Here is a 72,089-nt window from a genome sequence, read left to right as displayed (position 1 = left end):
GCAAACTAGAGCCAGTGCACTCTGGGCTGTGAGCTGAGCTGTGGACTGGAGTACCATGACTGCTTCAGGCAAGTGAACCCTTGAGGTGCTCCAACAGCATCACCCAAGCTGCTGCTCAACTTTATGCCTGTGTTGAGTGATCAATTTTTTCCCATCTTCAATCCACTTCATTGTGATGCTTGGGTAGGAAAGGTTTCTCAGGGTCCCGCTTCTCTATGGGACAGGACATCTGCCCATAATGGGATCCTTTTCAAAAAATCTTATTAAAAAAAATACACATGCAATGTTTCTTATTTTGTCCATTACATCATCAGCCCCATCTGTTTCAGTGTTTCATGGGGTTGCACTGGAATTGATATTGTGATATTGTGGAAACTGATGTTCCCCCCTTTTTGCTAGTGAATCAGCAGAAGGAAACAGTGAGATGAAAGAGCCTTTTCTTTGTGTAGGACTGCTACAAATTTTAGCCATGAATTTGTACTGAAACGATTCAGGTCCTGTTGAACATTGGTGTGGTGAAGGATGAATACAACTGAAACCTTATGACTCTTAATATCAAAATGTTTTAGATACTGCTTTTAGGACCACACCGGAAACAGGGTCTTGCTATGGCCCACATGTCATTACACTGCATTTCTTTCATAATGAGACACAAAAATTTCTTTGCCAAGTTATAAGTAGTAGTTTACATAATCCCAGAATGCAACATGGGAAGGCTTTCAAAATAAAAATGAATAATAAGATCAGCATTTATTGGTTTTTCCCTTCTACATCGCCACTGAAAATTCTCATTGGTGTGGCTTTATATGAATAGTTCTCCAGAAGTAAATTATGAGCAAAATTCAAAGCCATCATAAATTAAATGCGCTTTTTTCCTGCTTTGGTGTACAAGACTTTCCATTAAGCTAGCCCCATATAATATACCTTGGATGTGTTCAAGAAAGCCCTGTAAATTATAGTAAGTATTTAAAATGGTAAGTAGACATTGAAAAAGGCCACATTAGGATTAATGAATGAAAGGGTTGATACTGAAAATGCACTTGTAAATAAATAACATGAAAAGTAAAGATGACACACTGTTAGGTTAGAGTTACAAGTGGGAGTATGATGATAAATCACACGACTGTTTGTCAGAGCTTCACATGTGGGTGCATGTACTCCTTAGTCCCTTTCTTCCCTTCCCCCCAAGCAAAACTTCTCCCTTTCCCTGCCCTACTCCCTGTGTCTCTGGGAGAGTGATGGAACTTGTCTGCTTTCAGTGCTGACTTTTGGTGCTGCAGATATGCTGGGCTGTCAAGTTCTCCACCTGTTAGGGGCAAGGTATGCTGGTTGTGGCTTTGGCTGGGCAAGGGCAGTGCTTCAGGCCTGCTCCATTTATTCTGGTAATAAAGAGAATGCTTCTGACAGTGGGTATATGCCAGTCTTCAGCTGAGCCTGGATTCACTGCTGCAGTCCACAGGTGTGTCAGGAGCTTGGTTGTTTCATTCTCCTTGGCAACAAGACATCTTGGGACAGGATCTGGTAGTGAGAGGCAAGAAGGGGAGAGCTAAGGACAATCTGGAATGTGGTGCAGGAGATGCAAGGCTTGCAGCAGGTGGAGGAGAAAGCATCTTCCTCTCTCCCACCCCTCCACTAGTACTGGTCTTAATTTGTTGCTGGATGTGACACAGGACAGCTCAGATTGTAGAAGCAGTGTCATGATCATGGTCTGAGGTTTGGTCACAGTGGAAAGTTTAATTGAAGCTCTCTGTCTCGGAAAAGCTTTCCTCTCAGGCAAGATTTTTCCATGTTTTCATTGCACCAGTCATAAAGGCCATATATACCCATACAGATATTGGTGTCATCACATCTTGTATCTCATATGATGTCATCATCTCTGGGAGCAGTTTTGTGCAGTCTGTTCTGGCTTAGAGCAGAAATAGTTCACAGACTGAGATCCAAAAGCACAGAGCAGAAATGAAAGGGGTGGGGGATAGGGGCTGAGCGACCAGGAAACGTGTGTCAGTACTTGCAGATTGACTGGGGAAAGGGAAGCATCTGCCTGATGACATTTGGGTTTCCATGTCTGAGAGAGCATGTGTAAGGTAAGTAGGTCTTTTGTAGCTGGGATTGGAAAGTCCGTGGTAAGCTTACCTCGCTTAGAGATGACATGAAGTAGCTGCATGCAATCAAACTCTTCCTCCTAATGACATGGGGTAAGTCCAAAATTTGATGGCCTTAATGGAGCTGTTCTGGATGCAGAGTGGTGCAAGACAGGATTTGGCTGTGGCATGTACAGTACATGAAGTGATGGGTGGGTAAGTTTTTATAACCTGATTTTACTTCCCTCCATAGTATTCAATTTTATCCACATAGGCCCATTAAGAAAACAAGGTTCTGCTCTCAGTGAAGTGTTTATGGGCCCATACAGCCAAAGGAATACCTTTTATGTGCCTGTGGCACTTTGAATATCTTTGAATGGGAAGGAATCTTTGTGGGCAAGAATAAATCCACATACTTTTTGGTCTGCCATGCAAGGAAGGGCAGAGCAGCAGTCAGTGCCACCTAAATCTTCACCAGACCCCAGGGAAGGATTTAAGTTCAGGTTCCCTATTTGAGTAAGCACTAGGAACAAATGGTAACATAAAGGTTAGTAGAAGATTATAAATAGGATAATAAATGGAGAAGGAAGGATTATACTACCACATTAGAAATCATTTGAAGGGAAGGTAGAAACCCTCATGCTTTGCAATAATTTTTGAGTGCCCAGATTGATGGCAATCTATCTGTGTTATTTATTATAGAGATATATGTTTTGAAATAATTTTTTAAAGAGCTTTTTTAAATTATTAGAGCTACAAATACAGTAGAGCACCAAAATTCTAATAGGCTGAAGTAGAATGTTAATAGCATAGATATAAATATTTTCTGTGGATATGTGTCTGAGTATCTCCAATCAGTTGAGAGAGGAAAAGAACATGTTTCTCATGTGGCCAGTATTATCTAAGTAATTTGGCATATACTTTTGAATAGTCCTGATTAACTGTTTTATGAAAAACACTCTGTCAGATAAACTCATATAATTGGTAAAGGGGAAGAAACCACAGTCCTTCCATAGAGTGACTGTGAGCAGAAAAGAGGTAAATTAGCCCATCTGCTTTGAACTCTTCATTCAGCTCAATGCAGTTCATAAAACTGAAAAGTCAAATAGTATGTTGTAAAAGGAGGGCTTAGGAGTTGAGATGGTGGAGAGTAGTAACAATCTCTGCTCTTTATTGATCTCTATAACCAGAGTTTGCAAATGTCTCTCAACTTTCAGTTCTGCACACCTGTGGCATAGATACAGTGGCATTTAACCAGCAGATGCAAGAGGAAAATTATCAACATCTGCCCAATCTAAGCAGCATTACTCAGAGCTGGCCTGATTGAGCCACTTCCCATGTGAAAAAAAGAAAAAAATCCAGTTTTCAAGTGGAGTAGTATTTTTTGCAACCATGCCACTGTAGTTGAATTATGCAGATGTGATCTGTCATGTCCCCAGCCCCACATCATTTTATAAACATGAATCTGAGGAGCTACATGACTTCCCTGTGTTCGTAAGTCAAACCTGTGGTGGAGCAAAGAACATTTCCCCTGCCCCTGGATCTGCATCCTTCCTCTTTAGATATAGTTAGAAACTTGAGGGTGCAGGCTCTCTGTGAGTTAGTACATGTTTTCTATCAAGGAAAATGCAACAGCAAAGGGTTCAATGTGTTTTTCATAGACAAAATAATGAGAGGTTTGAATTGCAGCTTCACTGCCAATGTTGCTCCATTTCAGCCACGCAATGCTAATGTGGATGGTCACAACTGTGCTGTGATTGCAGCCCATCCTTCTGTTGTACAGTTATGCGTGTGATGCACTTTCAAATGAGGTATCAGTGAGTGTTGCAGCATTGGCAAAGTTGGCATAGGGTGGGCAATCAACAGCAGCAAATGAGAACAGGAAGAATTGAGATAATGAGCAAAATGGTCATGGGATATCCTAGGAGGAGGGTGCAAGCCATGACCATGATTCTGCCACTGTTCATGATCATGAATAGAACAGGAAAGGGCAAAAGAAGTGCCTATGCTGATGCCACTGGAAGTACTGGAAGATGTGGACAACAGAAGCCCATGTTTACATTGATAAACATATCACAATGTCCCTGCCTGGGAAGGGACTGGAGCAGCAGAAGCCAAATGAGAAGGCAAGCAAGGGCAGCAACAGGAAGGACTACCACTGCAGTAGAGAGAACATTGAAGATTTCCAAAGGACAATTTCCATTATGTGGACTTCCACACTCCTTTTGCCCTTAGTCTGGTTGAGAAATCCTGCAAGGAAGGTTTCATTACAACTTGTCAGATGTTTGGGCTGGGCATCCAGACTACTCACTGCTTTCAAAACACCTGAAATGCAAGCAAGCCCTAGGGAACTGCCAGGTTGCACTCATAAGAAAGGAGTCTGATGAGCAGCCTTGGGTCTTGGGTCTCAAGGCATGGGTACCTCACGATGGGGAGGACAGCCACCTTCTTCTGCCTCTTTGCCTGAAATATTTTGTCAGGCGACATTTGGAACCTTGGTTATGCTGGTAACACTTCAGTCATGTTGTAAGTCACTAAGCAATCTTCATGAAATTGAGCTCAGATCTCTATCTGTGCTTTAGGAAAGTTTCATTATATTTTAAGGGCTTGGTTTTTCCTTTTTTTGAACCTGAGAGCTTTTACCTGTTTCTGCCGCTCTCAGGTTTCAGCCTATAAGATTTGTTTAGCAATCAGGAAATTACTAGCATCAGGCTAATTTTAGTATTGTTTCATGCACTGCAAAGCGACTTGCTGCACAAGAAAAAACAACACACCACATTTGAGCAATATTTGTGCAATATGTCAGACATGTAGCAATATTCTCTGTGATTATCACCCCATACAATTTTCAAAGCAGTGATGAATTGTGACAGATCCTCCTCTGAAATAACCCATCATAGTTTATGAAATTGGCGGAAGTATATCAGCTTACATCAGCTGAAGATCTGGGCTGCATTTCCAGCTTTCTGCTAATACATTTTTATGATGGAAGCGAGTACCTGAGATGAACTGCGAGTTAACCTCTGTAGGTGCACTTTATATTCTTCTTGTGAGAAACACTAGATATGTTTCAAACTCACTTAAACAAAGATTCAGCCACTGAGTATTGAAAATGAATAACATCTCTGGCAAAGTCTGGCATAAATATGGTCGAAATTTCCCCCATGTGTAGCAAGGATTAGGGAATCCAGGGGAAGCTACTGATCCTGAGCTGTCAAGCAAAGAAAATTTTAGAAATTATGAAAATGGAAAGCAGACTGTACTTGCTACTTCTTTCTCAATACAAGGAACTTGGTTTCACCTAAACCACATCTCCTGTATGCACACAAGCATTTTTAATAGATATTTATAATATCAGTGAAATTGTAGTATCTATTAGTAACATGGTATATGTAGTAACATGGTTACATCGATTACAATACTATCAGTGTATTTTAAACTTTACCATGAAAGAACACCCTTTTCTGTCTGTGAATAGTGGAGCTTGGGGAGTAGCAAAGTGTGACTTAGCATAGTTCTGCTGACTGGCTAAAAAGATACATATTCCTTCTTCTTGTCATTTAGATGTGAAGATGAGTTAATTCAGAAAAGGCCAAGTTACTGACACTTTTAATAATAAAGCAACTCTTCAGAATGGTGGTGTGAGGTGAACAATTTGTCTAACAATATGAAACCAGTCTAACAATATGAAAGAGACATGTAATGAGTTTCTTCCTCTATTAACATGTTCAGTAGTTACCATAATTTAGGAGCTTTCCTAGTAATTCCTTTTTATTTATATTTGTGTCTTTTTTTTTTCACTAATCCATCAAAAATGCTTTATTTATTTATTTTAAAAGACCACACAAAGAACTGATCTACCTTACACAAGTGTCTGGTGGGAAATAGTCATGTAAATTTTGATTCACTGAATGCAGGAAGAAGGAGGCCACCACCTAAGAAATGGATGACAGCATCTGAAAGTGGTTCCAGCATTTTAAAAGCAATTATGGGGGGTAGATTTATGCACGAAACCTGCTCTGTACATTAACTAAATTTGTGGGTTTAATCACTGGAAGGAGAAAACCAGCTATGAAATACTGAAAGTAACAGGTCATTGTAGATATTCCCTTGAGGACATAATTTGTGTCGGTGTGTGTAGACAGGACTCCGCATATGTGTTGCAGAAGTGACAAAGGGAAAGTCAGTGAACATCCTCCAAAAGCAAATACAGGATAATGCTGGAATATATGGTTTCCTGAATAAAGAAAATAAAGCTGTGACTATGTGAAGATTTCTTAGTATGGGAATGGCAAAGGAGTAATGCATTCTTCACTCCAATGGAAATTAATGGAGCATGCATTCCTCATTCTCAGTCTATTTGAGGCTGCAACAGGGGATATCACATCTGGCAAAACTACTTTGAGTCATGTTATACCACTTATAACATCATCTGGACCTTAGGAAACAGCTTTCTGAAAATAAGGAATGCTGTACAGTACCTGACATTAGCCCTGTTGAAAGGTACTGATAAGTTGCAGAGGCCTAAGAAATTAAGGGCCACATTTGCATGGAATTTCCCTGCACTTTATTACAGTCAGTTCCCTGGTTTTGTAATTTTAACTGCCCTTTTCCCTTAAGTGCCTTCCCCAGGGTTAGTAGGGGGGCTCATTTGTGAAAGGGAACCAAATCAGTCAGAAAGGAGAGCATCTGGGACAACAACAACAGAGGAACACTGTGTACCCAGAAACATTACAAAATCTGGTATAAATTGAGAACATTCATTATTAATAGAAATACTATTTTCAAACTATGTCACACTTTTATCTCTGAGGGTTTCACACGCTATAGTCCTGATCCTGTGTTTGTATTCCTAACTCCTACAGTTAGCTTGATCAGATTTGATAGAATTGGTGGTGTGAAGAGGATGCACACTTTATACTTTGCTTTGCAAAGTATATTATACATTTTGCTTTGCAAAAATTTGGCTTTAGACATAAACAGCTTCATAAAAGCTTCACTACTGCTGTGATGGAGGCCACTGTCCTCTGGAATTTTCCATTTATTCTGTAACTACCTTGCAGAAGAGGGATGGCGGTGGATAATGTTTTGGGTTTTTTCCCAAAAGCACCTTAGGACTTGGGCAGCAAGCACAGAGCAGAACAGAGCCCCAGTCTGTTGGTACCTGTGAGTGAGAGAGGCTCACACTCACACAGAGCACTCATTGCATACGAACGGTTCACATTTGCTCCCTTAGGTTCACATTCCCCCCCTTATTCCAGCACTAGAAGAAATGTGAAATGGCCACACTGTGATGTCCAGGAATGCCTGAAATAAAATGAAGAGAGACCCATATTCCAGGAAGGGTCAGAGCCGTCTGGTGTTCATAATCTGAGCTGATGGGAGACTTGGAAATGCAGAAGGGAGCAGGAAAGTCTTCATGTCTTAAAATCTCCTATTGGAACACATTAGCTATGGATAGGTTTAGTGTTTGTCTTTGAACCAGAATGTGATTCCATTCCAAAATACCAGATCTGTGCACCCTATGGATGGTGACCCTTAAAACCAACGCCTCCACCCAAACATGAGTGCCACTTGGCATCATCTGTCAGCTGGTATCAGCTAGTTTAATCATCCCAGAGAGGTGATCATAGACCACTGCAGAAATTCTTGTATTTTTTGGGGGGGAAGGAGGGTGGGGCATAGGTGAGTGTGTAGAAAATGGTAAAAGAGTTATCAAGTGCTTTGTTTGGGGGTCAATAAATAAGTGGCTGAGATAGACAGTTACACACAGTAGCATGGGGTTCACCATGTAAAATAAGCTTGGACCCTTATTAAAAATGTACAGGAATGCTCACTTTTGCTATAAGATTTTAACATTTAGACGTTTATAATAATTTCTTTTTTTCAACATTTACTTGTTTCCAACATTGGTTATAGAAAGTCCCCAGTGTTCTGTCCTGCACCCAGGATTATAAAAATATTTAAAGTCACAGAACAGATATATGGCTAGGCAGACACATATTTTGATTTATGTTATACTATGGTTGAGGCACACATTTGAAGGCAAGGTTTTTGGCTGACAACAGCATCACAATAGCAGTCTTCCAGCCATATATTTTAGTGATGACCCCTGAAAATTATCAGGGTTTAATACAAGGCTATAATATAGGGTTTCTGGAAACTCTACATAAGCAATAGACAACATAAAAAGTCGTATGACTATTGACTATTTATGTGCCATCAAATCACGTTAGGGGGGATTTGACCACATAAATTGTAAAATGACTTTTTGGGAATATGGAAATTAAAGAAAAATGTTTCAAATAGAAACCATAATTTACAGAAAAATCACAAATATGCAACCATGTTACCAAAGAAGGAAAGCAAGAGGCAAAAAGAGAAAGGAAGACTTCTTGGAATCTTTCCCATATACTGCAAGATTTTTTTTTAACACACACAATCAAAGATGCATTCTGTCATATCATATCATTATTACCTATATTTTTTTGTATTATATTGTGAGTTATGTGGGAGTTGACTGATATCTATGTTGTCAGCTGTTTGCCAGCTGTTTGCTCCTGGGATGAGCGGGGTGAATGTTAGCTTCTCAGAACCATCAAAATAAACAGCATCATTTCTCTTTGTTCTTTCTCTGCTGCAAAAAATGCTCTGTGGATAGAAAAACTCCCCAGCCCCAAAAGCTCACCCTCTTTTCTTGCATCACTTCTGGTACATATTAGTATTTATCTGGTTCTCATTGTTTGGTGATGCTAATAAAAACTGCAGAGTATTGAAGAATAATAATTGTGGCATCTATGGAATATCAAGAGTGTAATAAGTGCTTTAAAGACAAGCGTGAAATTGAGGGGCTACTCCAAATAAAACTCTTTTACCCAAAGAATGTAGCTAGTCTATGGAATTTTTGACATTGATGACATTGTGAAGTGGGTTGGGCTTGTAAATCTGGTGGAAGATGAGCTGTGGCATTGCCTCAGGTTGCCTCTGTGGAACAGGAGGGCACTGTGCAGCTACAGGCCCAGCCCATGGTGGGATCATCCCTGTAACCATTCACTCCTCCTCCATGGGAAGGGCACAGAGCCGACTCCAGTTTGCCTCTGTTCTCTGGAATGCACAAACCCAACACATTCAGAAGCAGAATAAAACATTACAAATGCTGGCCATTATTACTCTAGGTTTTTGGGATGTGAGGGTGAAGAAGGAGTTGCTATCCTCCCTGTGATCTGGTTTCTTTGGTGAAGGAATTTCTCTCCTATGGTCCCAATTTGTCAGTGGTTAACACATGCCCAGCCTCAAACATTTAAGCAGTGCTACTGACTTAAAAGTCCACTTATAGTACGTGAATATAACTATTCTCTTGCCTAAACTTTACCATGTGCCTAAGTGCTTTCCTGGGGAGATGGTCAATATCCTTAGATTACTCATAAGAAAAAGAAAAGACTTTTATTTTGAGGTAGTAATAAATACTAAATTCTTGGAAGATTAAAGGATTGAGACTTTACATGTCACTGTTGTGCATGCACAGCTCCCTTTGAAGTCAATAGAACTTGTGTGTGCCAAAGGGCAGAGATATAGGGTGGCTTAAGAGCTAAAAAACACCAGGAGATATCTAGAATGAACACGTGAACTTTTTAAATGCTTGAATGCTTTGAAATGCTCCTTCTTTCTTCTTTTTTTTTTTGTGTTGTTGTGTGCGTGGGTTTTTTTGTTTTGTTTTTGGTTGTTTTGGGTTTTGGTTTTTTGGGGAGCTTTTTATCAGGGAGCTTCCCTGATAGTAAAATAGAAGAGCAGAGGTTATTTAGAAAAGCTGAGAAGAACCTTCAGCATATACAAAAGACACAAGAGGCAGTCTAGAGGCAGGAGGGGATGTTGCTGGAAACAGGCAGGTGAGCTCTTGAGCCTAAAAGAGAGATACCCAGAAAGCAGAATGCTCATAAGCCAAGGGAAGGTGTACAAACCATCCAGGAGCCCTGTACGTCAGAATCTACCTCTGGGAAATCTGTTGAATCAGGGAGGCTGTGATTATTTTGCACCTTGGATTAGTTGTGTGTGCTCAAGCAAGAAAACTATATAGCTATTTTCTTTGCTTGCCAAAGCAAAACAATTAGATAGCGTTCTTACTGATGCTCTTAAACGAGATTATTTTTGTTCTACAAAACATTGCTCTTATTTATTGACTTTATTTTGGAAGCCTTCAAATGCTAGATTTCTCCCAACATTAGGGGAAGGCTTAGAGCTCTTTATGATTCTCTCTTTCCACATGAGCTACATCTAGGAAAGTGCTGAGCAAAGAACGAGGAGTGCTTAGCATTCTGCTACACTGCCTAACATCATTAGAAAATTGCACCTTTCAAGAACTGGTATAGAGACTGTGAGGCTGAACTGTTCCATTTCTGGTAACAATAGCATAATATTAATCACTTATTAACAGTCTTGGTCATTTGGCTTATTTCCTCATTTTCTACCAACCTTTTGAAAATCCTGTTTTGCCCTTGCTGATCTCTTACTTATGAATGGCATCAGCAGCTGTATCTTGGTTTGAAAGGCCATGTGTGGAAAGGGAAAGGAAGAGGGATGACAGGCTCTAGCCAACATACTTTTGCAAATGACTACTAGCTTACCACATTGCACTCTTTTTTTTTATTTTTCTGCTAATTACAGGAAGAGTGATTTATTAATATTTGTGCAATGGTAACTTCTCAGCTCACCCACAGCCTTTTCTAATCCAGCCAATTATTTTTAGTATTACTTTTAAGCTCTGTCTTTAATTAACAGGGTGCAGAAGTTTAAAGCATATGGGGTTGCTTTTCAAAAGTCTGGGAAGAAGCAGAGTTTTAAAACCCTGCAGGTACACTTCTCAATATTGCACTTAAACTCCGTGTCTGAAAATACTACATATAAGTTGTCACATTTTCTTCAGCTTGACATAAAATTCTGTGACGTGTCACATCAAATAGCAACAATCATGAAATTTTTAGGGATGTGTCAGTTTTGAGATACATACTTTCTTGCTTTGATCCACCATGGTTCAATTGGAAGATAAAATAATCACTTCCATTTCTCACTACTTCTTCATAAAAACATATAATAAAATATATATATTTAAAAATTTTCAAAGTATTTGTTCTGAAGCCCCTTTAAACAGAAAATTCTTGTTGCTGCTAAAATCTGCTGCAAAACCATCGCTTGAGTTGCAGTCATGTTTTTTGCCTGCTCCACAAGAAAGCTTGAAAGCTGCCATCATTTTTGGGATGCCCATGGTCCTAGATGGGTACTCCAGTCTTCCTACATCTGGAGGATGATCCCAGCCCGGTGCAGCCAGGACATGGATCACTGATAGCCAGCGCTTTGTGATCCATGTCCGTGCGAATAGAGCTTCAGCTGCCTTTTTAAGTGACCTAAGAGAAAACTTCCCTCGGCCACTCACCGCGCTCCCTTCAGCAACAGGTGGAGCGAGGAGCGTGCCAGCTTTGCGGGGCTTTCCCGAGGAAGCCCCACAGCTCCAGCACCGCCTCTGTCCCCCGGAGAGCTGGGCTGGGTGAAGGAGCGGGCGGGCGCTGTCGCCCCGGGTTCCCCCATGCCGGCCCCGGTCCCTCTGAGGGGCTCATTCCTCTCGGGCCCGTCACGGCCATGGCGGGTGGCGGCCGCGGCTGCCGGAGGGCGCGCAGGCCGTCAGCCCCGTGCGGGGGCGATCCATCAGCAGGACGGCTACTGCTGGGAAGAATTCCTCCCCGGCGGGATGAACCTCCAGTGACTCTTCTCGGAGGCCGGGGACGTCCCCCTCCCGTGCGGGCAGGGCCATCGCTCAGCGCGGGGATGAACTCTCCCTCACCCCCTGACCCCCTCTTCAACTCCCACACATGCACCAAGGCGCGAACCGGGGCTCCGCGGGGCCCAGGGGCCTCCTAACCCACCTCTGCCTCATTCCCCAGGACACCGGCAATGGGGGATGGCTGAGCTCAGCCCCACAGCATCATCGCCGGCTTCTCTCGCATTCTGCACCAAGCCAAAGTGGGCTTGGCTGCTGAACCTTGGCAGCAGTTTTGTCCCATGCTGGAGGGTGCAGCCACCTCTTCACAATTTATTCTTAATCTCCTCCTGGTCTAGACCCTCCAGACCCAGCCAGGGTCCCACCCCTGCAAGACCCCACTGCCGCTCTCAGATTGTCCCTGGATACACAAACGAAAGGAAAACTCTGGAGTCACTCTGGGACTTTGACTGGTGTCAGATGGGGATGTCCCCTCTTGTTTTGGAGGAGTGAGCAGTCACTTTTGCTTGATGGCTCTGGAAGCCCTCACCAGGCTGGGGGCTTGTGCTGACATCTCGGAGTTGTGTGACAAAGGGTGCAGAAGGTGTCAGTTCTTGTTTCTGAATCATCTGGTCCGACTATTTTGTGCTGGGGGAAACAGTAAGGAAATAGAAGCACAAGGACAGCAGCTGAACCTTGTGCTTTTCTGTACTTTTTTTTTTAAACTTCTTTTTTTTTTTTCCAAGGAAGCTTTCAGTGTGCTTGCTTGCTGGGTCCTCTGGGAATAACGTGCTCCGGAAATTTATTACACTGTCTCTAGGCAGAGCCTACCACTGCTATATCAGGGAATTACTTAAGGAGTTGCTCAGGTCCAGGTGGCTGTTTGAGAACTTATATCAAGAACTTACATCACCTGCTTTCCCTTGTAGTTAAATTTAGGTCCCTTCTTTCGGCTCATTTCTCCTTTTATCAGAGCATAATTTAACCACTGGTCACTGGAGACAAAGAGAAGCCTAAATAAGCTTCAGAATACACCTGAAAAACTCTGCTGGGAAGAGTAAGAAGCAATTTTTTCTTCTGAAAATCAGTGTCCTTTCACAGTGACTCTAGTAGCTTCTGCCTTCCATGTTTGATGAAGGAAATAGCAGACAGAACAGAAGGAAAAGATAGTATGACAAGAGATATCAGGAAGGCCAAGGGAAAGGTGAAGCAAAGGTATTTGCTTACATCAGAGAAGAAGAGACAAAACTTACATTGCTTTACACTTAAACTCCTTGGTTGAGTACACTGCTGCATTCACAAGCAGGGACAGGAGGTATAGAGAGAGTGGCATGAGTGACAGTATCCTGTGTCCCAGACTAGCAAGATGGTCAGGTGCTCCAGCACTGTCATTGCAGGCTGGCAGAGGTGGTTAGGGTCAGAAAAGGAGGATGTGAGAGACACAATTCTTAATACCACAATTTCCAATTCTGGTTGCTGATAGCAGAAAGTCTACAGAAAAGCAGCTTGTGAATGCTTTAAGTTTGTATTGCAATTAAATGCATGTTTTAGTGCTTTGGTTATTTTTGTAAAAGCACTATGGCAGATATAGACTGCATTTAAGTACATTTGGACTCTGACTACTTGGGACTGCCTTTATGGGGACTGATGGTAGAGGTATCTCTTTCTATCCTGTGTCATTATCCATTGAATTCAGCTAGAGATTACAATCAAGCATTTTAAGGCAAACCAATGCCAGTGACGGCTGCAGTGCAAAGCCTGCCCTGTAAACTGCAGTGGTTTGGGAGCTGATTGACAAGCAGCTTAGACATCTGGACACCAGGAGCAGAGCAGACAGCTGGAGCTGCCAACCTTTTCAGCTTATCCCGAGGTAAGGCTGTCCCAGCTCATCAGTCAGCACCCTTACATTTCTTAGGCCTTCAGATTTTAAAGAGGCTATACTGACCCATAAAATCTAGTAAGATGAATGGGAATATTTTATGATATTTTTTCAGAATAATAATAACTCAGAGGTTTGAAATGTTTGAAAACTTTTCTTTAATCACACCTTCCAGTGTGTCGAACAGAATGTTTCATAGTAGTTTTGCCTTTTCCTTTCATTCTGGTGGAATCAAAAGTAACGAGTGCAGCAAGTACCTCTAAGTCATTTAAATAATGCCACCAATTTTTTTTTTTTCCAAGGAACCTGTAAGACAGCTAAGACTGTGTGGTGCTGTGGACCAAGAGCCTTTCAGCTCAGAAAAACCTATGTTCACATTTGGAGATGAGATATTCATAGCAGTGCACTGGATTCTCTTCTCTCCTTAAGAACTTTTGTGTCCATTGCTAAACTCATGGCACAGTTCAGTGCAAACCGTAGTGTCTTATCAAAAGAAGGAAGGAAGACTGTAATGGGTGTATCTGGACAGCTTGTGATATAATGAAAGTCTTGACAAAACCTCAATGTGTCAAAGAGTTTTGAAGACCTTCATAACCTATTTCTGAAATTTATCTCAGCCAGCAGCATAGGCAGTGTGAGACACCCAAAAACACAAAGACCCTGTCATGACAGTCCCTGCATAGTGCACAGAGCAGACCACACCCATTTGTGCCTGGGCAAAGTTTCATCACTCAGCAAAATTCTTCCTCTTGAGCAGAAGTAAGTCCTTTAGGTGATCACTTGCTTCATTACAGAGGATTAAAAAAGAGGGAACAGAGAATAAATGTACAGATCCAACTGCAGGCTTGACTTTAGAACTGATGGATATGCTACACCTTTCTTTCTTAGTCATAAGGTAAAATTGGTGGCTGTATGCCATATCCTAGCACTACTCTTTCTCTGATCAGCAATTTCTCCTTAGTTGTCTGTGTACAACAGTCTTTCCTTCTTTGACTCTTGAGCCAACCTGAGACAAGCATAACCTGCAACATCTCCAGACCTCCGTACAGGTATAGATACACATGTAATGATCTGACTCAGAGCCCATCATCAGCAATCTGCTTTGAAAGCTGTCTTCCACTTAGTCTGTTTAGTAATAAGAATCAATAAATGGTTATTGGTGGTCCTGGCCCATGTCAGTGGTATCAATCTCATTTTCATTTGCAAAGACACCTTCACGTGTCATGACCACAGCACTCCATCAGTGATGCTGAGATGTGAGATGTCTGCAGAAGAGTGGGCATCAATTCTAAGAATGTCTTGAGTGACATGGGACTGATCATCATCCTGGCATGAATAGCTTCTGTCTCAGAAATGTATGAATAATATACTATAAGCATTGGTCATTTGTCAATCTGGTGTCCTGGAAGAGACAGTACCTAAACCAGCTTACATTATTCTTTTGGAGACAGATCTGGAAAAAAAATCTATAATTGTGTTGACCAACACAGCTTGAGTCCCTTTCCATTTCTGGACCCTCTTGGGAAGTTAGACTAAAACATGGGAAATACTTTGTATTAGAATTATTTTCATGGAGTAACAAATTGAACAATAATGCACGAGTTACAGTGCATCCATCACATCAGTGAAATAATATTTGATGTATTAAATAAAACCTACCTGATCCCTTCCTTTTTTCCTGTAAATATCTGTCTTTTTCCATATGCAACTCTGCAGCTTCGTTATGATCTCCTGCAACCAGTGCCTCCTTATTATCAAGTAAAGAACAAGCCGAGTGATACTGCCTTTTTCCTTCCTCAGCTACTATCAAAACAGTGCAACAACCCCAGTCACAAATTCAAGAGTCTTTTGACAGCAGCAATTAAGCAACTTAATTAATGAGTGAATAAAAATGATAATATTTACTGAATGGGAGCATCCTGTTTTGCATTTTTATTCAAACTGTGCACCTGAAGAATACCACTGAGTATACTACCTCCTCCCCTTCTGCTTGCAAGCTCTCTTCATTTTTTTTCCACCATGCTATTTTGACTTTGAAAGCACCCAAAAACTATTGCATGCCTAGACACAGGCATGATACTGAGGCACTAAAATACTCTTCCAGGCAGCTGAGGGGAATATACTGCTATCTTTGCTGTGATTCTGCTGACCCTTAAAACTTGGCTTCCATTTAAGGGACAATTTTTGTGGTGCATTTGTAAGCTTGAAATTTACATTATAATAGGTGATTAATTACTGATATATGGCTAATAAAGCAATAATGCATTTAATAATTAACAAATTTTGGATTGACGGTGCTTTCCACCCTCTTTCTCAACATGTTTCACATGCATGTATAAAGACTTCTGTTCCCCCATATTCTTTATTTGACTGTTAATCTCTTCAACCTTCATATATTACAAGCATACACATAAATATATGTTTTAGTCTACATGGGTTTTCTCAATGAAATATATAACCCATCTCAACTGCAAGTAAAACCCCATACATAATTATTTTGGAATGACAGACAGTGAATTCCTTAGCTATTATTTTTGACGACCCTGTCATGGATGCCAGGCATATATTGTGGTAAGAGCTGGAGAAACTTGGGAAAACCCACCTGGGGAGCAAACTCCTTTTTTCTTTATGGAAAGGTTCCCCAAGTGACAGGCCTGCAATCCTGGGTGAGCTTAATTAAAGTCAATAGAGAAAACTAAAGCATTCAAAATTGCTGCCTTTGGGGCTTCCCCACTCTTCTTTTTCTTCATTTGCTGACACTTTTAAGGGTAAGGTGCATTTTAAATTCCTTATTTGGGGCTTGGGGCTCAGTTCATCACATTCCCCTTCTGTTCTGTATCCCACATTAAATCTCGCTGACACTTCAAAGTGTTGTTTCCCATGATTTATGGCTAACTAATGCAGGTGCACTGGGCCTCCTGTGAGGTGCTGAATGTCCTCTTTGACATCAGTATTAATGAATGAAGTTTTGGCATACAAAGCCAGGTAAGGCATGTTACCTAAAAGTGCATATAGGTAAACTGAGTCACCCAACAAGACAGCAGTGAAGCCAAAAGAAGAATTTAACCTTGTTGGCTCCCAGAGTTCTGCAGTATTTACTATGCATTTTGTAGTATGAGTTGTGCTGAGAGGAAAATCTCCTTGGGATTTTCTAAAATGTGCCTAACCAGACTTTGTGACCCTAGTCCTACCTCATTTCTTCTCCTCTCCTGCCACAGTTGCACGTCACAGGCCAGAGACACACCGAAGCAGCAGAGCTGGGAGCACACATGGAAAAAAAAAGGCCTTTGTGTAATAGGATCTTGATCATCTGCTGCACCTGCCGTTTCAATCCCTTGTCTGTTTTGAATCATACGTTGTCAAATGTCACAATTGCTACCAGGCCTGAAGCTTGGATTAGTTCTTGAGCTTGTAATGCTTACTTTTAAAATGAATGGCAAAATGCCTACTGACTTCAGCACAAGCAGAGCTCAAAAACTGACAGCTACAATCACCTTCATTTGCACCCCACCCATAGTCACAGAATATATTGGAAGTGGTGTCAGCAACAGCAGTGGCACTGGGGCATTTGTGACAAACTACCTTTGGGGTTTGCTTTTGGAATAAAATCCTCATTTACCAGCCTCTGGTAATGAGGTGGCCATATGACTTTAGAGTGAAGGCATTTTTATTAGGGCCTAATGGTAGATATCGTAAATGAGGTTTGTGAATTAAGAAAACACTTTGAACATTGAAGTGATCAAAATCCCTGATGATAAAGATGGGTGTCAGAAATTCCCCAGTTCCAATTGTTGGTCCCATAGCACTTACATGATTCACTACATGTTAATTTAGGCTGTCTGTACATCTATTGTAGAGGTAACTGTATGGTGGGATGATGGTAATTACATATTCTGTCCTCCACAGCACTCAGAAATGTAAGAGGTGTGCTATGTCAAGAGCAGGGGGAATTCAAAGTCCAGTAAGTATGCCTCATTGGGGTTAAAAAGAGAGCTGCTTCTCTTGCTCATGGAGCTGGAAGAGGCTGAGGTGAGGAGACCCATTCAGATTCATAGCAATAAAGGTTCTGTGCAAAATGCTGTCTGAGATCTCAGTTCTGAAAAAAACCTCTTCCCATTCTGTTGTGGGATATCTGAATCTGTTTGAATATCTGAATCTAATTTCTCATCTGTTTGTATTTTAAACTGTTCCAGACCACGTATCTCCTCCTTTCCCTGTTCCTCCTTTCCATGCTCCCTCGGCAAACAGCTCAATTCCTTACTTCCCTCCAGGAGGAAGGACATCAACGCTGAAAAGGTTAAGTGGGCTGCCTTATGAGTTGGGATGTTGTGAAATTTACACTCATTAGCTTCTCTGGGTGGCCATCAGGAATTTAATTAATATCCTTGACATGGGTTTTTATAACTGGTATCGTGGCTTCCAGATGCCCATTGCTGAGTGAGACAGAGATTGTACTCCTGAAGAGTGACAGCTTTCAGGAGTGTGCAGAGGCTTTGTACTCTGCCTTGCAAGAAGAAAGACAGCTCTGGTTGCCACCTTCTTCCTGTGGGAAAAAAAGGGAGAAAAAAACCGGCAGCCTTTTTGCAGGTAGCCTTGCTCATGACAGTAACATCACGTCTGTTTCTGCCCTTGTCAACACATCTCACTGTCCACAATCACTCATCATCTCCAGACAGACAGCACTGGAGGAGATCATCAATTGCCAATGCAATTCAGCAGATACACTTCATAAATTTTAATTACATTCCCACTGAAAATGAATGGTCAGAAAATATAAAACATCTGCCATCCAGATCATTTACATTTTTCATACAATAAATCATTGGCAACATCCAAAACAATGGATTAAATCATGTGGAGTGTGATAGGTCAAGGAAGAAGAAACGGCACCCATCGTGTGATTACTGTTTGGAGCAAAGCCATTACATGGTGTACAGTATCAAGGAAAATAAAAACATTAAAAAATAGTAACCATTTGGACTTGTCCTCATAAATAAAATATCCCTGGTATCAGATAGACCCTTCTAATGGATCTATTACTGTGTCTCTGGAAAAAATGAGGGATTGTTTAAATAAAAGAATATTTAGTTAATTAAGATGGAGGGAAATGAGCATTTATCAATTGAGTGTCTGGCCTATTTAGCTTGTAAATAGAATAAAGAAGTGATGTCAGTGGAAAATAATCTGTTAATCAGGTTTAACTAATATCATGACTGTTAAAATAACTCAATCAACATTTTCTTCGATAGTGTGGTGTGAAATCCTAGTGTGAGATCATCAAATAGTATTACCAAATATTGTATTTTACCTGACAAAGCATCACAACACAGGTTTAACAAGCCAGGTATGGGACTCAGAGGAGACCTGCTACAGCCTTTTGTTCTCTGTTTGGCAGGGGAGCCAGCCCTGGTGGTGATGCAGTGATGCTCAATGAACTCTGCCCCAGGAGGTAAGAAACCTGTGCTCAGCTCGTGTTCTTCCTCAAACTGCTGGAGAGACAGGCCAAGGCACCAGGGTCATATTTCCTTCCACAGAGGGTTTAAGGCAATGCAGCCAGAGGCACAAATGCAAAAAATTACTTTCTCTTCTAGGTACCACAGATTTCCTCAGATTTAGTGAGATTTGGCTGCCTCAGACTCTTGGAAGTTTTTACTCTGAATTGTAGGTGTTTTGTGCTGTTCAATATTATATTTGTTGTTGTTGTTGTTGTTGTTGTTCTGTTTTGTTTTGTTTCGTTATCTTTTTTTAATGTGCAATTATATTGTTATATCACCTTGTGTTGTATTTTCATCCAAATGGTGCTTTCTTTGGCCATTCTCCTCACTACCTGTAGAGTTTCCAAACCTGAGACATTGTTGTCTCCCCCTTGAACCATTCTTATTTTCTAAAAACTGAAAGTAGTTTTGGTTGGATCCACGTCAAGGCTTGTTCTTTTGTTTGTCTTTTAAATAGTACCAATCCAAAGGCATGGACATCCATGGGAGCAGCAAACTGCGAACACACTTAATCACAAGTTGTTGGATACAGCACATCCTCATCCCTAGAGCAGATGAGAGATTAGTGTGTTTGTTAACCTCAGTATCTTTCCTGTTGAATGAAATGGGTGGAAATCAGGTATACACTGAGCAAATGTTTATTTTGACTGGAAGCCCTGTCACTTTGTGTATTTATGTGAAATAGAGAGATGTATGCTTAGCCTGAGGAGGTATCTGCACTCTTCAAAAAAAGGCCATTGATGAATGGCTGTAAAAGCTATACTTTTATCTGTTTTATGTTCTTCTAATGCTGCTAAATTGTTGTATATTAGGTTAAAAAATAGTTCATTCTGACGTTACATGATGAGCATGTCTCGCAATGGTATGTGCAATATAAGCCTCTTTCATTTGACGATTTACTGCTGTTAAAAGGAAATAAAAATCCTCATAACATATGAGAGAACAATGTAGCTGAGAGATTTTTCAAGGTGTTCAGCTTGAGTTCCTTGAAGTAGGAATAATGTTTTTTTAACTCGATGTATCTGTGTATTTTTAATTCAGTTACACAAATATCAGGGGGAAAGAGGTAGCAATTTTTTCCCTCATAGAGATGTTTTACTTCATACTAAACTCCTTTACAACAACAGTAATTATTAAAAAATACCACAGAAGTGCTGCAGCACATGTTATTAGTTACTATTTATACAGTGACACATATTGCTCTACAGACAAATAAAAACAATGTGGCCTTTCCTCTCTCACAGTGATGGTTTATGGGCTTTTCATTACAAGTTTGGCCAGCTGGTTTAGGTATGACAAGTAATTCTCCCTGAATCTATTCCTTTTGCCCTAAACCCCACCCTGAAGGGATAAGTTTTTTAAAATCACAAAGCCTTTGTGCCATTTTTGTCTGCTCTTCCCATCTTGTGCCCCATCCCCCAACTCCCACCCGTCCCCACACTTCTCTCATTTTCTAACCTTTTTTTTACCCCTGTTTTTTTCCGTTCCATTGTTGCCATCTTCACATCTGCTCAGTCCGGGTCTGGAAGCAAAACCAGCAAGCTGTAGTGCAAAGTTCCCAGTACCTCTGCCCACCCTGGAAATAAAAGGTATTGGCAGACCAGTTTTCCCATTCTTTTCAGTCTTTGGCCTCAACAGTGCTCATCTGTATATGGTAGGATATGGGATAGTCCAGTGCACCAACTGCTTCCTCCTGGCTTTTCCCTCCACCAAATTATCCACTGCGCATTGCTTCCTCCTAGACTTTCACAGGAGTGCCTAGGGAAGCCAAATTATGTTGCTAAGGTGCTGGCTGGCCCAGCATGTAGAAGAGGATATACTCTACATATCCTTAAAGGAAATAACAATTCTGCTTCTGCTGTTCAGGGAGTGCTAGGGCCTGCTCAATAACTGTGTTAAGCCCTTCTTATACTTCAGATTTACAGATTTCAGGGAGCTGGTTGAAGGCATATATTCCTAAGAACTCATTCAATCAAACAAAACCAAGAAGTTTAGGATGTTTGTCCAGTCCTTTAAGTGACTTCATCACTTCTTTCTCAGAGTACCTCCATTGTGAAACATTTCCTGCAAAACTTACACAGATCAAGGAGAAAGTTCAAAAAGGCATGTAGGCTCCTAACATGTCACTCCAGCAGACTGCAATTGCCTAAATTGATGCCATCTATCTGATTCCTTACACACCTGAAGATCAGCCCAGGTAGGTACCTAGAAGCTTCTAACACAGCTCTGGTGCTGGTGACTTTCTCTGGATCAAGTGAATGCTCTTGACAAGGCCTCCAGATCACCCCCACCAGCTGAGCTTCGGTTTGTGTCCAGGATCAAGGTCAGAATGTACCAGCTGGCTTCCTCTTGGGTAAAATCCATCTGGAAAAAGCACTCTGGGAGCTCACTGAACACGCCCAAGGCACACATGGGTGTCTCAGCTTGGTGGGACCAGGCTGCACTAGTCCAGAAAGGCTGCCCTGGAGGACTTATGCCATGACCATGCGGGGCTCAGTCCCAGCTCTTTCGCTGAACACATCTGCTCCTATTGGTGTGTGTGACAAGTGCAGGCACGGCCACTGTAGCTGTGCAGCTCGTCCCAGAGCTGGCTGCGTGTGCACACGCGTGCGCGGGCCGTGTCACCCACACGCGCATGCTCGCACACGTGTGTGCACGTGTAATTTATCATTTTTTTGTGTGTGACACACCAAAAATAATGTATGAGCTCCCTCTGCTGCTTTATACAAAGAAATTAATCAAGAAAATTGCTTGCAAAGCTGAGAGCATTTTATTCATATCTTGCTGATAATGCTGTATGCACAAGTAATGCTAAAAATAAGTGTGTATTATGCTTGCAAAGTACTGTCCAAATATTAAATAATTAAATAAACAGAAGAATCTGTGCTGACTGTTTTGACTCATAAAATATTCCAAATATTTCAAACATTTTTTTCAAATGAAACCTCTCAACATTTTAGATAAGAGAATGTTTTCTGACTTCCAAGAAAGTATCAGTCAAATCAGTGAAAGCTCTAGTGAGAGGTAAGATACATTAAATATAACTAGGGTTTTTTCTCTTCTTAAAGGAAATAAATAATTTTTAAATGCTTAACAGTAATATTTTGTTGGGTAAGAAATTTTTAGATGTCTTTTGCACTGTGTTAAACAAGCTTTATATAGTTAAACAGCGTTGTCATGAGCTACTCTTGAAGTTTATCTGAACTTCTAAGTCCCATAGAAAAAGAAACAGATTACTTTAGTGACAAAAACAGACCCGTGAAGAAGACTATTGTTCTAAAGACTTTAAAAAGCTCTAAAATATATTTTTGTCTTTTCTTTCTTTTCTTTTCTTCCTAATTCTTCTGCTTTTAAAATGATGCAAGAGCACTAACTGAAATACATTATTATTTTATGCACTGGAAGGGTAATTTTGATAAATTGACTTGCAAACAGGTTATTTCCTGAAGGGGTAAAATAAAAAGTGTAGCTCTATGAATATATTCAAAGAAAAAGTTAGATCTGGATGAAAATTTTTAGTCAATTTTTCATCCTGAAAAGTATAGGTCTAGTTAAACAGGAAAAAAAGGATGTATTTCTATCAATTCAAATAATCGGTTTGAATGACTTTTGAAAGATTTTTTTGACATTTTGAATTGCAGAATAATAGACTGAAGATACCCCTGGAGTTATCTGATCCCTGCCCAAATTAAAGTGTCTCAATATTGCTTAAGTGGATGCTTTTCTCTAAAAATGTACTTTAGTTAAAAAAAAAAAGGAAAAGATATGCCAGAAAAGCTGCCAAAGTAGATGAACATTTTGAATCACACTAGGTATTAAATGTGACACAAAGCAATGCTTGACTTTGTCTTAGAACTTAGTAAGAAATTTAAAAATATTTAACCAAAAAATAAAAAATAAAAGCAACTTGATTGTCAGAACTGTTCATGAACAATCATATTGTATGTGCAGGGCTGCTTGATCTCAACTGTCAATGAGAGACGCTGAGAACCAAATAGAAGAAATCTGTTGCTGAAATTGCGCCAACCACATAGGCTGAGCCAAACACAGTGGAGCTTCCTGAATATTACAGGATCACAGAATCATTAAGGTTGGAAAAGACCTCCAAGATCATCAAGTCCAACCTTTAATTGATCAGCACATTGCCAGCATTATGTGACATGTCCAGTCATTTCTTGAACACTTCCAGGGGTGGCGACTCCACCACCTCCCTGAGCAGTCTGTTGAATGCTTAACAAGCATTTTTGTGAGGAACTTCTTGATGTCCAGCTAGAATTTTTGGCGCAGCTAGAGGCTATCTCTCATCCTGTCACTGGTTCCTGGGAGAAGAGACTGATCCCCATCATGCTACAACCTCTAAGTCATCATAGAGAGAGATAAGGTCCCCCTGAGCCTCCTTTTCTGCAAGTTAAACAACTCCAGCTCCCTCAGCTGCACCTTATAGGACTTACTCTCTACTTTCTCCTTACTCTCTACTTATAGGACTTACTCTCTCTGCCTTCACCAGAAAGGCAATGAAGCTAGTGAAGGGTACAAAGCCTTTTAAGGAGCAGCGGAAGGAGCATGAATCTGCAAGAACTGTAACTAATAATAAATTTCAGTAGTTTCAAGTTTTCAAAAATTTTTCATTGCTTTGACTACTTCTGCCTTTTGACTTACAGGACTGATCATTTTCTTGGCTTTTAGGATTCTCGCAACACCTTTGTTCAACAATTTGCTGCATGCTGCCTCTATTGGTTGAGTGGGACTATCATCCTTTCCTTAACTTTCACTTCATATATGTCAACTGATGACCACAGACTGTAACTGAAAGGCAATTTATTGCAGCCACTTTTAGTGTAGGACTGTTTTCTCATTTGTCGTAACTTTTTAAACATCTATAACTTGTTTCTCTATGTGTATACAAATTGATGCCAAACTAGACTAAGCATGTAGCTATCTGTGTTTTTTCCACCATTAACAGCAAGGATAAGAGGCATTTGATATTCTCCTTTTTTGTCAAGGCTTGCTTTTGTGATACTATAAGAAAACAATATTTCTGTCTGATTGAGTGCTGAGCTGCAATTTTGAGCTTTACTAAATAACAGGTATGACAGAGTCCTCCTTAATTGCTCTGTATGTTACTGGACCATGTTGCTCAGGACTGTAACTACTGGATAGCTGCATTGAAAATGAATGCACCTCTCACAAAAACTGAGCTTTAATAAGCCATCTTTATTTGTCCACATTTGCCAGCCCTTTCTACCATTGCAATCTCTCTGTAAACACTTCTGATAACCGAATTTGGGTCTAATAAATACACTACTCACTGATGGAACTATAATTATCCAATCTGCAGGCTTTGCACATATAGGAGTTGTTGAATCAGATATTCTAACACAGGCCCTGATGTCTCTTCTGGCAACTTCACCACCTCAGTAGTTTGTGTTTTTCAGTTTTAAATTGGTAACATTAAATGTCTTTAATAGGTTATTACTGGAATCCTGTAGACAACAGAGACAAAGTGAATACAAATAGAGTACTTGACAAATCAGACTGTAATGGTTGGCAGATCCCATTGGCAATTTAGTAATGTGATCAGGATCGCAGATATTAGAGCTGGAAAAGACACATTAGGTGAAATCCTAGGTTGAGTGAAGAAAATGGCAGAATTTCTGTTGTGTTCAATGGGACCAGTTGCATTAATAGTACTGCATTATATCCTCTTCCAGTATTGGTCATAGCACTCCAGTCTGTCTGCAGTTGTACGGGAGTTCCTTGAATCCAAGCACTGAGGCTTTGTAGGAAAGTATGTAGCTATAAGCTTTATTGTTATCTGTACTCATTTAGCACTGGCCAAACTCCCAAGGCCCTGTCTCTGGGCTCATTCAAAATTTACTAAATTTCTTCTTGTTGTATAATCCTGGTCAGGAATCCAAGGGGATGTACCTGGGACATTACACAGAAAAGGTTGAAGTGACTGAAAACTGTCACAAGATCCAGAATGACTTCTGCTGAGCTCCGCAGGTGTTTCCAGATGTTTATTTAATGTGTGTTGGAGCAACGGGCTCCTTCTTAAACCTTGACTCTTACTATTTTCTACTGTCATCAGAAATATAAATGACCCATTAAAGAGGCAACAGAGTATGCTTTTGATAACAAGATTCTCTGATGGTGGCAAACAGGCAGGAGGCTCCCAAGGAAAGGAGGCAGTTTGTGCTGAGGGTCAGGGTTACAAGAGCAGTGCAGGTCACTCCAGTATTCTATACCAGATGCATAACTTAGAACACACTAAACCTCATTTGTGCTCAGGTTGTCCTAAATATTCCTCAAGTCCATTCTAAAAGTTGAGGTTCAAGATCAATAAAGTGGAAATGTGGCTTCAATGCACTTTTCTACTTGTGGTTGTAAAGAACATAAACTAAGAATTGAGTCCCTGGGCTGGTTGCAGTTTCACTGTCATTTCTCAAGGCTTCAAGCTTCTCTTCTGCTAAATGGAAATTAGAGGCCAGTCTCCAGATATGAGCCCTTGAGAAGAAAAGCTACTAACAGCTGCAAAACTTTACCTGGCATGTAACTAGTGCACTAATATATTCTGCTGATAAAATCCCATGGTCATATATTGTTTCAAATCCTTCCACTGACTTTCAGGCAGTAACTGAAAAGGAAAAATGCAAGGTGATCATTGCCTCAATAAAAACCTTTCAAAGCCAAGTGTAAATGAATGCTGTAAATTTCACATTTTTTTTCCTGTGCGTCTCACAGATCTGAGCTCTGAGGATCAATCAGTTGCACACAGGAGTCGTGACCCTGCTCTCATTGCTCTAAGGAACTGTTGTCTCACTGCATGCTATGACCCTTGGCATGAACCTGGTAATATTACTACTTGTGGGTCTATCAACAACAAGCCCTCTGTGGTCCCAATGTGCTTAGGAAAACTTAATTCCTCTTGTTCCAAATGTAGGGATCTCTTTTGTGCCAATTACCCTTTGACACTGCTATTCAAGCTTACTTTTCCAAACACTGGTTCCATAAACACTACTCCCTTCACAGGGACATAGGCTGGCAATAGCAAGGAAAACTAGTGCAAAAATGTTTTCTTTTGATGTTCTGATTTTGGGATGGTTGCTAAATGTATGTCACTGTCTTTTAGGAAGCTTTGCATAATGGCTGGATAGCTGACTGCCTTGTGACTTAGTCTTCAGTTTTCTTGTAGGTTTAGCAGACAGGTTGCAAATCTTTTGTGGTCCTCATAATAAGTGTTAGATCTTGCTATGAATGTATGGGTGAAATCAGATTCCTACAAATCACTGTTCAAATATGTGTTAGCTTTGACTGCCTGGGTGGCCAGTCACAGTCTCAAAGAAATCTTCTCTGTGGCTACACTAGCTTTGGAAATATATATTTCAGTTATTTCCACATTCTTGAACCAAAATCACTTCCTCTGACAAGGAGGTAAGTCCTGATCAAGCCAGTTCAGGTGCTGCAGCAGCAGCACTGTTAATGCCCAACTCTGCTTGCTGATTCCATAGAAGGAGCATCTGAGTTGAGCATGTATGTCTCTAAGCAACCATTTACATGTGAACTATCCATCAGGGGCTGGGAAGTGAAAATTTGGTACAGAACACACCAGAGCAGTAGGGACTGCTTGGCCTTCACTAACTTCAATACTGGTGACTTTTTTCTACCACTCTGCTACTTTACTGAGCAAATAAATACCTTGGTCACTGGCTTCCAAGGTAAGGTCCTGGTACCTGTTCCAGCTGGGTGGCAGGCTGCCCCACCAGCAGGCAGCTGGGCAGCGTGGCTTAGGCTGTCTCTTTGCCAGGTGAGCAGGCTGGTGGCCCTGGCATACAGCAGCACTGCAAGAGACCTGAAGGAGAGGAAGCACACCTGATGGCAGCTTGTAGTTTGACAGCCTGGAGGTCTTTCACAGACTCATCCAAAGCACAAATGCCACTTCTGGGTCTTGAGAAGGGCAGAGTGAGCTTAAAAAGGATGAGTGCTGACATTGAAAGGAGTGTAGTCGAGGTACACTGGGCTTTCTTCCTGATCACTGATCTGCTCAGGCGCTGTCAGGAATGCACTGCCTTGTGCTTAGCCACGATTTCTTGCACTTTGCTGTAACTCACAGAGCTAGACTATGCTCCTCGGGGCAAGGCTGGTGCTGCCTGCCCGTCTTCTCAGCAGGGCTTCTTGGGTTGTACTCAGCCCAGATCTTGACACACCACCCCAGATGCTTCTCTCCCTGGAGGGGAGCAGGGACGCTCCTGTGCAGCTGTGAGGGTTGTAGCATCAGGTTCACTTTTCAGGGTTACATTGGATGGTCTTTTTTATTGTGATGTTTTCTTCTTCCTTTTCCCCAGGATGTTTCAGTCATGTCCCATGGGGGTGCTCAAAGAAGTAACAGTAAATTTCCTTCCCTTAACAAGTGGCAGTGGTGAAACTGTGCTCCCATTGCTATTGTCCTGGTCTTAGTTTACTGCCAAATCCTGTTGTGGGTACACAGCAAAAAGGGAAGTTTTTTATATATATACTTTATGTATTGTAGGTGGCAATATTTTTTGCTCAGAAAACTTTGCCTATGCTGAAACAAAGAATGGGGATACCCCCAGCCCCAAAGAAGAGAGCTTTGGAAAGTTACACGTGAAGGAAAAAGAGATATACAGCCTATCCACTGAATTTGTATGAACTGGGTTTTTTCTGACATGTTTTTTCTGACATTAACTAATGGCACTGAAGTTTTTATGGCCTTTCATCTTTGATCTTTGATCTTTGATACTGATTATAGCAATTTAGTTTAAAAGGCCTGACTTGGGTCATCTACTATTATTATTCTAGTAGGGTTATAGTACGTTTAGTGTTTTTGTTTGAGCAGCTCAGTTAATTTTAGGTGGAAAAGGCCTCATTCTCCTGTGGTTAGCACTTTGGGTAGTCACTTCCTGAAGAGCTTCCTCTCTGATGGCTCCCTTTGGGCACTCATTTCCAGTGAGTTAAGGTGGGCTTTTGGGTCAGAGCTTAGAGACCTGAGAGTCAGGAGAGAATCAAAGATGATGTATTTTTCTCACTCTCTCTATCTCTGTGCTGCTTTATTTCTGGAAAATCAAATATAACAGTTTAATCAAAAAGGAAGTGGGAAACAATGTAAAAATACTGCCTAGCTTTTGCACAAATAAAGAATAAATGAAATAGAAGCATATTCATCAAATTCCAAGTCAATACTGAAATAAAGCTGGCCCCTGTTGGTATATGCAACATAAAAGGAAAATAAAAAAAACATAGGGAGCAAAGCACTTATGAAAAGGGTTTTTTATTTTGGTGAAATAACTGGTTTTCAGAATATAATAGCAGTAACATAGTCTATGCATAAATGTTATGAGGGGGAAACTTAGGCTTTAAATTAGGTGTTTTTCTTTCTATGCAAAAAGAATAGCAGAGAATTGCTTTGGACACTGTTAAGGACTGGGAATTACAACTTGGGTATTTTGGAGGGACTGAATTATAAAATCCGATGTGATTGATGCTGACAGGGCAGATGGGCCCTTTAAAGTCCTGGCAAGGCAGGAGGTCACACTCCTAATACTATGGCATGCAGGGGCATCCACACAGGGAACTGGGAACCCTCCCAGGGGCTCCCAGCCAGCAGCCTTAAATAAAGTTCTGGTGCAGCAGGAGTTCTGAAAATGCTAATAAATAAATAAATTAAAAAGAGGAAAAACATGACAAAGCCGACTGCAGAGGAACTATCAGTAGGAATATTTGTCTTACAAAGTCTGAGGGAAACTGCTGCCTGTTTCTTGTTTGTTGCTCTTTCTCTTAGACTGATTTTGGGGAAGAGCTGCTCAGGAGCTTTCCCTGGCATGGGAAAACAGTATTCAGCCCTATGATCTAGTGGAAAGTGAGTTGAGGTTGCCCACATTAGCTACACAGTGGCTCCTAGAACTGACCTGACTCCTGCTCAGATCAGCACACCTGCACTACCCTCCTAGAGAGCTCTAATAGCTTAATTCACCACTGTGCCAGAAGGTACCCGCTGGGGCTAGAGAGTGTGGAAAACATTCCACCCAAGAAGATGCGATGACCCACCCAAGAACAGACTCTAACAGGAGATAGGGACTTTTTGCCACACCATAATTCAAAAAGGTGGCTCGGAAAGTGGTTGGGAAAACTTGATGGGTGAGCTCTTCCCTCAGAAGATCAATAGATGCATCAGGTTTTCTGATGGTTCTGAGGTGAGTACTGCGATGATACTGAGTGGTACTGAGTAGTAAGGTGCTGTCAAAGAAAGGCTTTAGCAAATTCTATTCCTTATAATTTGTTCTGGTCTTGCTCTTTGGGATGGAGGAGTATATTTTTTTAATAAAACATTGGGTTTGTATGCCAGTATAATTCTGCTGTGACTTTATCTATGTTATCTGAGTGAAATCTCTTGATGCCAAATGAATGATTCTGGATAATGCAAAACTAAAGCTGTACAGATTAAGCCAAACTTGCCTTGCATATTGTCCAAGAGCCATAACCCCAAGAAAAATACAACTAGAGTAAAAGGCGGGAAAGAGAAGAAGCTCATCAAATTTTTCATTTCCCTTTCCACTGATGCCTTTATGATAAACTGATGTTATAAGAAACAAAGATCTGGAAAAAAAATGGGACCCAGCTTCCTCTTGGCCTTGAGAGGAGACCTGCAGAACTTCATAGCGCATTTCACAGAAACCTTTAATGAAACCACCTTGGGAGTCCTACACAGTCATTGGGGTTACAGAAACTCCAGTTTACTGCAGTTGGGAAGAGGCCAATAAATGGATGCCATTGCCAAGTGGCTGTGGTACCCATAAAGTTTCTCACAAGAGGTTCCATTTTGAGCACACTTCACATCTAGTGAAGGCATTGGTTTTATAGTGGTTTATAATGTGGCCCTCATTGGACTCAACCTAACTTCTGGTGCCAGAGATAGGTGGTCTGTTCAGTACAGGATGCAAAGTGACCTTTCTACATATTGACTTTTTCATCCAGAAAAGGGAAGAGAAAGACAGGACCTTTGTCTGAGGATGTTGGTCAGGTAAAAGTGTGAGAACAGAAAATTAGAATCCCAAGGGAAGCAGAAAAAGACACCAATGCAAAGACACCCTTATGAAGGCATTTGTCTTATCTGAGTACCCTCTACTCTACCCAACAGAGGCTGTGTTGCACCTACTGGCTGTGATGAGTCCCCTTACCCTACTGTCCTTGAATGTGCTCTGGCAGGCCTGCATTTCATGACTGTTGTTATTTACCATGAGTATTCGACAGACAGATGTGTAGTTTGCCTCCTGGGCAGGAGAGGAACTGCTTGCAGAATACTGTTAGCTGGGAAATTTAACTGCATAAACTGAAGTGCTGTGAGTGATGATTTTAGAATTGGCATGTTCTCCTTTCAACTTATAAACCTATTTTGATATTTATATAGACCCATAAAATGTAGCAGAAAAGTTTTAATATATTTACGTTCATAGAACAGCTACATATATCCTGAAACCAAAGCTGTTATTTTTGTTTTCTTTACTTATAATCCAGTAATATTTAAATTATTGATCACATCCACTCAGGCTTAGTAAATCTTGCATTCACATCCACCTTTTTAATGACTGAAATAGTGATTTTTTTTGAGTCTGTGGATAATAATGTTAATAGGCATACAGTACTGAGGAGCTGCTTTAACCCACCTACCAAACAAATATGTCTGCCATGATGCTGTCATGGTTACCTTTGATGTGAAATCATCATCTTATTGTACAAGAAAGGAGGGGCAATGCTGTCTGGGAAGAAGAGTTTAGATGACAATGACATTGATTTCTAAGATGAGGTTCTGCTGTTACCTATGCTGCTTTGACTTTGCTGAAGCTCTTAAGATTCAGCTGAGGGCAGAAATGGAAACAAAAAATGTAGCTTATAGAGGAGTAAAGAGTGTTCCTCATTTATCTGGCAGAGGAATAAGGAATGAGACGGAAGGACCCTCAGAGGCTATGATGTATTTGCTAAGAGACGGATGGAGGTAGAGTGAGTGGAAAGTTTTGATGAAGTTGCAAGGACTGAATAAATGAAGTTCCATTCAGAGTGGGAAGTGTGGTCTTCAACATCACCACTAGTTTGGCTCCAAGTCAAATTAAATAATAGATGTTTTCCTTGACCTTGTGCTACTTTCACAGTGTGTTACATGATATGTTCAAAAATTAAACTGCCTCTTAATAATACTCCTTACTTTGGTGTTATTATTGGAGTACCACATGCAGCCTAATCTTCCAGGCTTCACTTGGACAAAACTTTCAGTGTTTTCAGAACAGGTTTTGCCAAAATGTCCATGAAAAGCTTGTGAATAGAGTTTCATTTCAGAGCAGTACTATACATTCCCAACACTCACTGAAACGGTAGCTGAAATAGGTTGGAAATACCACAGCAGCAGTGTTTGGACATACATCAGCATTGTTTGTTTTCATCAGTCTGGAAATACTACAAGATTGTCTGGGTGCAGCAAGAGGAGAGTGAGTCTGTCCAATGGGAATAGAATAAAATTCTATACAATAGAATAGACTTCAGGTTAAGATGGAGGACACTGATGGATCCCCTTTGGAATCAGCTTGTTCACCTCTGGCCCCTAGAAAACATTCAGTAATGGGCCAACACTATCAAGGACCTGTAACAGTGAGCTCAGAACTCTTTCAGATCAGCATTAATAGGATGTGCCTGTGCTTGTAAGGATGCCTAGTCTGCATTTTTATAGGTGCATAAATAACTTGGCAGACTAAATTAATGCACAAGCCAGGTTAAGACCTTTATAAAAGAAAAAGATTGTTGCATTATTGGCATTAATATGATTGAAAGGGTGAGTGCAGAGATACGATGCCATATGGTGGCAAGCAAGGCCTGTGGTAGGCTTTCTGCTGGGAAACAGGGTGTCACCTTAGGGAAGTGCAGTGGAGGGTGACTAGAGCACCACTCATGGAGATCTTCCTCAGGTTTTCTGTGTCATTATTGGTAAGTAAAGGAATGGAGAATTTAACTATCCTGACCTGCTGTGGAGTCTAGAGAATTTATAGACTTTTTCCCTAGGAGAAGAATTCCTGTTGTGTCCTGCACAGTACTTTTCCTTTAATTGTACTTTGTCTGCCATCTCCAAATGTGCATGCCATCTTAACCCCAAAGAGATCTCTTGTTCAGAAAATGCTACCTAAAGTGAAGACTTTGGAAGACCTCTCAAAAATACACTTGGATCTGGTTAAGCATTCAGGTTTGAAATAGATAATGATCAGAGTGTGCACAAAGCAGGGCAGGGAAGGACAGAGAATGAGGAGGAAGAGGCAGAGCTCAGTGTTGTCAAAAAGCCACAAGACCTTTGAATTATTACACTGAAAATTGAAACTACTTTATCAAAATTGATGGAAGTGGCATGTAAGGCTGTTCTCCCCTGTACCTCACATCCAAAGTTTGCACTTTGAAATATGTTTATCTGTAATTCAAACCTAGGAGTCTGAGTGACCTCAAGTTATATTTTTAAGCAGTCTCTATTTATATGACTCTATGCTGACCCTTTGGACCCAGAAAAACAGGTCGATGTACTTTGAAATCAAAATAATTAAATACATATACACACAGACACAGACACACAGACACAGAAACACACCCCTTTCATTTCACTCTTCCCCGTGTGGCAGCTCCTGTAAATTTGTCTCTTTTTTTTAAGTCTAAGAAAAGGTCACAGAAATAGTGGAATGTTATTGTCAGAAACTAATGCCATAACTTACAGTATTATGCATATTCTTAAAATACATGTGTGTGCAGCCTCACATGCACACAGTGTGCAAACATACCCTGCCATGTGAGAGCACTTCAGAAAAATCATTACAATTCATCACGTATTGTGTCCTCCCCACTACTTGAGGATGAAAGTTTTCAATACTAATGCTGCAAAGTGGGTATTATGTTGATTTATGCTAATCGGTTCTATACATGCTGTCATATTATATTGTTAAGTGATGACATTGGTGAAGTACTGTTGCTTCCAGTGTTAACAGCCCACCAGTGCTGGTTTGTAAACAGCAGGGAAGCCACCCACCTCCACAGTCTCCATGGTCTGTTAGATACAGCTGGCAGCTGGGGACCTCCACTCATTCCTTTTCCTATGCCTTTATTGGCACAGCTAGATATAAGGAGGTTACAAAGCTGTTAAAAATGAGGCTTTTCTCAAATGTCTTCCAATTTATTATTGGAAGCCTATTGTTTGGCTACAATAGCGGGCATTATGTGGATTTGAGACCTTCCTTTGGACCCACCCTGCCCTAGGAGCTGCAAATGTCAGTCCATGTGCCACATGGTAGAGTAACTTCCACGTGAGCCAAAAATTTTGGTGCCTTATAAGCCAGACCTTACGTGAGTCCACAAGGATTGTCCAGCCTCTGCGCAGATGGGGAGGAGAATGGATGTTGCTCAAGACCTCTCTGCTGTCTGCAGTAGCAGGACTACTCAAAGGACTAAAGAGAGGGGGGTGAGGACTGGGAAGGGTGATGATTGACTGCCCTTCCTGACTCTGCCTTCTTCCCCCACCACACCTGATGGCAGAGCAGGCTTGTGTGTTCCTGGGTGCCTTGTTTGTTTCCTTTGTCAGTGCTTAAGGGTACAGAGAAAAATGCTGGTCTTAAAGCAGCTGTGAAGGATCACTGTTTATTTGTCTTGTCGATGTGGGGTAAACTCTCAGTTGCAGATGATAGCACTTTGCTGTGTGCTGCACACGTACAGCCAATGAATGCTTCATCTAAGAGCTAGGGAAGGACTGCTGTTTTCATGTCCACTCTGAAGGAAGTGTTTTAATGAAGGAGAGTAAGTCAAATTTCTTTGAACTCCCTTTATGTGTGATTTTGTGTTAGCCATGTCCTGTGTTTAAAGATCTTTATACAGTAAATTCAGTCTGGGACCATCATAGATGACTTTCACTGTACAAAGTAGGGTAGGGAAATATTTTGTTTGCATTTGGTATTTTATGCTAAATAGCAGAATATGCAGGACATTTTGGCTTCTCATAAGTGTATATCATAGCTGATGTTCAACAGTGCAGTAGTAAAACATTGCACTATTTTGAAACAATCACTTGGGTCATGCTATATTGTGGCTAAAATAACATGACCTTCACCTATCTACCTGTTGTAAAACTTCACCTCAAAGGATGCATTCTAGCAGTGCAATTTATCTTTCAAGCAACTCTAGATTTACTAAGCCCAGCCTGAACTCAGTTCTCTGCCTTTGATCAGTATATTAATTTAACTGAAGAGCCTCTGAAACAAAAGGAACATTGATAGAATGGAAGCAGAGGATAGAGAGAACACAGCAGTACAAGCCTTTCTTGCAAAAGGAAGTTGCCCTGAAGAAGTAGCAATAGATCAAACACTCTTCATCACCAGGAATGTCTATGGTAATTGAAGTTAACACGGGAACATTTGTCTTATTGACACATCGTTTGTTTAAAAAGTAAACTCGGTTTGACTCATAGACTGTAATGATCAGTTTGTAACATGTGGTGGAAGAATTTTTAAAGGCTGTCTTGTGAGGTTTTTTAGCAGTATCTGGTGCAAGGAGGGGTTGCAAGAGGCTGGGATAGGGAAGAGTTGCAGCTATTGAAGTACTGAAGGGGAAGCACTGAGCAGTTCTTGGGAGAGACTGTAAGAGAAAAGTTTATTGGTTTTCCCACTATTTTTTTTTCTGAAACTTGTGTGTAGCAAACAACTCCTCAAAACATCAGGAATACTTGTGTGCTCCTGTCTGCTGGTGACTACCCTGGGGGCTATGCCCTCCAGTGAATGGTTTAATGACATAGGGCAAGCAAGCCCCATGTCACTGAACATTCTTGCACAGCCCTTCAGGACGATAATATATGTCCACACTTCCTGCATGTAGGGTAGAGGTAGACATGCCCTCACACAGGGCCATGGGGCTACTGCTGTCTCTCCCTGCAGACATTTCTCTTCAGTACCCTGATCACTCTGATACGTGAATTTCAGCAGTTCCTCTGAGCTGGATGGCATCCTGCATCCTGTTTTTCCATTAAATACTGGGTTTCTACATAAAAAGTACTAACAGTAAATGGCACTTTAACAATCCTAAGTTATCTTGTGGGGAAATGTCTTCACACCTTTTTTTGCCTGGGGCATTTAACACCTCTGGCTATGTCCGTGTGTGAGTGCATGTGCTTGAATGTGTTGAGTGTGTGTGTGTGTGTGTGTGTGTGTGTGTGTGTGTGTTTGTGTTCAGGACTGAGTGTCCAGAGTTTGCCATGCACATTTACTTGCACAAAAGAGGCAGAAAAATCTGTCTCACCATCACTAAAAAGAGCAGCAGCAGTGCTCATCTAAGAAAAAGAACACCTTCCTCACCAGTAGCACATTTGTGCTGATTGCTGTTATTGAAGCAGTTTATTAAGTACACAAGAAAGTCCAATACAACAATTTCCGAGGGAGAGAAAAGTTGTAAAAGCCAACACAACAGCTCTTCTGTGAATCTTTTCATTATGGTGTCATTTGGGTTGGTCACTACTTTAGAGGGAAAGTGATATTTTTGGGGGAAAAATAAAAGGAGAAAAAATTTACAAAAGCCAAAGTGCTCTATCTTTTTTTCTCCTTTCCCTCAGCTCAATTTTCTGATAATCTCTGGTATTCACTGAATCAAATGGTGACTGCTGATTGTTTTGATGATAAATTGCCTGCAGTGCATGTGGGACTAATTACGAGATGGCACATTTCATTCTGCCACCTGTATAAACTATATTTTAGACAGGCACAATAAGGGAAGTATTCCCAACAACACAATATTTGGAAAAGCTGCAGACCTTCTCCCTGTTCCCTCCCCCACCCTTACTAAGGAAAAAAATTGTAATAAAGAGTTGAGTCTTGTGTCTATAATATGGGAAAAACCTGAGGGAATAGAAGGATAAGGAAGAAATCAACCTGGAGGATCTACAGGAAAGGAGAAGTGGGGTTCTGGGAGAAAAGAAAGAGAAGGGCAATATGTCCATAGAGAAAGAGAGATCAAAGGGAGTAAAAGACCTGAAAGCAATAAGATTGTTTTGGCACATGAGAGGGAGACGATGAGGCTTAGGAAGTTGGCCTGGGGAAGTAGATGCTCAAAAGGTACAGGCAAAGAGCTAAGAAGAAAGAGACAAAATCTGGGTCAGACCCTCCTTGGTGACTGAAGACTGCTTGATATGGTTTGGAAAAGTGAAACAGGGTGAATTCTGACCTTTTCTGAATCACTGGCTTGGCTAGGACACAAGCATTGCAATCACATGATGCCAAAGGGAAACTACAGATGCTTTTTGCCTAACCTTTCTCTTGCTTCTTCTTGGAGGTGAGGTGGTGTACAATTTTGATTAGTATTCTTTTGAAAAAAGAACATTTTTAATGTTTTTTTGTGAAAGAGAAAAACTCTAAGACATTACAAACCATTTTATAAGTTGCACTTGGTATTTGTCTCAGTGTGTATAAAACAATGGGACAGAATATTCAACTTTTTTGGGCTTTTTGAACAAGGAGTCCTTATTTTCTATAGCTGTCTACACATTGTTTTTCTGCCTTTGCCTTTGCTCTCTGCAGATGTCAAGAGAGTGCAAGTGTGCATGAAGGTCCTTCAGTATGAGAGAGAATAAGAGCTAGAATTGTTATTTCATCCTGTGTTCTACACAGTGATGTTGTCATGGCCCTTACAATAGCAAATAAATAATCTTCCTCCTGTCTTCTCTGCTCCAATAATGGTGCTTGTATCTTCCATCTTGTCCAAAGGTCCCAGTGCAATAGCTGACATCCAATAGCACATCACTGCTGCTCATCCATGCATGTATGCATGTGTATGTATTTACACATTATCATCACATTGACTGGCTGGAGCCAGCTTTTGCTTATATAGTCTTCAAACACTCTAAGTCCCTTACTGCCACTGTGTTTTGTACATTGCATTACACCCCAGGGATATCACCAGGATACCAGTAATACCGCTTTGTGATATGCTTGTAATCTCCCAGAACAAGTATTTGTGACCTAATCTGTGTGTATCACTCTTTTCCTGCCCAATTGCCATTCAAGCACAAAGAAATTATTTCAAAGAGAATTATCTTCATGTGTGTTTTGCTGTTCCTCTTGCAAGAGACTGGTAAAAGTAATGGTTGCTTTCTTAAGCCTTTCCTTATTGCCACAAGAGACAGCATTTCCAGTGATGCAGACTTGTCTTTTTCCTGGTGCTCCTGAGAAGAAGAGACCAGACTCATTCTAAGTGAGTTGAGTGTCAGTCAGATTTTCCCTAAAATCTCCTGAATGCCCTGCCCACCTTCTCAAACTGATATTGAGGGTTTGGGGGATCAGGGTCCCACAGAGTTTATGAACATTTGTCCTGGACAGAAGAAAGAGGCACAAGTTAGTACTCCCACCAAAGACTGCTTGAAGAGTGAAGGCATCTATGTCATTTGACTCCAGAGAATAGACTCAGGAAAAAGTGGGAGGAGACAATGCTGGGAATGCAGAATCATGATGAAGTGTCTTCTCCTGGTAAAATTCTGCTGTGTCTTGCCCTTCAGCAAATACAGGTAAATCTGAACCTGAAGCTCAAAGGCGAGAAACAGAGTCTGTCTAAACTTCACTGGCAATGACACTATGCAGAGTTTCTCTTTTGTCATGCATCCATCCAGCCAGCCAGCTAGCCAGCCAGACACCTGGTTATACTTTGGAAAATCATAGCCATTTGCAGGGTTTTTTATACTGTAACACGCTGTAATTTTGCCTTTAACTTTCCTTGTGCATAAGATTGGTTTATGGACTACCTTTACAGATGAACTATTAGGAATGCCAGGGGAAAAAAAAAAACAAACCTGCAAAAGCAGCAGACTGGTAGAAAAGTATCATTGTGAAGTCCCAACAATAAATTATTATACTGTGGTAATAGTGTAATTTTTGATTTGATTTGATGGATTTCCTTTGCCTTCAGATCTGAGTGTATATGAGACAACTTTGAGTAGAAAACAGTGTATACATCTTGTAGTGGACACCTGTGCAGCAAAAACATTGCCTTCCAAGGAAGGGTTGAGCCTGTAGTTGTGGGATAAAGGAGTCTTCTTGGACACGCAGACAGGAAGGATGGGGAGCTGGGGACCTGAAAATGGGAAAGTGGGAGAAAAAATGAAAGCTGTGGAAGAGTCCCAGAGTCTTCTGAGACCTCAAATTTCCTTGAATCTTTTTGATCCCCAAATCAAACTTCCTCTCCAGTGTCTGCATTTTTGTTCCATCTCTGTATCAAATGAAAACACTAATGGCATTGAAGTTAAATAAGCCACTTTTTTTACTGTTATAAGTAATAAATCTGTTTAAAGATACATTACTACTTTTCTTGAGGGATAATTTAGACTATGTATCAAAAGGAAAATCAATATTTTTTTTCCTTTACAAATAATTACCTGTTTGACTCTTTTCTATTTTTTTCATTTTTATTTATTTTGTCTTCAAAATATTTCTTCTGAATACTAAAGCTGTCTTCTGTCTTAACTCTAAACCATTAACACTTGCAACACAGAAGCAGCAAAATCATCCCAGAAAGCCTTACCTGAGGTGCTTTCAAAGGCCACTCATGCTCTGCAGAAAGTAGCCAGAGATTCAGGAGTTGGCATGGGCTCCTGTTCACTGCACTACAGCATGCAGAGGGTGAAACCCATGTCCTGAAAAAATGAACAAAAATGTGATCAGAGCTGAGCTGGCTGTGAAAGCTTTAATTTTGATCAGGTAAGGTTTCTCAAGGAGATGTTGTTTAGGTTTCTAGGCAAAAAAAGTTTAAGACCATCTGAGACAGATTAAAAATAAGAGGTGGGAAAGCAGGAAACTATTTTAATAACATAATGTTTCCATAACTTCTCCTCGGTATGTACCTATGAGAAAAAAAGATTTTGCTTATTCATACTTTTTAGTTTGGCAAAATCTGTGCTTCTATGTTCTGTTTCCATTTTATTGGTGGATATTGGTGGATAACCATAAGCTCTGAAGTCTCAGGGAAGAACAGTAACCAAATGAAAAAGTATTTTCTTCCAAAAGATAATGCTTTGAAGCAACATTTTAAAAAGTCAAAGATGAAAGTACCTGGAAAAATGAGGTAGCCTGTGTGATGTTCTGTCTTTCCTAGTCTCCTGTTCTTTTGAGCCTGATCTTCATGTATATAGCCTTGGACTATTAGTGGTTCTTCAATTTTTTTTCTTTTTCTTTTTAGATTTTAGGTTTGAGAAAACTCTTAAGTGTTTTTTTATCAGTATCATTAAAGTAGCATGACTTTGTGTGGAAATGTTTCAAGTTTGTCCCTTTCTGCAATCTTCACCTGTAGTTGTATTTGAGGTAATTATATCAAAGCCAGATTTTAAATGAATTAGCTGAAATACTGGCATGAGCAGAGTGGCTGCTCACCTACCACCATGTCAGCATGTTTCACCAGGGCAAGCTGGGCTCTAACTCCATCAGGCTGCACAATTATTACAGCTAGACTGGATATGTCAATAGGAATTGCAACCACATGTTCCAGTTACAGAGCAACAGCACTGTAATGTAATTCTTACACTATTTGCATCATAAGCATAGTCAAGGCTATTAAAACTGCCCAAGACAGTTTGCAACTGGTTAAATATATTCACTGTTCACTTTACTGAAGCTCAAAGACAAACTCTTTTGTGAGTGGTACAGTTTTACTCTTCTGGAACTCCACAGGATTTCTGTCAGAGATTTTGTGAGCAGGGGAACTTGACCACCCCCATTTTCTGGGGAATCTTTCTCTTTGAATGCTTCATTTGTGAAAGACCATAAGGTTCTTGAACCTTGGGCTCACTGATACTTTCTGTAGCTCCTGGCTGCCCATGTTTTAGGTGAAGTATGATGGCATTCATCTCATCTGGTACAGGCTCAATTCTCCAAAGAAAAAAAATAAGAAGCAAATTTTTAAGATTCAGCATCTTGCATTTCCTGATTGTCTGTTTAGGCTGATATTTAGTTCTAATGAAGGATAAATAGTTGGCAGAGGCACATTCCTCTCACTTTCAGGGGGAAAGGCATGTGGGAGTGAGGGGCTAAGAAAGTCTTAATGAAAATGCACACGGTTAGAGAAGACATTTATCTGAGCATTCTTGTTCCTTCTTCACTGTCTGGAAAGTATCTGAAGTGATAACAGGGAGACAACTAAAAGTGGATGGTGAGGAGTAGGCAGAAGTTGTTACAGGCTGAAAAAGGCATTTCATGATGGAGACCTACTGAGGGATCTAAGACTCGCTTGAATGTGCACATTAATAACACCTTAAACAACTGCCAAACTAAAACTGTTGAAAAGGGATGGAAAAAATATTCATTCATCTCCTATTAAGATAGTCTTAAATTCTACTCTTCAAAAATAGATCATAGTGTATGTAAACTTTCTTATGAACAAACAGGAGGCAAATCCACCCTTTCAAGGCTGGATATATTTTTATCTCAAAGTAACAGTAACTTCTTCTACTGCTTTTACTTTTTCTCCATAAAAGTAAAAAATGTAGCTAGCAGCAGAGGTAGTTGTAGTGCCAGTTCTGCAAAGCATTTAAGAATGTGCTGAAGTGCTTCCCTATGCAACAAAGCCCTAGCACATGCTTTATCTTAAACATGTGCTCAAGTCCCATTGAAAGCATCAATGTTTAAACACGTGTCTAAATGCTTTGCTGTACCAGAGCTCTGGGCACAATTCGTTGTCCTTTGAAGCCAATGGGAATCTTTCCAGCCCTTTCAATAGGTATCCCATCAAACAATAAATCTCAAATGTTAAATAATCAAACCAGAAAATAAAAAAGAAGTCTGTTAAAGGTAGTTGCTGACTACATTCAAATAACAAATAAATATTAAAAAAAAAGCAGGATGTGGTCAGAGGTATTTCAAAAGCAGGCACAAAGAGAGATGAGATTCACTCAATAAATTCTTTGTTCAGTTATATATTGAGCATGTTCATTCTGCTAAGGTATAAACCTGTATTTACATAATTTTTTGATGTTTCAGTTCACTGTGGCCCTGATTCAGCAAATTACTTAAACAGGTGCTTTGCTTTCTACATCTCTAGGTCCAGAAGTCAAAGTGGATCCACATGTATTTGTGGCCTGTCAATGACATGGAGCTTAGAAGATGGCTTTGCTGAATGTCAGATCACAAAAACCTTCCTCCACAAAGAAACAACTATCCAGAGAAGAATTCAATATATAATAATTTTACAACCTTTATCTTCTCCCAGTCTGACACTACAAAAAACATTTTTTAAAATAGAAAAGTGATAAAAAGCAAACAAAAAGTAGGCAAGTAAATCAGAGCATTGCATTCATTTGATAATGGTTTAACTTTTTGGGTTAAAACAGGTTCATGAAGTTAATTTACTCATCGCAGGATTCTTGGAAATGATACAGCTACTCCATCAAAGGCAAGAGACCAGATAGAGACCACCGAACTATTGTTCTGGGTGCCAACAAATGTAATACAGAAGGTCAGATTGAAGCAAATTTTCGAAACTGGATGAAAATAAAGCTCAAAGTTTTCAGGTTAGATGCACATTTCTCAACTGAAATATGATTTTTTTTTTATTGTTACATAGAAAGAGTTAATATGGGAGAAAATTTGTTTCTTAGTAATTCCTTTTTTGTTGTATAACTTGATACCTATATCACATTAGAAGCCTACACGTTATCTTTATAAAATAAATTGACACGTTGCATTACCCCTCAGTATGACAATTTTATATTCTTGACACAGAATTCATGACAACGTTCTGCTTAAATGCTGCAAGGCTGAAGCAAAGACAGAGATGCTGATGTCTGCTTTGTGAAGCTTTAGTCTTCGGTATTTCATCATCTTTGCCACTCAGTCTGGGCAAACTTCAGCACTGCTCTCCTACCCTCTGCTGACAGCCCTCCTTCTTCCACAGGGAAGGGACACAAATTGCTCAGGTGTGTTGGCCATGGTGGCAGGACAACCCTCTCAATGCATGAGAGGCAAAATTGACTCATGACATTGGGACATCTCCAGGCTTCTGACCACTCAGTGACTAGCTGGGACCCTCATCTTACCTAGAATATTGATTGCACTTTATAAGCAAATTATGGATGAAATCCAAAGTGCACTGATTCATTCTTTGAGCATCAGAAGCATTTTCTACCTTTTAAGACAGTTACAAAAGCAGAAGAAGTGATTCTGGAAACATTCCCTCCTACACACCACGTCTGAGCCCAGAACAATTCCCTTTGACATTTCATGGCTTTTCTGCCTTTCTTCCTCCAGGTTTAGGATTTCCTGAGTGTACCCAGGAGAGGAATTGCCTTACCTGAGGGTGAGGCTTTGGAAGCCTTACTGTATCTGTTGTGTTTGTGGTGCTCTTGGCCTGAGGCTGGCCAGGCCAGTGCATTGTTTCAGTGCTGGACGATGCTTCAGCTTCTTTTGTCTGTAAAATGGGAATGGAAATGTGTAATACGTGGAAAGCTGATGATGCATGAAACACTACAAAAATGAAGTGCAGCATAAAGGCCAAGTCATTTTGTAATTGTTTTCTGACTAAAACTGAATTAGATTCTCAGTATCAGAGCATTGAATGATACACTCCCATAGATTATAATGTGGCACGATAACATAGTCAGGTGTTGGTAAAAGCAAACTGATATTCCTAATCAGTCAACTTTATTAACCTCATAGAAGAGAACACAGCGAGTAGATATTGCCTTTCCTTTGTATTTTGTTAGCAACCTGCTATTGCCGTCATAACATATTATGAGCAAAACTGCACTGCAGATAAAACATCTGTTTTGAATAAGCAGGTGTATGGCAATTTCAGAACCAAACCCCAAATCCTAATTAAAGGTTGCTATTCCCATTTAACAAAAAGTGTTACTGAAAGTTAACTGCAGTATAACAGTAGCATATGGATGCACACACTCTTCCCATTATCAGGAGTCACCTAATAAGCATGTGGATCCACAGCTTGCACAAGTTCTCCAGTGGCTTTTCGTTCTTTTTCCATTTTTCGGTGATGCATTTTAATATAAACAATATCACATTTTAAACAATTAAAAAGAGGGTGTTGGACACCTTTGTATCTAAAAAACTGGTATTTTTAAGACAAATGATGATCATTTCATTGCTACTAGTGGCATTTCCCATTTACACCATGTTAACTCTTGTTTGAATTAATGGCTCTGCTCCTGATCCTAGCTTTATTAACAGCTGTTCTAAGATCAATGGAGGATTCTGCTGCTGCTATAAAACATTTGATTTCACTTGTCCAACTTAAAAGGTGGAGAGTGCTCTGCTCTGCTCTGTTTGGACCTCTTAGTAATTAAATCTATTTTGGAAGGGTTACTGGCTGTTTTAGGTAGATGATTAATAATCCTGTTTCTTAAAAAGTAATTAGGAGAACTAGAGAATTCAGACAAGTCAAATACTTTCCTCCAGATGTCATCTGGATCTAGAAGGTTACGAAAATGTAGACACAACCTGAAAAACATAGATCATAAAGCAGGAGCCTTTTAGTGCTTTTGAAGGGGAAGGAAACTTGAGACCTGGGCTAAAATAGTCTTCCACCAACCCTTTAGATCAACTTCACTACAAAGCCTGTGAGACCTTGGAAATAAAGCAGTTGAGCAGAGGGCTGAAAAGACCATGAAAGTGGTTAAATCTGGTGTTATCATAGACAGTAAATCCAGAAGTTATAAATTATCCTACCTCTACTTTGATAACAGCTTGAGACGTTTTGTACAGAGGGCCCAAATGCACAAAAACTGCTATGTGCTACTGGAAAAGAGAAAGAGAGACAAGATGATGGTACATTGACTGTTTGTTGTATAGCCAGATAATACTAAGATTCAAACCTATCCCAGGTACTTTTAGAGGAAGGCAAAACTTAGTAAACATCAAGTGTGGAAGTCAAGCTTTGAGTCAATACCTAGAAAAAGCTACTTCTCAGCCCCTAAAAATGATGCAGTGGAAGATGTGCATTGTGTAATTAAACATAAGTGTGATACAAGTACCTCATGAAGCACTGCTGTGCTCTCATACAGTGCTACCTTCAAACTTGGTCATTCCTCCCACACTCTCATGCATGCATTTGGAGACTGGTTTAAAACTTTGTTACTTTCATGGTTAATGCTTATTTTTGCTTGCATATTAACACTACTGATGATGAACTTAGACTCTTTAAAATGTCTTGAATGTTTAAAGGAATAAAAAAAATTAAGTACTTTCAGTCTTCTCTTATAATCTTTTGACTCTCAGCTGTTCTAGCAGCCTGTGGGAGAAACAGTCTGAAAAGAGTTGCGTATTTATGAGTAGGATTTAAAGGCACAGTGCCCCACAGATAAATGCATTTTATCAAATTCCAGTATGTAGGATATTGAGCTTATTGCTTAAGAGTTCCTACATCTGTCTTGCTTGGAGTAAATTCTCCTTTTCGTGTATGAGACATGAAGACATACCATTCTAATCCTTGCTTAATACAATGTGTTTGAGGTGTGATTCTTGTTGTGCGCAGTGCTGTTCAAATGCCAAAGACAAATCTTGTCTTTCTTTAAACTTCTCACAAACCATCATAATTTCTTTGGAAGTTAAAGTTAAGCATCTTTATTTTTTTTTTTTTTTTGCTTGAATGAACAGAAAACATGTATATTCAATGCAGGGGGAATTATAGCTTGAAATGTCAGGACTGATGGAATAAGGGAACAGGATAAATGTTCTTGTTAACTACTTTACCATGTTCAAGTGAACAAAGTAGAATGGAAATAACTTATCCAAAGTGATGTAGAATGTGCCAGATTTTATGGCAAGACATAAGATTCATGGCTGTTATAATGTTATTCTATTTTTATTGTGCTGGATGCCAAGCAAATGAAGGACATGGAATATTTTGTTGGTGCTTTACTTGTAGGTGATTCAGTCCGAAATACAATCCACCTTTTGTTTTTTATTGTTTTTTTCCTTTTTTAATAGTCATTGGACTGGCTTTAGAAAAATTATTGTTCAAGACCGAAAAGTGGTGGGAATACTCAGTGTTATTAGCAAAAACTGAGCAGAGCTTCAAGCTATGTAACATTTTTTTTGAAAACATTGTGGTAGGCTTAACAGCTTGCTGCTTTTTAAGCCTTTGGGGAGCACCTGGCTCACATTTGCAAGCTTTTCTTCATGTTCAGGAGGGTGTGAAACTTACACTCCAGAGGCAAAAGCTGAGATTTGTTTACTCCTAATGTGGCTCCTTTCTATAGCAAGAATATATATATGGATACATATCTGTATATTTTTATATTAAAAACACACTTATAATATGTACACTCTTTTAGACCTAAATTATCCCAGCACAGGAATTTGCAAACTTTTGAGAGTCTCGGTGAATCAAATATGGAGAAGGCTTTCTCGTGCCATGAACTCCAGAAAGTTTATTATTCACTTTTTGCCACAAAGAGGTCAATAATGCAAAGGCAGGAGGAAGCAGAATTGAGTTCATCTGTTGATGATCACCAAAGAGAAATCAGAAATTTTTTTTCAGGATGAATTTTCAGTCATACTGAATTTTGTCCTACAGCCTATTTGTATTTCTATCATAATCTAGCACTGCCAGAAATCTCAGCTATGCTGAAGACTGCTATTGTTATAATACATAAACAGTATGGGTTATTTTAATGGACATATTGCCTTAAACTGAATTTTCACCATCTGTTCTGCCCCTAATTTTGAATGCAAAAGAACATATTTCACAATTACATCTGTAAGTAATGATATAAGTAATTTAAATGCATGTATATGTTCACACAATGCAGCAGACAGCTGGGATATTTTTTTCTTTCAGGCACAAATCAAGAGAAGAAATCTACTAACTCCTCAAATAGCACTTCCCCCCTTCCCTTCTTGTTCCCCATTTAGTGAAGCTGTTCTAGTGCAGGCACAGGTTTTCCAACAAGCCAATTTTGCTGTGCCTAGGAGTTAAAAGCTTCCTCAGTAAACTAATGCGCAAACTCATTTTTACAATGCTTCCCCTGTCTTCACCCAAATCCCCTCTGGCTTGAATGACAGTTTGGCAGATGCAAGGCATTAAATCAATCAGTTTCAATAGATGTTCAGGAGGAGACAGGTCAGGCTGTGTGGGCCAGTCTGTCTCTGCTTCTGGCTTTGCTTCCATGCCATCCTTTTACACAGGCTTTGGCAAAAGTGCCCTTCTGCAGGTGAATCTTGGAATCTTGGACTGCCTGGGATGCAAGCTGCCTGGCCACAGAGTGGGATTCACTACAGCAGAAATGGAGCACAAACTTGTCAGAATATGGTAACCACAGCTATGTGGAAGGCTGCTATGAGACAATAAAGAAAGTAGACTATTTTGACTCCTATTTGCAAAATGTCCATTTTCAGAGAAGACCTTTGACAAGAATTTCATTCCTCTGCCAGTGTTTGTAAGGTCATGAGACATCAGTTTAGCCACTCAAGTCATGCTATTCACTACAGCTAAATATTGACTGAATTCCTTGATAATTTGCAAAGAGATCTATTAAATGAGCATTTAAGATGTATAAAAAAAATGACTTCTTGAAGGTGTTTTTTAGATAAAAGCTGATTTAAAAAATCTTATTCAAATGAAATAATGAAATTTGTTACAGTTGGATGGGGTTTGGAGGATACTGGTGTCCTTCATATGTGTCATATGCATTTAGTTACCTGTATGTACCTGCTGACACTTGCTTGTCATGTCTGCTAGCAAAATGAACTGGGATACCAGAACTCACTGTAGCAGGATGAGAAGAGGAGGCAATTGTAAATTTCTAGAACAAAATTTTAACAGGGAGTTTATTCCTATTGTTTAGTGCAAATTGCTACTAGGGATTAGAGAGGCTTTTATTTCCTGTATTATCACTGCCTTTTTATGCAGCTGTACATTTACTACTGCTAGCTTTTTGCCATCTATGAAATAGATAACAGCAGTCAATTTGCATGGGCCTTATATTGTAGTTTGATAGTATTCTCTACAATGGTGCCCTTCAGACCATACTGCATTTCTTACTTTTTAACTGATAACATCTTTTTTATTGTAAGGAGGTCATAGGCAGAAACAATGAAATGCTGATTTATGACGACTGTCCCTAAAAGCTTACAGAGTTGCGAATGATGGAAGAAAATTATCAGTGAATATTTAGGTAAGGTGAGTGGAGTCATGCATTAGGAAAATTGGAACTGTGTTGGAGATATTAGACATTCAGATTTTCTTACAGTATCTTGAAATTTATAACATTTTAGCAACTGGCTCTTTTCTCCATGGGGGTTGGGTGATTAGGTGTGTAACCACATATAAGATGTAGTCAGATAATATCTGTCTGGCTATTGAATGAAGAAGTGCTGGGGCCAGCCTCTGATGTGGGTTGCATTTGGTGTTGCAAATGCAACCCACAGTCAGTCCAAAGACAACTGAAAAACTGTACCCATCTCCATCCCTCCATGGGCTTCATGCAACTGAAACAAATCTCTAGATTACTGTTTGTCAGCAGGGTTGGGGTGGGTACCATCAATACAGAAAGGGAAGCTCCGTCTGAAACTGAACTGAGGACCATAGAAACTGAATTTTCGAAATGATTAAACAGACAAAACTCTAGTTTATAAGTGGATCTGTCACAGTGTAAAGGAATTTTATAAAATCTTACTACAAAGGGAAGAGAAGAGACTGTTTTCTCTAAAACCTGAAAATAGGATCTTAAACACCTGAAACCCATAAAATTATTAAGGCTGGAATGAAAAACTTAACCGAAATCATGGGTGCCAAGGGGTTGCCTCCTACTTGTAACACTAGATGATTTTTCTATGCAGGGCACTTACGTTAACAAAGAAAATCCATAGCTCATAGTTTCTAAACAATTAAGACAGTCTGTTTCGAAGAGCTGATGAATTAGTTTTCCTGGGGGAGAAGAACAGCTGCACTCCTCACAGAACACCTTTCTGGCTTATTTCTTGTAACTTTTTAGATCTGTGTATATGAACAAATTTTCAAAGCAAATCTTTTCAGAAGCAAGTGGTAAAAGAAGAGCATCCTTTGGGAAGGAGAGGCGTGAAAAAATAGCAGTCAAATGAATTAATAGGAAAATAAAATAGAAAAATCTAATTAAAAATAAAAAAGGAAAGGAAAAGTAAATAAAGTAGAAAACTGCAAGATAGAAAGGGTATGGTACAGAAGATTCTCTGCAATACACAACTTTAATGCTGGCTTGGAATACAGAGTCAAGGCCATAGGAATCAAACACAATTGCATTAGCTTGCTAATTAAACAGCCACTGTAAGCACCTAATATGAACAAATACAAAACCTAAGCAAGACAATGTGGGGAAGCCAGCCTCTTAACACAGAAGAGTATTTTAACAGGAATTGGCTATCTGAACACTTTCATCCTCCTGGAGAAAAGGGGAGATTCCAAACTGAGGTAATAATTTGTCCTGAGCTCATTCATTAAAATGGACCATTTAAAAATTCTGATTTAAATATTTCTGATGTTCTGACATAGAAATGCAGCCTTGATATGAAACTATGGTTCAGGCCCTTGTTCAGTGAAATCCTCATTCCCCAGCTTTATCAGAGATTTTGATGTCTTTTATTATTCTTAAGCATCTAACCTCTAAACAGAGAGATATGTCGATGGAGCAGGAGGAGGAGATTCTGTTTAAAAAATAGACAACTGGAAATATAAAAGAATAAAACCCAGACTTTTTTTGGTATTAATTATCTGTAGAAGGAAACCTCTATGGCAGATATGCCAGCCAACTCTCTCATCATCTGTTTCAAGACTTCAATCAGTGGATGACTCACAGTTAGTGAAAGAAAAATTGTTCCAGCTATACAAGGAGAGCATAAATATTATGTTTCACTTGGTATCATAATTAACTGCATGCTTCAGATATTTCTTTCATGTCTGCTTTCACAATAGGTAATATAATTTACTGTTAATAGGATTAAAATGTCTTAAAAAAAAGTAAATACTTTATTGGTTTAAGAATGCTTTCTGTTTGTTTTGTGCACATACATATTTGGCTACAGGCACAGTATTTATACCTCAGAGTAGAAAATAATGAAAAAAAGAAGATAATATGTATAGTCCAGAAGCAAATGCATTTTTCTGTCTTGCTTGGCTTAATAACAAAAACTGATTTTCTCTGAATTCCTGAAAATGAATCCTGAAGTCCCAAATTCTGTACATTTAAAAAAAATTCATGCTAAGGAAAAAACTCAAAAATATTGCAATGTCAAGACACAAATGTTTGCTTTGGCGACTGAAAACAGTATTACTGAAACTCCCAAATGCAGAACTGCCCTTGTGCTATAGCTTTCTAAATTGAGAGTTGAAAAAACCACCAAGTCTTCAAGGAAAAGAAATTCTGTAGAATGGAGTATCAGTTACTTCCCATTATAACATTCAAATGTAGACAGACTGAGAAAACTGAACTGCAGGTCAACAAAGAAAAAGATGAAACAGTAAAAACAGTATTAAAATTATTAAAATTATTATTAGCAGCAAAAGCTTTAGATTTCAAAACCCAGATAATAAGCACATACATGTCCATCACTTAAATAATATTGAGTTCCAGTTCAAAAGTATTTTCCTATTATATTTATGATTTTTGTTTGATTTGTCCTCTCATTTTACCATAAATTTAACTAGATTTTATTTTTGTTTGTTTCAAGTGGAATTACTCTGGCTGACATCAGAGCAAGCCAAAAAAAAAGCGCATATCTTAAATTTCAGTATCCTATATAAAATGTTGTTTCCTTTGTAGGTAAAGGGAATCTTTATTACATAGGTGGCATCATTACATCTGCTGGTTGGTTTGTATAGAATCTGTTTGGAAGAGATTCGGTCTCCCTGTTCACTGCAGCAAACAGAATTTGGCATAAACATTTGAATGTACTCACTTAACTGCTGATCCATCTATTGAAGTTTCATTAGGGAGCCATGTGCATTTGCAAAGGATGAATGGTTTCATTAGCACTGAGACTAATAAACTTATAAAAGTTAATAATGTGAATATGTTTGATTTGGAATTATGCACATAGACATTAAGAATCAGAAAAAGGCAGGCTTAAAAATGCCCAGTTTTTTTCTAGACTTACACAGCTCGGGTATTTTTCACTTTTTAAAGACCTTTTAACCAAAAACACACACTGATTTCTTTCACATGTGCTCTTATGATGTTATCAACAGGTTCTAGTATTACACTAGGATTTCAATCTAAACATACAAATTTTATTCCCTCTAAATATTATTTCCAACATGGTTTGCTGTAGGTTTTTTGTTTCCCAATTATAACAATTTTCATTATTAATAGGTCAAGGTAAGTGCATCAAAATTGTGTTATAGTCAAAAGCACATCCATTTTGAAGTGTCTGTAAAGGCATGGAGGTCATATGTAGTCTTTATGTACTCCTTTTCTTGAAGACTCCCAGAAAACTTTCTATTGCAAGATAATGTCTGTGTTCAAACACCCCAGCTTAGCACAACAAGTCTCTTGCATCCATCCCTGGACTAGTTTGGTTGTGAGCATCAAAGTGACCTAGCAAACTTTGGTGCCATTTTCTTCATCATCATCATCAATCATAAGAAGCAGAAGAAAATGTGTTTTGTTTTTCTCCCTCCCCAGCTTGCTTTTCTGAAACACCTGATCACCTCAATCCACTGTTTGCATTCTGATTTCCATCTCTGAATATTCATGATAAGGTCTGAGTAATCAGCTCTCATCCTTGGAGCCTGACTCAAAGCTGATCCCTAATGGTTACCTCCCAAACTTGTAGACGTGTGCCATTCTGTTTGTTTTAAAGGTGGAAAACTAATTCAGTTACTCAATTACAGGGTAAAAATAATGAAATATGCTTCAGAAATCTCTATGTTTAGAGCTGGCAGCAGTACAGTTGTTTCATAAGAGGGTGATGCTCAGATGGCTACAAGGTTTCTAGGACCTTAGTTCACTGCTGAATTTAGGTTATGGATATCTGACCAACTCTGAGTGTAATGTGAAGAGATTAAATCTTTTTTCCATCTCCAGAAAGTTTCAGCAGAGACAGACACAATGAGAAGAACCCTTCCCAGCCTGGCCAGCATGTTTTACCCCAGATCTACAACCCTAAGTCACAGGTCAGTCTCACTGCCTACGCATCTTCTCGCTTCTTGGGGAGACTGTCAGTAACTGCACTGTTTCTGATAGAGGTATCTGTTCCCTCTCACAGGGAACTGGGGTGAGACAACATGAGGTTCTGTCACAGATGGCATGGGGGTGTTTGGGGAGGAATAAATGCCAGGCACATGCATATGTCCATCTCTGAATTGAAGATGTACAGTTAAAGATTCTCTATTGACAATAACTGGAGTCACCATCTATTTTCTTTCATCACTTTCTTTCTGTTAGGAAGACAACTCATCTCTGACAAATCTATCAGTGGCTCCATTCCTAGACTTAACTAATAGCAGGGCTGCAGCTGCAGGAATTATAAATACATCTGGCTTTGTGCTGCCTGGTACAACACTGTATCTATTATTATGATCTGACATACATCCTAACATCTCCTTCAGGTGCTGGCACATCATTTACAATAATCTCAGGTAACTGATGTTGTGACACCTCTCCTGCATGTGTGCTAGGTTCCTGTTAAATGACCATGAAGTGAGCTACTAAAGGGAAACATCATCACAAAAAAAAAAGGCAGACCAAGTTCAGACCTTCTGTAGGTGGGTGCAACTCCACAGACATGACACATTGCAGCTTGCAAGACAAGATGGAGATTTGACCTGCAGTGCTATGTTTTCTTTTCATACATAATTCTTACCAGCTAGAGGAAAACCAATACTCTCATCTTGCTGCAATTAATAGAAAGTGTGCTGGGTAGAATGGCTGTTGCCTAAATTATCCTCCCAACTCTTTGTTAGTTTCCATCAAGCAGTAGTGATGTAGGACATTTTCTGAAACAAGACTACAGTGAGAGATTTTGGGGATCTGAAATGAAGCCAGAAAGTTACAAATTAAACTCTCACTTCCGACTGAACAGTATGTAAGAGTTTTCTCTTAAAACTAGGAAAAAATTCATAGTATTCATTCACTGACTTGACCCACAGGCTTTATTTCAGATATGAAAAGCTAAATCTAGTCTAAACTGAAAAAGGAATTTGGTTCATTTTTTTAAAGGTTGAAAGCTATATGAAAAATCTAAGAACCAGCAGATCCTTTCTCTACCTGAGAGCAATCCCCCAGCTCCAACCTCCACTTGGGTATGTGTACTCCCATGCTGTCCCCTTGAAACTGTCCCAGTTCATATGAATAAATAGACCAGTGAGTCTCATTTAAAAATAAACAATTTTTTGGCACGTAAGCTCTTTCTTCAAGACCTGAAGAAGGGCATGTGTGTCTGAAAGAATCTGTGATTTTTTCCATCCTGACACCTGTGGGATATCCTTTTGGCAGCTGAGGGAGGAGGCAGATCCCCATGTCTTCCACAGCAGGGGACTGCTCTGGCTGGCAGGGGCTTCTGGGTGAAGGACATGGGAGTATCCCCAGCTCTGAATTCACTGCTGTTTGCTTTGCAGCTGTAAATCAATCCTCCTCTTCTCTTTTCCCCTGAGGGAAGGAGGAATAGACCTCCAGACCTAAGTAATTGGGCAGTGCAAGTTAAACTTGCCACGTTGCATAGGAATAGGAAAAGTACTGCTTTTTAAGAATTTTCTACTCACACAGAATAATAATTTTTCAATCACATCGATTGTTTAATGACAACAACAATGATGATAATGACTGAACTACAATAATAATAGTCACACAATAATCCTACAACGATAATCCTGCACAACCCCTACAGATAACTACAACCCCTGAGGGCTACCTAGCTGAGAACGTTGTGTTCACAGCTGCTGGTGAGGCTACTTAGGTATAAATGACACAAATTCACAAGCATGGTTAGAAACTCAAGACAGCTTCTGAAGGCCCAGCTCACCCTGCTTCCCCCTGGATCTCTTTAGAAACAGTACTTGTGATTTCTTTGGCAAAAAAGGCAGCAATGTGGAGCAGCCTGTGGTGCTGCAGGCAAGGTAAGGTAGTGAAGGCCAAGGAAGTGCACTACCTGTCCAGCTTTATACAGGTGCCATGGATACTGGTAAGGGGTGTGTAACAATGTTTGGGTGGTGGCTTGGTAGGGGCAACTTCTAACTGTGGAAATTTGTTGTGGTTTTAGTATCCAAATTTTCAAATCAGCATCTGGAAAGCCCTCTTTGAACAGTTTCAGAAATCCTTTGTATTGATGAACCTAACATTTTTCAGGGCTCACAACTCAGCAGAATTAAGGCAGATTTTTCCAGTGACTGGTTACAAAAGCTCCATGTCTGTCTGAAGTCAGCTTCTCTGTCAGATTCCATATCCCTTGTCCAAGGTCAAATATCTAGCTCTCCATTAAGCAGTTGTAAATTTATTTCTAATTTAGTAAACTGTATTTTTTTCCTTTAACATGTTCTCAGAAACCAGTGAGAAAAACTAGGTGACATATTAGAGAGACAACTGCCTCGCAACAAAATTCTCCCCTAGAAAGGCAGTCGATACAGCTCATTCCAGCATAGTTAAAACCAGGGCAAAATTCTAAGCAGTAAAGCTGGAGTTTTATAATGAGAAGTACTGTGCAAATTTTGCTGTAGGCAACCTTTTCAGATCCATCAATAGTACAGTTAAACACAAATTGACAGATGAGACTTTCAGGATGGCCTTATTAACATGTGAATTAGTCTAGCTGAAGTCATACTGAAAAAGCTCTCCTTTAACGTGTTTTTCAAAACACCTGTATTTTTGTTTACCATCCTCCAAATTCAACATGTTGCCACTTTTGTAAACCTCAGAAAGCTTTAGACAGATTTATACCACATTGCATGTGAACTGTGAGGAAAGGTGCTATAAGTGATTATGGACAAAATCCTGCCCGTACATGTGTGCGTGATTCCTGTTGGATTTAGTGAACTTTCATGTGCATAAATGAGAGGAGCGGGGTCTAGTCCTTAATCTGATGACATTTTTTCTGTACAGCACGGCAGGTTAATAATAAAATGGCATCTCTTCATTTCTGTATGCTGCTTTTTTTTTTTTTTTTTGAAAGAAATAACTGCTATGTCTTTGGATCAGGTGTTAATTATTCCCAGTAAGGTTTGGTGGGTAACTAGTGATGCAGATATCAAACCACCCACTCTCTTTGTAGATGAAGGGAAAGTATCAGGAGGATTTCTGCTGAAGTATTCATCACATCTCAAGTCTCAAATTGTCCAAACCATTCAATTATAACACTTCACTCAATGCATGTCAGCATGTCTGGCACTGTGTTTCAAGAACGAGTTGAGCTGGATTTCTCAAAGAGGCAGACGTTGGCTTGTCCCCTTGAGGGACAACAGAAATAGAGTCTATTGGCTCAAAGTTGAGACGGGTTCCTGGATCAGTGCACGGGAACTCTGGGAACTATTACAGCTTTCTAACTTTGTAGCCTCCAGACTCAGTTCGCACATGCATATGTAAAAGGCTGAGATTTCCTGTGGTAGCAGCACAAGCATCCTATTTGCCACCGAATAAACAGGTAAAGCACTGACCTGATGATGACATGATAAACAGGTCTGGGGATGTGGTGCTATCAGTGCAGATCTAAGCCTATCCTCACCATTGCTTTAACAGTAAATGGAAGCAATGCCCAAAGGAGGAGAGGAAATCCTTTGAGTCCTTCAAGGGTTATATGAGATTTTGTTGTTAACTGCAGAGATACAATACATCACTGTCAGGAAGCGGTGACCCTGGATTATGGTCACTGATTATAAAAAAGGCTTTCAGAGGCAGATGATGGACACCATGTCTATTATATGGTGGAAAAAAAAAGGGTGGCTGGAGAACGTCTGAGTGGATGGGGACATCATGCGAGCAGATACCTCCTTAAGCTCTTTGTGTTTGCTTTCTGTGCTTGGCCTGGGCTCTACATGTTCCCAGAGCAATGAAAAGGCAGCTCACTGGGTTTTTCATGTTAATGTTCAATTTGATGTATCAATATGGTTCTGCTTGCACAGGCTATAATGAGCTCAAGATCATAAAGCTCTTATCAGCAACCCTGTTTAACTTTAAATGTAGCTCAGATGATTGAGGCTCCTCTTTACTCTCACTTCAGTCAGTTTTGACCTGAAGCTGTGGAATGACATTGGTGAAAATTTGCAAGGCCAGTAAATATCATTCAGGAGAATATTTCCAACCCCATCAGCCTAATTTAGCCAATATCAGAGTCTGTCTTTGTGAGCTCCATCCACAGTGCAGTCATTTTTGTGTCATCTTCTCTATTTTTAGTAGCAATCCTAACTGCAGAATTATTTTGGCTAATAAAAATAAAAGGCAAAAAATTGTTTTCAGAAAGCCTTGTGTTTGTGGACAAGTCAAGTAGTGTGCAAGGAGGTAATGCTAACACAGGGCTGTTTCTTCTGGCAGCCTTACTAGCCTAGTCCATAAAAATGAAGGCTGGGCATTTCAAGAAAGTGCTCGTCATGCACAGAAACAGAGAGAGGTATCTGCATGAATTCCAAAACAACAAAGCACATTTGCATCTGGCATCTGGTGTGAGCAGAGGAGTTCAGATCTGCCTGCCCTGCCTGCAGACATGAATCCTGAGTTGTTTAGGAGCATCTATCCCAAACAGATAAATTCCCACCCAATCGGCTCAACTACCTTAAAACCTATTCACGGGCTGTGTAGAATCGGTTGCCAGCCTGACCTAGTTGTCAAAATGGTGTCTCACGCTAAGGCTGTGTTTGTTACCACACATTTGTGCTCCTGGGGAATTCAGGATACCTGCTTCATAAGCATGACCAGATAAAATGGTATGTTTTTAATTAGGAGAAAAAAATAACAAGACAACAGACATCTGAGGGGAGTTTTGGTGAAAGCTAAATTGATGATGAAAAGCTTTCACTCTTTGAAACCACTCAATAGCCAGGTGTTTTCTAGTGGTTCTTCAGTGCATTTCACTGCTGCATGTCAGTGTTACTTAGCACTATCACATTTACATCAAGTCAAATGCTGTAACGCAGAGAGTATCACCATAAGGAATGAAATGTGTCAGCCTGCATACAGGGATTCTTGGGAAATATGTGCCTTTCAACAATCCTGCGGCTTTTATACAAATTCTTCTCACATGTTTGCTACCCTAAAATTCACAGGTAATTACAATGGGATGAATAATCCACATTAATCAGGTAAGCAGGTATTTGAGATCCAGCACCTCTCCTATCAGACAATGCACACGAAAATACAGTAATTGAAGCTGCTGAGAGAATTCCCCACTGACAATGTCTATGTAAATCCACTGTAAAGAATAATTCTACGATTATGTAAAATTTGAACAAGTCCTTTTATCTTTAAAAGAATGCTGCACCTTATTTCACTTAGCACACCAATCTGGAGGCCCACAAAGTAAGAAGCAAATTGTCACAGGGTCCAATCCTATGGGATTCACAGAGCCAAAGCCATTGCTAGTGTAATGCCGGTGACTGCTCTTTAGTCCGGTTGTCATCTTCCTGCAGAAAACTCCTCTGAATTAATGTAGCATATCCATACTGGGCTTCACAGCACCCTAAAGCTCTTCATCTCCCTCTACCCCTCTGCCACCCCACATCTCAGTATTTCTTCCTGTAATGTTTTTTATAGCTTTACTCTAGCAACTTTCTGTTTGTATTTTGGTTATTTTTCTATGGTCAGATTCTCACATTGTATCAACCTAGCTCAAGTCTTAAATGACACGGAAGGGTCAGTATGCTGTAGCCCTATTCTAGTATGCACCCTAGTCTTAGCAGAGTCCCCCTGACATGGGAAATTGTCAGCAGGGTGCATATAAACCCCCTGAAATGGGACAACAAAGGGAGCAAGCGAGTCAGGATCTTTCTAAGCTTCAGCAGAGAAAAATGCCACAGGAAATGGCACTTAAAGGGACATTCCTGCTGACTAGGGAACTCAGTCTTGAAACTCATAGCTGACCTTTTGTAGAATTTGAGGTCCTCCTTACGGGAAGGGGAGGTCAACATCCTGAGCCCTTAGCCTACTTAGCCTACTAGGAAGAGAAATGTGAAAAGGGTTTCCCCTCATTGTCTGAAGGTATGTTCATCTCTGCTTTTCATCTCTCAGGCAAATGCTGTTGTTTCTTCATGCTGTGCTTTGGGAGCTTGTGTTGAACATCTGGTAGGCCACACAGAGGGGTTGTGAGAGGCAGATAGTTATTTGGTTCTCTGTACTTCACAGTATGATCTTCCCTGGCAGCGGAATTTGGATTTTCATCCTGTTTGAGTGAACATTCATGTAATGTTGCAGTGTGATTTCCTGTTTCACCTAACCCAACCCCCTCAGGTGCGCCAACCTTTCCCATCCCCCTTTTGCCCTCCTGCCTAAGAGCTGTCCATCAATCTTAACATTCCAGCAAGGTGTCATGTGGTTGGCAGATTCCCTCAGGTCTGGGCTCATTGGCCTGTCCAAGTGTCTGTATCCTTGAGCCTTCTCCTCCTCACACCTGGTTGGCCCTCACCTGTCCCACCCCCTGTCCCCGGGGCTTAAAAGGACACGAGACCATGTGGTCGGGAGGTCTATTGTGAGCTGTTACCCCATTCAGAGGTCTACCATGCTGAAATAAAACTCTGGATTAAGTCTCTATGATAGAACCCGCTCCTTTTCTCTTCACCGTCGCCTGAACCTTTTCCACCAAAGGTAAACTGAGTTCCTACTTTGCCTGGATTTGTTCTGAGTGCCCAGCTGCAGCACCCAGCCAGCCAAAGGTATCTCTGGGGTGAAACAGCACAGCTGCTGCCTTTGGTCCAGCAGCAAGGGCTAGACAAAGCCAGGCACGACACAACCAGAAACATCGGCACTAATATTCAATAATGTAACACTGACAAATTGTGCTCTGTTGTTCTTGCTCTGTGTGCTGTAACTGCAGGCCTGGATGTGACTTGGGATGATCCTCCCAATGTCTAGCATGAATCACAAGCCATGATTCATGCTAGACATTGGAGGACCTTGCAGGATTCTGCCACGGTCAAACAGGAACTGTGAGGTTCTAAACATTGCATATAAGAGATGCAGTAACATTTAGAAAGTTTTCTGTCTAAAGCCTTTTCCCAGAAGCAGTGTGCCACACAGGAATGAGGGAGTGTGATGCACTGGAGTGATATGTCAAGTCCAAATATTCTCTTTCTTTCCCTGGCAGCCAGCTTGCTGAAGCTGAGTTCAGGCCAGAGGATCACAGGATGGGTAAGGCTGAAGGTGCCACAGTGCCAAGTGTTCCAAACACCCTGAAAAAGCAGGGTCATCCTAGAGCACATCCCACAAGGTCAGTTTGTATCACTAAGACCAGTCAAGTGTCCTGCCATTAATTCTGCAAGTCCTGGGCAAGGAGACAGGGAAGAAGCCTCACTTCTCTCTTGACATGAGTTTTCCAAGAGAACTGTCTGTAGGAGGAGCACATTCCCTCACCGTTGAAACGGGGGCAACATCTGATCCCTCATGAGACCGTGAGAAACAAATTGAATATAAAGCTAATAAAACAAATCACAACTTTGTTGAAAGGCACATGAGCAGTTCCCAGACAGATTCTCACTCATCATCCTAAAGTTGCCTTTTAATCCATGACCTTGCTATAATAGTGTATATCTGTCAGTGATTGTCCCATGAACTTGCACTGGTGAGTATCCCATATACCCTGGATATACTATGTGTAGTATTCCATGTAGTCTTTACTGGGCTAGAGCCTAAAACCATCTTGCACCAAAAAATCATCTCTCTTTTTCACATGTTTTCAACTTAACCATCTTAGCTACAAGTTATGATGAAGAAAAAAAGACAGAGAGAGAAACTGTGGTGCTGTGGTAATAACTGAAGTTTCTTTAGTAAATTGGGGGAATTGTTCTGGATTTACAGTGACAAGACTAAGACAGATATCTCATCAGAGAGCAGGTTTGTGAAGAAGAGAAAACTCACCAAGAGAAAACACTGGGGTGGACATATTTCTCTCAGAACAATACCAATCATAAGCCTAAAGGATTAAACACATGAGCCAAAATGGCATAATCTGGCTAGGGACATGGGAACTGGAATCAGTGGCTATATTCAGCTACATAACAGCACAGATAGGCCCCATATTTTCACACTGACACACTGTATGCTGCAGCACATTTCTAGCTGGACTATGAAAACAAAAGAAGCCCTGAAAAAAGCTGAGGTTTGTAACAGAACTATCTGACTACCTTTCACCAGGGACTGGCTGCTGGGATGTTCTGTAGCAGCAGCAGCAGCATTGGCGACTTCTCCAGCTTCCCGTCTTTGGACTAAGTATGCATAATGACATATGACTGCAGCAGGGCTTGAATGATGCAAGGCATGCGATAACCCACTGCCCAGTGCCTCTGCTATCCAGGCGGTGCAGGCTGCGCTGCGCGCACGCTGCAGTGCCATTCCTGAGCTCTCACAAACAATAATCAGGTCTCTTACAGCCAGAAAAGCCCGCCAAGGCCAGCAGTGAAAAAATCACAGCAACACAAAATAGATTAAGCATATTTTTTATCCTATTTTTGAAAATTTTCCTTTCCCCATTTCTGACTCATCTGCAGCCTGAGTCTTTTCATCTTCCAGCCGGCTACAGAGATCCTCTGGGAAAGGGAATAGTTACACACGCACAGCTTCTGCTTCTCTCTCCCCTGCAACAAATAAATACCCTCAAGCCCTTCAATTTATTTCAGAGTCATCAAGCACAGTTTAAAATTTAACCTGGTAATGTATTTTTAAAGGGATTCTTATGTAAAGTTTGTGCATGTGTGTACATGCATGTTTGTGTGCCTGCAAGTATTTCTTCCTTCTGTCCCAGACAAAGCCATCTCCATGCAATTTGGTTAGCAGCTTCCCTGAAATGACTGTAATGCCCCTGAAGTGTTCAGGCATCATAAAATCCTCATACCACAGATGGACCAATTTTGGAGGCAAGAGGAGATCTCTGTGTGTGTGTGTGTGTGTGTGTGTGTGTGTGTGTGTGTGTGTGAAACTCTTTCTGGGCCTAATTCATATGGGCAGCCAAAATGGGTAGGTTTATCAGTAACGTTAGATTATTTTAAAAATTGTTTAGCTGCTATAATGACAGCCAGGCATACCTCTATATTGCTTTCTCTTACCAGATGTTGCAGAGTGAAAGTGTTTCTAGTTTTGTTCCATGTTTTCTAGCCTGTTTTTCGACACTTATTTCCACTTATCATTCTCCTCCTCTGACTCTGAATTCTTCTGCAGTCCTTTTGCAGGGACTCATCCATGAGGATACTAACTTGCATCTTTACTGCTTCTAAATTTCAGCTTTCCCTTTTACTCTGCTCTATTTCCATATGTCATTTTCCTTTTCTTCCTGTCTGGGAGTTGCTGTACCTAACTCTGTAAAGCATTATCTCCCCATCTCTCTAAAGTGTTTTGTGGTACTTTGTGTGAAGGATGGCATATAAAAATAAATTGTATTGCACTGTATTTTTGGACTGGCATCTAATCTTTACTGAGCTCATTCAGCCTATTTCTGAAAAACATTGGATCTTAAAGACTCTTCTGATCCAATGAATCTTGATGACTTTTCTGATCCTAGAGAAAGACTTCCTAATTTTCAAGTCATCTCCTGACACTAACATAGAGATAGAAGTCAGGAGAGTACCTTGAAAAATAGGGTTTGGCAGAAAAATATTCCTGGAACTCTTCCTTGTCTATCCTGTGTCTTAACCTCACCTCTGGCCTCCACCCCACATTTTACTTGCAAATGTCCACCATTATGAGCGCAGAGGTGGGGGGAGCGGGGAGCAGGCTGATGGCGTTCGGCACTCGTAGCGAAACAATCCAACAGCTTGCTTATGCATCTATTTGGCTTAGGATGGGAAATTAGAACAGCTTTAATCTGCTAGCAGCATCAAGCAGGGAAGCACTCCCTGGAGTGAAAGCGTTAGGAGTATCACAGCAGGGGCTGATGAGAGACAGCCTGCCATGGTGTCACAGCAAGGCAGTTGCACTCGACGCACAAAAATCTGGGGTGCTAAGAAGGACCCAGGTACCTGGCTCGGAATTGTAGGGGGAGGGAGAATAAACCTTTGTACTGGGGTCTTCTGCAATAGGAAAATGCTTTCAAAGACATGCTCCCACATTACTGTCTTTGCTCTTCCCCCACTTTTACCCTGTCACATCAAGAATTTAGTCCCTTTTTATCAACCACAATACACATGTGCCATCCTAGTCTGTCATGAGGGCCCATTTGACTCAGAGAGCTTCAGCATACGTATAGCCATGTGAAGTGGTCAGGATTTGGCCTGAGTCTGGAAAACACAGGGAGCAACAGCCATACCTTTGCATTTGTTATGCAAAGCCTGGGTATGTTTGCTTTCTACTCAATAAACCTATTCATAATAATTGAAGGGCAAGACCTGAGTTACTAAGGAAAAATATAGGGTGTAGGGATCTTCCTTGCTTGCACTGAGACTCATTGAACTTTGCAGGACTGTTCAAATGCCTGGAAATTTGAGGGAGATCTTTAGCTTGTGTCTTACTGTAAAAGCATCAAATTTGAGGAATTCAGTGTCCTGGAAAGTTGTCCTGCATGATCTGTTTGTTGCATTGGTTCTTTGTCACAGACAGTGCCCCTGGAAAGTAACTCTTCCTTACTTGCAAATGTGCTTTACTGCAGCTTGACTGTACTCTGTGGATACACATGGGAATGTAAAGGTAGGTGTAGCACATACATTTACAAGGTGAGAGCTGAGACCTGTGAAGACAGCAAGACATATTAAGATCTTACAAAAGCAAAAAACATTGAATTTTGCAGTATAAGATATGCACCAGCTGAAAACTGGAGCTAAGACCCAGTGGCAAGAAATGCCTATATTTTGTTGTTTATTTTTTTTCTTGTGTATTATATTTGTAATGTATTAGGACAGACCAACACAATAGTAAAGTTTAGGTGGGAACTTTGGCCAAAGTTGATTATTATCCACTTTATGTATGTGTCTGGAAACAGAAGGTATCATTGACTCTGTCTTGTGTTCATAGATGGTATTTTCCAGTCTCCTTAAAGTTTCTATTCTTGTTGGAAATATTGGGATGTTACCAACAGTCATAGCTCTGCCATTCTTCATTGCTGGATGTCAAGAGCAGCTAGGACTTCAATTGTAAGCACAAATGCTTTTTAATCATTCTGTGTTCCTGTGAACATCAGACCTGGAAACCAGCTATCAGACAGTCTGTAGCAAAACCTCATTACCTTGTCCAACCTCACACAGGTCTTATATGTCCTACTTCTTGGAATGTGTGCAAAATTGTGCTCATGTTTCTTGGTCTCTTCTCTCCTCATTTCATAGCTGCTGACAGCTGTTTCCTCCTCAGCTAGTTATTTGGAAATTAATCTGAAAGTGAAAAGACTACCTGCTTCTAAAGCCTCCCTCTACACAATGCACCCACAAGGTCTCTGAAGACAAATAGTGATTCACTGTTCTTGCAGTTCTCTGAGGGTGATGTGGAAGGTGGGAAGTTTGCTGTTCATATTCTGAAAGCATCAGGTGCTTTCTGCTCTCTGCATGGGCCAGCAACCATCAAACTAACATGTAGTGAAGAGTGTGTGTGCATGGCTAAGTGGGGAATGCAGGCAATGCCTCTTTCATCAAAGAAGGTCTAGATGCTTGAAAGGGTTAGAAAAAGCTCCTGGAGAATGATAGCTATGGAGATTTTATTCTTGTTCCTTAGCAGAGACAACAGGGATTGGTGAGGTTAAGTATAAATCTCTGCAAAGTTATTTTAGTATACTGTACTATCAAACTGTCAATAGAAGAGCATGTCTTGTGTAAAATGGACTTAATGCATCAACTGTATGGTGTGGAGGCAATTTCAGCAAGCTCAGAAGAGGTTACCTGCACTAGAGAGTGGACAGCTTTCTCTTTAGAGCTGTGGCCACTGCTGCATGCAGAAGCATGGTGGAGTGAGTGTTTTCCAAATGACTGGAGCACTCTTGAAAATGAAAGCTCAGACAGTTCTCCTTCAAGTGGCTTGTACAGATTAGTTCTAGGAAAAAGCAAATGGCTCAAACTGGCCTGCTCCTAATGACTGGATGGGTGAAATGAGGAGAAATGAAGAAAAAGCTAGCATTTAGCAGTGTCATCCCGGTCCCAAATGCTCATAAATACTTTTGGAGATGCACTTCAGCATCTTTCAGAGACATTGTCATCATGCTTTCAGTGAAATCTCTGAAACTCCATCCCAGTCACCAAAATAATATCACTTAGAAAAGATATTTTTTTAAATATTTTAACAGCTCATGTGCAGTATTTCTAAAGATTAATGACACAGAAGACACAGTTCATTCTCTTTCTCTGTAAAGGAGTGAGTAAATAATACTGATCATTAACACACAATATAAAATAAACTAGAAGTGCAGAACACCATAGCTGCTTAATTTTTTTTTTGTTTTCTGACTGGTTTTAGTATTGTGGGATGAACCTAAAACTGAAGAGCTCTTGCTTTGATAGTTTTCCAGTTTCCAAAAGGACAGAGGTAACTATTTTTACATCATTTCCAAGGGTGAGTGAGTGCTGCCACTGAAGTTCACAGGATCACAGAATAGTTAGGGTTGAAAGGGACCTCTGGACATCACCCAGTTCAGTCCCCTACAACCTACATCATAACATTATTAAACAAATATACTATTCATACCATCAGGAAAAAACTGGTTTTTGGAATTTGAACTGATATGATGACCTTATCCACTGAGAAATTTCATAGCAGTGGTAAACTTCTGCTTTAATAATGTTTATACAATCTTCTCCCCCCATCAATGAATTTTACCAGGTTGAATTCTTAGGAGATCTAGCTCTGACCAGGTTTTCCTATGCAACCTTCTAAACTCTCTTCCCAATAAAGTTCTTGCACTCCTGAATGGTCTAAACAAAGTAATTTGGATCATAATTTGTGTGTTTATAATACCCACAAACCATATTTCTCCTTTCGTTTGAAATATCTTACCAATCTTATGAATCTTTTATGCTATCTTTTATTGTACTGCATTTACATGCTTATAAGTTTCAGATTTTAAATTAATAAAGGTCGTAAAAACACACCACCGAGTACTATATCAAAAAGTAGTTAATACTTTTTGTAAGTTAAATCTTGTGAAATCAACTAGGCTCAGCTCTTCAAATATATTCTCTACCTTACATGTAGTGATGTTAGTAGGAAGGCTTGTATCCACCTTCAGCATCCAATGCAAATGCTCTGAAGTTAGTAGAAAGACCCCATGTTGGTGCCAGCAAGCTGTGGTTCAGCCTGTCATTGCTGGAGAGCAATAAATCCACCCAAGCAGATGTGTCTGAATCAGGAGACCAAGCATCTATAAGGACCTCTCCATCTGGTTCTCCACAGTAGACATTCCTTCACTTTGTCTCTTTTTCACAGGGAACATCAGTGGTATCCATGGTTGTCACTTTGTACTTTGTTTTATGATCCCTTTGTAGAGTGGCTCATATGCTAAAGCCAGACTGAAAGCAACCACGTGTGTTTGACTTCACTCAGCAGTGTGAGAGTGTGAATCCTCAACCAAGCATCACCTTCAAAACTGCTATTGAGTAATTAATCTGTAATAGTGCAACTGGCAAGCAAATAGCTTTAATAAAGGAATTTGCAGTTACATGTTCAGAAAACAGTGAATGATTTATTTTACTCAAAGCTGAAGGCAAATAATCTTTGACTAGACGATAAGTTACCTAGTTGGAATAGGAGATGTTTTAGGACTGAAAGAAATCTTCTTATTGTTTTCATCCAGTCAAGAGCCCAAACTTACATCAGAAAATAATTAAAGAAATACCAAAGACTGGAGCCAATTTGGTTGAGAATGGACAGGTGCTGTATGATTTATTATCAGCTAAGGTACTGTTCTCTGCTGAGTTATTGTATTTGTTATTATTATTGACTTTATGCTTTGAAAGAAGTAAACCTTAAGCTCTAGAAGTCTAGGGTGGAAGCTGACCGTCTGAACTCTTTTTGGTCAGAGTAAACAATTTGCCCAGGTTCTGTATGTATCTGAACTCTTTTTGGTCAGAGTAAACAATTTGCCCAGTTTATGTATGTATCTGAACTCTTTTTGGTCAGAGTAAACAATTTGCCCAGGTTCTGTATGTATCTGAACTCTTTTTGGTCAGAGTAAACAATTTGCCCAGTTTCTGTATGTATCTGAACTCTTTTTGGTCAGAGTAAACAATTTGCCCAGTTTCTGTATGTATCTGTTGTCTCACTGAGCCTTTCTTCTGTCTCTAAGGCCTGACCATGGCACAGAAAGCATTGTTTTGCCTGTTGGATTGAATGAATTCAAAAGAACTACAAATAAAATGATTCTATATCACCCAAGAGGACTTACCTCTGATAGTGTTCAGGCTGCCCAGCGTATGTAGCAGCCCACAGCAGAGTGCTCCTCCTGGCTAAGCCATTCCTCTGAACTCATGGAGTGTCCCTGGAACAAAGCTTGTGACAATATGACAAGGAAAATGTAAATGTACATAATTAATGTAAACATTCTTTTATTTCTCAGCAGTAGGCTTCTTGTCGGAACTTGCATCCTGGTCTCAGGACAAGAAGCACTGGTGGAGATGCAATGAGTTGACTACCCAAAGCTCTGAAAAAACTCTCCACACAACCCACGTCTTTATAAGAGACAGAAATCACAATGTCTTGTGTGCATCTGCACACCACATGGGGCTTGGGGTATTTAATTTGGGTTGTACACACAACACTTACACTGCGTATCACTGAAATAAAGTGGGTAGCAGTCCTAGTGAAACTCACTGTAGAAGGCTGATTATCAGGTTATCTGGACCAAAGTTAATCAGTACCTGAGGTGGTAAACATTCCCTGTGTTTACTTTAGTTCTCTTACTCTTATATTGATCTACTTGTAGTTTTGCATTTGTGGTCCTTGAATTTGTGGAATCATTGCATCATTTTTCCCCGCTTTCTTTGCTCATATGTTGAGTAGGGCTGTACACACTCCTCTATTTTAATAAAATTTTCTCATTTTATCAGCTATGAAGTAGGGAAGTGGTGAATATTCTAGGCCTTGCCAGCAATCATTTAAGATCCTGTGGCTTCCATGTTCATTTGACACCAGCACAGTTGAAATTGTCATGAACATAGAGCTGGCATACACACAAAATACAATCTCTGGTGATCAACCAGCTGAACGTTCAGCTGGGGTCTGCTGAATCTGAGACATTCAGGAAGGAAAAAGCACAGAAGCAAAGAAGATAGTTCTTATTCAGTTTTGTTCACCTGGGTTTTCTCTGTGCAAACTACATGTTTTCCTTTTCATCCCAGGGTAGGCAGAAAGTTTATTTTGATGATGAGGACCTTGTTGTATATACTGGTTAGTATGGACAGGGCAATTATCACTAGGACAACCCAGCCAGTGTTAACAGTCCCAAGCAAGTTTTTATTTACATAAACTGGTGACATCCAAAAAGTGCCCTCAGTCACTACCATTGATGTAAAGTCCTTTAAAGCTCAAAATTCAAGGACCTTTTTCATTCTTTTTGTGTGACTTGTGACACTGCAGAACAGAATCAGGAATCTGGCTATCATCTGGATTTCATTTCACAATCTATATATTCCAGCACAAATAGTCACCACCAAGAAATCCATTACAAATTCATGTCCTGTAGAGCTTCATTGTTGTACTGACAACATTTATCATGAGCTCTTTGCAAAATCATATGAGATTTCATAACAGGTGTCCACTTCACACAGGTCATCACCACTGTGGCCTGTGTCAAAATCCATTATACAATAGCTGAAAGCTGTACATATGTGTTGCCAGCTACCTCCTCTTGCAATGTGTGGTGGAATGCAGTGAGAGATAAGCAGGAGACACAAAGTTTAGATCTGAATTTTCCTTTGCATCTGAATTTCATCCTCAAAGGTGAAAAAGAGATGGCAGCACTGAATGCAGAGTTCTATTTTCAGTCAGCCTTCTGTTGCAATACAAAGAGATTTAAAAAAATAAAAGTACCATGAACATAGAGTTTAAATAAAAATCCAACACATTATATTATTCTTTAGTGGCCACTTTTAAGCAAAACATAACCATATAAAATTCTACTCATTCTTCCTGAATTTTGTTCCAGTCTTGTCAGACTGGGCCTACTTGATGTGTAATGAGTCTCTTATCTGACATTTCCTATTGTCCCTAGTGGTTGTAAAATCATTACTCCCGAGAAAACAAAGTTTACATGTTGATAAGTGGTGAAGGGAAGAATAAGACTGTGATGAGAAACTGCAGCTACTCTTCTCACTTCTCTCTCATGCTCTGTCTCCAACAGGAATAATTCACATTCTTGCAATTTAGAGAAAAGTTTCCGAGTCCTCTATTTGGGAACATATTTCAGTTTCTCCTGGGAGGTGAAAGCAGTTTGCTGTGAAATGCTTCAGACTCTCACAGTGACTGATTTTCTGCTTCCTTCTCTTGGGGTAGAATCAATGACGGTGGGGTAGGTTCCAAAAAATTTATTGGAATAGGAAAAAAAAAAGACAAAAATAGTTGAACCCATTTAATAGCTGTGATATCATTTTACTGGCTTCCCCTGTCTGCAGGGCATATGTCAGTGGTTGATTTTGTGCTTGGAGCACCAAAGGAATGGTCTTTAAAGGCTTTTTCCATCCCAGTATCAAAAAGAGCACCCCAGAGACAGCTGTCCCTGATGTGATTAACCACTGAAATGGTACTTGCAAACAGGGTGATGAAAACCTCTGAAGTCTGCAATAAAGTGACGAGGCTCAAAGTCACCTTGAGACAGGGAAAAAAAGATTCCTAGAATTGGGAGAAAATATGTGCATTATTTATATGAAATACATTCCAATAATATATTAAATGTAATATTGGAAACTATTTTTATTACATTGAGCAGTTTTTTAAAAATGGATGATTTAAAATGATTTAGCTTAAAATGGGCATATAAACAGTGCTTAGGTTCTGAAGAAAGGAACATTGATTCATTTTCTCCAGGTTCTTAATGCACACATGTATTTGCATTGCATTGCCTATGCAAGAAAATTATTTGCTAAATTAGCAAACAATACTTGCTCTGTCAAATCCAGTTTTCACATCTTAACTTTCAGTGATGGTCTTTCCCAATTGGACCTGCATCATCTCCTGTTATCATAGACATCAAGGAAATATGTTTTGGAGTACATCATGGCATTCAACAGGCTTTGGCTTCCTCAGACCAGTAAAACTCACAACTGAAAGTATTTTTCCACCAACCACCACAGATTGAAAGCAGGGCTCTACGTCCTTGAGAGCTTCAGATGTACCTAATTGTTATGGTGTCATACAGAAAAGGAGGGACCACTATCAAAATTTAGAGATAAAAAAAAAATCTCGGTAAAATGATGAAGCTCAAGGAAAAGTCAATTCTGGTGATTCATGGTGTAAATATCTGCATACCACTAAAAATGTACCTATCCATTTTTTTCCATTATATAAAGGGCAGGCAAAAAGCAGTTTCCATTATTCTGCCTCAGGGATCTTGCAAAGAAAAAGCTTTCTTTCTTAAAAACATGTCTCATGAATATTATTTGGGAAAACAAATACTATCAGCACACCTAACCTACCCAGCTTAATGGGTCTTCTGTCAGTGAACCTGACATTTAACACCAACTCGTTTTGGATATTCCAGTTATCCACCTCACAAACAAACCAAGCTAAAAGATCCCAAGAAAAGCACTATTTTGCAGAAATGAAGCCCATCTGCTTCTGCCTGTCCTTGTTGCTTCCTTTGGCTGTAGCATGAGAAAGTATCTAGTATCTCTGCTGCCCCACTGCCCTGCAGACCAAACCCATCCCAAGAGCTTGGGCAGTGACCCTGGGACAATTGTCCTGCTGGCAGCAGCTCTGTGACACTGCGCCATTCCACCTACACCGGAGAGAAAAAAAAATTGTTTTCCATACCTCAAGCAGGCAGAGGCAGTCGGTTTGAATAGCTGTACTTCCTCAGTGTAGATGAGAAAAAAAGGAAGAGAAGAACCAAAAATAGCACCTTCTCTGAGAGCGTGCAGGGCTCGATTCTTCCACAGCGCGCTCTATCAACCCCGCTCCACAAAATGGCAGCTGGCTGGCAGGCAGCAGCCTCCAAGAAGGATGAGGTGATACTCCCTGGAAAATTAAATGACTGGTATGGAGCTGCAAATCCTGCAGTGCTGGGTCCCAAAATGTTGGCTCAGGGTGGGGTGAGGTGTAGAGGGAGTGTTGTCATGCAGGGCTGGATAGCCTCAGGGACATTTGCACGGGAAAGGAAGGAGATGTGGAGCTGGGATAGGATCATGTGTGTTCTGCTCTGAAGTCTTGCAGCCCAGTGCTTTTAGAGCAGTACATTTTCCCTGCTCCAGCTCCTGAACAAAGCAAATTAATGAAGTGCCATTAGTTGACTATTTAACGTTTCAAGTATTTTCCCACCTTACATGTATTTTTTTAAAGCAAATCTCAGACGCAACCAAAAGGCACACTAAACTTTTACCCACTTTTTGAGCAAATGAAAAGTGCAGAGGGTGAGGGAGAGAAAAGCAAAAACATTTTCAGTTCTGTTTGTGTTTTAATTAAATATAATGGGTCTGTTTCCAAGATTTACACCAATCTCTTTTTCAAAGTGGAAAATGGCACAAATTTCGCAAATTCTCTCTTAAAATGACCCTGAAATTAATAAGCCTGTGATGTTGATGAAGTGTTACAGATTTTTATTAGGCAGGATCTGAACAGCTTTTATTTCATGCTCTTATGTCTTCATACCTGTGTTGGGTGCAGCTCTCAATGTGAAACTCTGAACTCAGTAATTATAGCTAAAAATTGTGACAGAAGGTTTTAAATTTCAGAGCAAAAAGAAGCAGAGAAATATGCCACGGCCATATGAGAGACACAGTCATTTTGTCTTTGCTTGAGAAGTCCCAATGAAAAGATGAAATTGCACTTGGGTTAAAAAGAAAAAAAAGTAGGAGCAAAATTTGGCCCTGGTTCTTGGAAAATCTGCCCTTAATTTAGCTGAGAATAAGGATGCCTCCTTTCTAAATGAATGGGGTATGGCAAATTCGCTGGTGTGAGAAGAAGCTTGTATAACATTTGAGCTACTGGGCAATATATTCTCTGCTAAAAAAAATCTTACAGTGCCTCCTTAAGTGCAAACAGAGGTAGCCAGCAGACAGTGTACAACATGTGTAACTCTGGGCACTGAGAACTTTGTGAGTCTGCCAAAAACTCATCTCATTAGTGCGCTTTGCAGCTGTAGAACAACCGTTTGGCTGAAATGATGTAGACTGAATATAAAACCATGTCCTGGAGGTGAAAGGCCCAGTGGAGGGAGTATGCTGGAACTCCATGCACCAGAATGATGTTCTAGGAATTCCCTGGTCAGGGTGCAAAAATTCATCTGCACATCTTGATACCCAGCTTTGACAGGAAAAGGTATATTCTCTGCAAAGAGATCTTTCTTTGCAGCTAGCTCAGTCCTGGAGCTGTGAGGCTGGAACAGTACATCTTTTATACATAGCACTCACAGACCTGATATACTTGCATCAAGAAGGAAATTAAGACAGCTGCCTGTCCCATAGGAGCACAAACTAAATGCTGGAGCCCAATACATTTATGCAATGTTTTATACACTTCCAAGACACAAAAGCTGTCAAGTCACGATTTTGGTGTTTTTTTGAATTGTTTCTTACACACTGTCAGGGTTTTGTGCACCATTCTTTACATTTAAAGAAAGCAACACAGACTGATTTCTGACATGCACCCTCCTATCACATCTATCAGTGCAGTACAGTGAGTGTTAAATGAATGTCACCACAGAGCCTCTCTCTCTCTCTCTCAAGTTTTAAATTTCCCTTGCTAGTGTAAAACTTAATGAAAGCCCTGGAGTATACAATAGCATTTTGAAAACAGGAATTTGTGACTGCTGTGAATCATCACTCACAGCAGGGACCCAGAAATGTGAATTGTGGGAGGAACAGGCTCAGTCCCCCTCTCTTTTTTACTGGGAATTTATTACAGGCGTGTCATTATTTACAATGCACCATTCACATCCTCTAAAGAGCCAATAAACTGGCTGCTGAATATGCATTTTGCTCTGTGGTGAACACAGATGTTTCCAGCTAATATCCATTTCATTTAATTTCTTTTCTTTAAAAAAAAAAAAAAAATCTATCTTGCTATTTCTGTAGCAGCTGGGTAACTATTTGCCAGTCTTCGGTTTGGGAATCACTCCTCATATTTATTATAGTTGGTGCCATTTGTGTTGCACAAAGTGGAGGTCTGTCCATATTACCAGTCTCTGCCTGTGTTTGCAGGGGTACCAAATGCAGTTGCTAAAATTCTCTCACAGTTTAAAGAAAAGGCCGCTTGAGGATTCAGCACAGGTTCAAATTTCACTAATGATATGTGGCAAAAATAGTGTCAGATGTTTTTGTGTTCCAAGAGTACATCAGAAACCCCTGGTGTTTGAGGGGGATTTGTTTTGATTTTGCATTCCTGTGAGTAAAATATATTGTTGATTCACAACTGACAGGTTGATGGTCATTAATTTACAGTGCCTTCATATATTAGTAAGAGAAGGAATAGGGAATTATGGTGAGCTGCAGAAGGTTTGTAAGTTCAACTCAGATAATCATTCCTAACTTTAGATACTTATCTCTGCTAACACTGTCCCCTGGGATTGCAAAGCTGGTCTGTCATTTCTGTGAAAAAAGACTCTCCTGAGGTCTTAGTTTCCTGCATCTTGTCCAGCTGGAATCTGAAAGTTCAAAGGTAACTA

The 72,089-nt window shown here is 40.2% G+C and overlaps 1 long non-coding RNA gene across 1 annotated transcript; it reads right to left on the bottom strand.

The window, feature by feature from the left end:
- Nucleotides 1-18,183: 18,183 nt before the first annotated feature.
- LOC143695921 (uncharacterized) lies at nucleotides 18,184-69,630 on the bottom strand. Its single transcript, XR_013185375.1, has 4 exons — nucleotides 69,242-69,630; nucleotides 65,661-65,764; nucleotides 42,544-42,660; nucleotides 18,184-18,251 (listed from the first exon to the last, which is right to left on the bottom strand). It is a non-coding gene; the product is annotated as an uncharacterized LOC143695921 (long non-coding RNA).
- Between the last annotated feature and the right edge of the window lie 2,459 nt (nucleotides 69,631-72,089).

Source organism: Agelaius phoeniceus, chromosome 1 (genome assembly GCF_051311805.1).
Source record: "Agelaius phoeniceus isolate bAgePho1 chromosome 1, bAgePho1.hap1, whole genome shotgun sequence".
NCBI lineage: Eukaryota > Metazoa > Chordata > Aves > Passeriformes > Icteridae > Agelaius > Agelaius phoeniceus.
Note: the sequence above shows the minus strand (reverse complement) of the source record. Positions and strands in the feature narration are given on the sequence as shown.